This window comes from Buteo buteo, chromosome 19 (assembly GCF_964188355.1).
Source record: "Buteo buteo chromosome 19, bButBut1.hap1.1, whole genome shotgun sequence".
Lineage (NCBI taxonomy): Eukaryota > Metazoa > Chordata > Aves > Accipitriformes > Accipitridae > Buteo > Buteo buteo.
Genome location: NC_134189.1, coordinates 23,702,070 through 23,773,414, shown reverse-complemented (window position 1 = coordinate 23,773,414; position 71,345 = coordinate 23,702,070). Strand labels below are relative to the sequence as shown.

Genomic DNA, 71,345 nt, shown 5'->3' with positions numbered 1-71,345 from the left:
AAAAGCCAGAGGATGGCACACAGTGCTCACTGTTCCTTTACGAGAGAAAGTGGCAGAACCTTATTCTGCAGTGACACACCATCCTGCTGGTGGACGAACCTGGTTCTAGCAGAGCTGCAGCTGCTCTGAGGCGATTGTCTTCCCAGTTCTGTCACCTGGGTTGCACGGGATCTAGTTTTCCAGTCCATTGCTGACAAAAGTATAGTGATGACTGAAATACAATTTCTTTTACATTCCTTCCTGCTTCGCTGTTTATGACCGGGAAAACAGATTTCTTTTGATCTTGGACAAGAGGTGCGTTTTACGTGTTTAATAAATTTTCAGAAGTATTTTATGTGTAATTGCTAAAGCAATTTTTGAGATACATCAAACAAACAAAACTGCCCTTGCATGCACAGCAAACTGTTCTTTGTGGCCCGGTTTCCCCTTTACCCCAACAACACTGGTCTGAATAGCCAGAGACACAACAACAGGAGCCTCCATCTCTGAAAAAAAGGAAAATACAGGATATTTCAAGGAGGTGGAGCAAACAGAGGCCAAAAGAGGCATTGCTGGGGTAGGCTGCTTTGCCGCTTTTGCTCTTGTGTCCCAAACTCTGAAGGGCCTTTAGCCTTTCCGTGCCAGACCTGATACGTCTTGTAAGTCAGCTGATCCACCTCTCAGCGGTCCCTTCCCTGTTCTCATTCAAATGCTTGCTGGCTTTCTTCATAGAAAATGCATAAATCCACCTGGTAACATTGCTTTTGTAGTCCTGACGGACTTCGACAAATGCTTGGTTTTCCTCTCACAGGCCTGGCGTTTTTGGTACACTCATTCACGTGAACAGATGCGAGAACCTAAGGAACCAGAGAGCATAGGGGCCAGACTTCTTAGGGGAAGCAGAATTTTCGTCTGTCTTTCTGAGACTTTCTGTGGAGTTATCTGTAGCTGCAGAGAGCTGAGTCTGTGCCTGGGGGACACACTGGGGTGGGTGGGACAGCATGGTCAGAGCCCAGTAACCCTTCAAGGGTAAGTGAAAGCACTGTCGTGGTTTAACCCCAGCCAGCAACTAAGCACCACGCAGCCGCTCACTCACTCCCCCCCCATCCAGTGGGATGGGGGAGAAAATCAGGAAAAGAAGTAAAACTCCTGGGTTGAGATAAGAACGGTTTAATAGAACAGAAAAGAAGAAACTAATAATGATAATGATAACACTAATAAAATGACAACAGTAGTAATAAAAGGATTGAAACGTACAAATGATGCGCAGGGCAATTGCTCACCACCCGCTGACCGACACCCAGCCAGTCCCCGAGCCGCAATTCCCTGCCCCCCCCTTCCCAGTTCCTAAACTAGATGGGACGTCCCATGGTATGGAATACACCGTTGGCCAGTTTGGGTCAGGTGCCCTGGCTGGGCATGAGAAGCTGAAAAAATCCTTGACTATAGTCTAAACACTACTGAGCAACAACTGAAAACATCAGTGTGTTATCAACATTCTTCACATACTGAACTCAAAACATAGCACTGCACCAGCTACTAGGAAGACAGTTAACTCTATCCCAGCTGAAACCAGGACAGTACCCATTGATGAAAGCAGGCCATACCAGGTCCAAACATCCTCATGGATGCAGAGTGTGCAAAGATGTGCAAACTCCTTTGTTTCCTTCCCTTTGGCACTCATTGTGCAAAGAACCGCTCTATTGGATGTAAAGGATGGCATTGCTTAGAAGAGACTTGTCTGAACAGCCATATGGACAGGCAGTTCAAAATAACTCCACCATGCCACAGCAAACCTTGGCTGCACAGCCTCAAGGAATCGACCGAAGTAACCTTGATCTGAAAAAGCAAAGCTACTTGCAGAACTCGCAACAGGTCTCAGGAGGCCAGACCGAGTAAGGTTTTTCTGCTTGGAAATGCAGCTGGTCTGACCCCTGACAAAGCTTCCTCGGAAAGGTTTCTCTGGTCATCGTGCAAGCACAACTGGCTTGCACAAGCCTATCTCCCTGCCCTGGGCATGGGTAAGGGTAGGGGTAATGGCATGGCATTATTAAAAAGGACAACATAGCCAAAGTAAAGGCATCACAAGGCATTTTGCCGTCTCAAAGGTGAATGGTTGAACCAGGCCACCATGTGAGGGAAAGGGTAAGCAGAAGAGGTTGAAATGGGATGAACGGCTGGGAAGAAAGACTGGGAAATTGGATTTCCTGAGGCTGCTGGGAAGAGGGGGTGGTATGGAGGTGTAACAGCTGCATGGGAGAAGGGTCACCATTCTCCAGATCCCCCAAGTAATTGCTCCCTCATTTCTGGACTTCTTTTTTCTTGCTTTCCAGAGCTCTTTGCAATTCTCCTGCTACTGGTCATATGCTGCTTTGGGCCATTGCCTGCTATGTCTCTACTTCAAGCTGACCTTCACCAAAATACTGCTGAACTGTACCTAGCTATGGTTCAGGTGGGTGTGCTTTCCCATCTTTAAGCACAGAACCACAGAGGAGGCTTTTCTGCGTCAGTCCCTATTCCGTCAATGTTTTCCCTCACGAAAGGGCAGTCTCTGCCTGCTTACCCCAGATCACCCCAAAGCACATAGAACATGCATCTGCCTTTACAGAAGGCAGAGCTTTTGACAGACCTATGACATTTGATCTGCCTTTTCCCAGCCTTACCAGAAGATCTTCTTTTCTAGGATAGGGACTGAGAACTTGCTTCCCACAGCTCTGCACCTGCCTGTTGTGCTTAAGAAGATGCCTCTTTGCAGGGCAACTGCTCTCTCTTCTTGCCTGATTTCTTTCACAGCTGACCTTTGAATTCTCTCTATGCCTTCAGGCAGGCAGAAATACCAAGCAAAACAGGAAAAAGAGAGTTTACATGTAGTATGCATTAGAGAGATTGCAGATATCTTCCCAATTCATTGGACATATGATAAACCTTTTTGAACCTAGGGTCAAACAGGAATCACAAGCTGCTTTATTAAAAAAAAAAAAAAAAAAGAGAGAGAGAGATCTTTTAACAATTATCACAAAAAGGGAAGTGGCAATGGGAATGCAGGGGGCAGGGAGGTGGAACAAAACATTTTTCCTTGTGTCTAGAGAAAGAAGAATTAAAATCACTGAACACAAGTCCTCACATTCTTAGAAAGGCGAAAGAAGTTGGCAAAATATGATGGTACTTCTGGACCCTTGAAATCTATGGAGTTACCTGGCATGGCTGACAGTGACCTTATGTCTCAGGCCTGAGCGCGGAGGTTGGTGTGAAAGCATTTAGGGTTTGCCTTAGGGCAGCCACATCCTGCCCTAAGCCTCAGGCACTTGCTTTCATTTGGCTAATATGCAATGTAGCCGCTAATGCTAATGTAACTGTGGGTTTCAACTGCACCTTCCACCTCAATGTGTATGGAGCCATTAATGCATATGAAGAAAGGGTGAATTGCTTTCTCAAGAAATGTAAGCTGAGCAGATCCTGAAATTCCTCAGGCTCTGAAGCTCTTGATGCTTCACCTTCATTGCCATCAGGGCTCAAGCCAGCCAGCTCCCAGCAGGGGCATTCCTGGGGAGGGAAGCAGTGAAATGCCAAGTCACAAGCAGGAGGGGGAGAAAAAGGAAGTGACTGGTATTTAAAAATACTCAACCCAGGAAGCATGAACCATGAACTGAAGAGAGAAGCCAGAAGAAATGAACCATGAACTGAAGAGAGAAGCCAGAAGAAACCCAGATATGTCTTGGAATACAAGAGAGAATGAATAATTACAAATGCTCCCCTCCAAGCCTATGAGTAGGGGAAAATCATGTCACTGCTGCTGTGATCACGTAGGTTAGTGCTGGTGCATCACAGCAATGGTATTGGTTTTCTAGAGCTGAGAGGAAGAGGTGTTCTTCTAGAATATAGCCACAAATTAGTACTTTGCTCTGTAACACAGAGCTATTAGATTCATGTCTGTAAAGAATACTCTTCTATTCTCTTGCTTGGTGCCAACACAGTCCCCATATCTGCAGTACCCTTCCAGCACTTAAAAATCATGGTAACTTTCTCCCTAACCCACAGAATAAACAACACACATCAGCTGAATAGTGTAGACTGCCATTAGCTTTTGTTGCAAAACCGTCATGTGAAGGGCTGCTAAAGTAAAGCTTGTGGGAAGACGTTTTGTGCTGGCATTGGTGCACAGTGAGGTTTGCTCCCTTGTCCCTTATGAACATGGGCAAAGGATTCCAGCCGCCTCATTCACAATGCTCCTTCAGCTGGCTGAAAAGTTCATATTTCTCGTAGTAAATAGGTATCTCCGAGGCCGGGCTTTCATGAGCCTGCAATTGCAAACAGCGCTCCCCAACTTGCGACAGCAGATTACATCGGATGGCTGAAGCTCTTGCCATCCCCAGCCACCCGCTGGGTTATTTTTAACTTGGATTGCTTCCCCGATCCAGCGCTCAGCACAGCTCCACAAACAGCAGGGTTGGCACAAATGAGGGAAAATTGCAGTCTGGGGCGGGTGGTAACAAATATTCAAAGAGCTCAGCGGTTCCTTAAGTTGGTATTGCCACCATGCAATCCAGTCGTGAAACAACAGCCCTGGGGGAACAGGAGCGAGTTAAGCGAAAGCAAAACAAAGGCATTGAACAGAACTGTACCTTTTTTTTTTGCACATAAGAAGTATTTCCGAAGGAGGACCAGCTTATGAATCTTTTACTTCCCATGTGTACATTACACAGCTGGAATCGGTGCTCATCTCTTGCTAAGTACCTTTGAGTACTCGGCCCCCTGAAGCTGTGGTTCCACCTGCATTTCTCTCAAAAGCAAAACGAGTGATCCTCATCCCCTCCTCTGCGTGTCCTCGTGGCCACTTACTCCCATGCTCTGCTCACTGTGCTGGTGCACTCTGTGTGCAACTGCATCATGACGCAGATTGGAAAGTCTCACTGACTGAAGAGTAATAGTTCCCCACTCCACCCTCGGTTATTTTTAGCCGGATCAGTTCCTGATTCAATCCACCGTACAGACACACAAACAGCTGTGTCGGTGTGACAGGCAGAAAATGTTTGAGGGAAGGGGAGGAGAGGCTTAGACGAGTTTAATGATCACTGGTACCAAATGGGAAACCGCAATCATGAATGATTGCTTTAAATGCCCAGCAGCAATTATTTAAACTTCTCTACAGCCAAGGCCCAGGGGACTTCACAAGTCTGTGCCACAGAAACGAAATGGCATTGTGCCTGGTTTAGCTGCAGCTTTCTCAGTGAATCAAGGGAATCTGAATGCAGGGAGCCTAAACAAGTCTGCTGGTATGGATAGTAGCGACAGCTCTTCATAGCCTGCTTACCTGCTGGTAGTTTTGCCAGCCTGTGTGCTTAGATGTCAAGTCCTGCAGAGATCAAAGTTTGCTGTCTTAGTAGTTTGGACACCAGCCATGAGCGGCTATCTAGAAGTGTGCAAAATGTGTTTAGAAAATGCTCTAGAGATGATCTGCTGGTATTTTAAAGTGACATGCGGCTTGCTTTGAAGCGCTGTAAATATTGTGGCACAAAAACCAAGCGGCACCTTCTCTGCTCGGCAAAACAGTGATGTTTTCATGTTTGCACCCCAGGGCTCAGGGTAACTCTAAAACTTCAAGCCCTCCTCCTGCTCCCTTCCTCTGTCTAGTACACACTTCCAGACTGGGTAAACAAAGAAAAGTCCTTACTGAGTTGTGAAGCTTGGCTTTGTCTCGTGTGCTCTTGCCCTGACCTTGAAGTTGTTTTTCTTGTCACAAGTGGTTTGATGACACATGGATAGATTTTGGTTTTCATTTTCTTCTTCCCTGAGCCTTTTGCTGCTGGGATGCTCGCTTCTATCTCCTTTCGTCCTTCCCCAGTTGTGTGCTCCAATAGACAGCACAAGGAGTTGTGTGCTCCAACAGACAGCACAAGGGAAGGGATGGGGAGTCACGGCTGATTTCCTCCTGTGTTTATGGGGAATTATCCTGACTTCTGTGGGAAAAGCATTTTCTCTTTGTGTTTACAGTAGTGGGTTAAAACCAGAGAGCCGGTACCTCCTCCAGCACCTAGAAATGGGAACTTAATTAGGGGAAGTCCTGTGGCTGGACGTCTGTCCCCTGCAGCCTCCTGTCCCGGCTGCAAAGCAGGCAGCAGACCGAGACGGCAGAACCCAGGTCTCCCCGGCAAGGAAGACCATCTGAAGCAGGAGCAGCAAGTTTCTCCTCTCGCGCAGGCTTGGCTAAGGAGACAGTGGGGGAGAGCAGCCAGAGCTGCAGCAGGACGGGGATCCCAGGGGCATGGAAAAGAGAAAGAGCGATGGGAGGGATTGCTGAGCTGGTAATTTTCCAGGGAAAAACACGGTTTAGGATAAATTTCTTACAAATACAGGAAGCTTAATTTAATACTGTTTTTTTCAATAACATGACCTACCTACAAGTTTAATTAAAAATCAAGCATAATAAGAGCCAAAATTAAGGTAAGGCCTCAGCCTAAAGCAGAACCTGAAACGACTTTCCTTCTTCCTTTAGCGATACTTTCCCTGGTTTCTAAACCTGAATGTTAGCTTCCGTTTGAGGCGGTTCACCACGCGCTCCGGATTAAAGCACTCGTCTCTTGGTTTGGAGTACGGTATTGCAGCGCACGCATCTCAGGTGAAGGAGTGACTCAAGTGAAAACATGTCAGATGGAGCATATGCGATGGACCATGTGTTTCAATTCATGGCTTTCCTAGAAAACTCATGAAGATGACAAAGGCCTCTGCAGTCTCAGAGGCACATACTGAAAGAAAAAAGAAAGAGGGAAGACATTCCGCTGCAAAATGTTGAGGGAAGAATAAAGAGCTGCCTGAAACTAAGCATGTGTCCAGAGTTGGACTCTGTGGACAAAGATGCTAATTTTGTAAAATCTAGCGGTACTACATCAAAATCAACAAAAAAAAATATCTGAAATTCCAGTTAGCCAGCTCCTGCTGACACAGGAAAACTTTATACTGTTAAATACTAACTTTACAGAGCAAAATACTGACCACTACAAAAAGACACTTAGCAATTCTGAAACCTAATTTAAAGATGGAATGGAAAGTGTAATTAACAATCTAGAGTTTTATCCGGAAATAAAAAAAATCTGCTTAGTCAATTAAAATCACATACTGGGATACGTGAAAAGCTCCTCCTATAGGGTGCCTCAGCAACTGCTGCTGCAGACAAGGAATGATGGGGATATTGTTAGATGAAGACTTTGCTCCACCTAAAGGCACAAGTACAGAAAGGATTGCATGTGACAGTGACTTCTGCCTAGATTCCACTCAAAATAGCATGTAGAGTTGTCAGCCAAAGAAGAAATCCCACAGCAATGATGGTTCAGCAAAACACCTGACCTCCTACAGCATTTACTTTAAGACTGCAGCAAAATGGATATGCAAAAATCCATGATTTCATCTGCTGTCAAGAAAAAAGTTTATCAGGAAGATAATGATAAAATTACGAGGAATAATGGCACGTTATCTCTTTAGAAATACAGCCTGTCTCTTGGGAGAGTAGTCTTGCAGCAAGCTCAGGAATAGCTGAGAGTGCAGGAATGCTACTCTTTGCCTGGGGACTGGCTGCTGCGAGGCTTGGTTGGGCAGAACCAGAAGGGAAATGTCATGCTAAAAGATCGGTCACAGATAGATGGGGGGAACCAGAGCAAAGACAGAGCAGAAAACTGGCACGGCAATAGCTTGTGGGCTGGTTTGATTGCAGGCACCAAGGCGAAAGGGCATCCAAGGTGATCGCCTGTTGTTCAGGTGATTTATTATGGATTTAGTAGGCATAAAATGGGATTAAAAGGAAAAATACGTTTTATATGTCGGTGTTTCTGAAGGTGGAACTCTATGGTGCAATGGCTCTGGCAGCAAGCCAGTTTAAAAACTGTCTGTCCTTACCTGACCCCAACCAATCCTTCCTACCTCGGAGCAACAGCACATTAGCATCCATCCTTTCCCCCATCTTCCCAGGGAACTATTTATGACAGGGCAGTTACACCTGCGATTAAGTGTCCGTAACAAAGAGGGCATTCAGCTGTGGTATGTGGCAGGGGGATGTGAGGAAAGGGGTGAAACTGGAAAAGGGAACATCTTAAACCGCAGAACAATTTGTAACATGGAGCAACAGCTCCTGTCACACATCCTGAAAAGAAAGGGGGGTAAAATGGTCCCCAAGAAACCAGGCTGACTGACTGACAAAGGCAAACCGGCCCAGAATTACTGTCAGGCCAGAGGAAAGAAATTGAGTATGTTCATTCACCTCCACGGAGGGCCAGAAACTTTCAGGCGCTGTTAAAGCCATGGAGGAGGACGCATCAGTTCAAGTTTACCTGCAGGAGCAAACTGCCTGGCTGAATCCTGCTCGTTTTCCCAGGTAATGCAGAGTCTAATAAACCCCTGTTTTGTTTTAACTCTTGATTTAGCCTATCAATTTGAAATAAACTTTGAAAATTTGAAAAATTTGAAAATAAAGACTATTTAAACAGAATCATGATTAGGAGTCACACCTAAACCGTACCTTACTAGCCTAAGGCTGTATCTGTTCTTCCAACAAAAAAAAAATAAAATTGGCTGGTGCTAGAAATACGTGGCAGCTAACCTTGTTCCTTGCTGTGCCGGTGTGTGTGCAGCATTCTGCTCACTGTCTTTTCCAACAGGCTGTCAACTTCTAGCAGACACCCCCCCCATCAGCTGCAGCACCTATTTTCTTGGTCTAGGAGAAACTGCAGAGACCCGTGACTTTTCTTGGAAATCGCCGAGGTCAGATAAGTGATTTCCCACATTCACGTGAAGTCGTTTAGAAATGGCTTGTGGGTTAAGAGTTCTCCCTTCCCTGGGTAGGGTTTTTTGACTCACAAAGGTATTTTGTGGCTTCTAATGACTACGTGGGGTCATTCTCTAGTTTTCGTGAGTATTCTGGAACTATTAAGGAAACCTAGTTAAGGCCTCCTATAACAAAACTAAAGTCTAATGGGTTAGCTAGGGTTGCAGATGGACTTTTGCCTGGACTTTTTCAGACCCAGTGTCAGCCATCGGTACCATCAGACGCTTTCTGAAGAACCAGCTCAACCACCTTGCTGCCATATCCCTCGTGTGGCCTTTTCCAGTATTGCACAGGTCAAAAGCTGGAACACCTGGCGCCTGGCAGAGGAAATTTAACGTTCTGCCAAGTTTAGATTACCACTCCAATTTCAACAGGTAATGGAAAAAGCAGAACTGGAGTGGGGAGCATTTGATTTTTTAAAACCAAGGGGGGGGAAGACCAACAAACCCCCCAAAACCCCCAAACCCAAACAAAAAACCCGCACCAAGCAGTCATAAAATCATAGAATCATTTAGGTTGGAAAAGACCTTTAAGATCATCAAGTCCAACTGCAAACCATCTTAGTTTGCTTGGGGCATTTGAGTCTGTTTTCCTTCCCTTACTACTATCATGACTGCAGCAGCAAAGTCCAATCTCTGAAACCGTGGGTAAAGCCACGTCTTATATATTTAGGGTTTGTCCCAGGAAATCAAAAATTGGTGCAAATACTGGCTTTTTTGATCTCAGGATTGCATCCAGGGATGACAAGCAGCAAGGGTTAAAAAGGCCAAAACAACCCCCCCAAAATTAAATAGAAAGGGAAGAAAACTGGCTAGGAAGCTCTATAGGATAAGAAGTAATTTAATTTAAGAGGGACCCAATGTGAGCTCTTTATAATACTATATTCTGAGCTGAAGAACTGAGTCTAAATTCCTCTGCCAATACCTTCCCTACTAGGATTATTGAGTAGTTATCATTCACTAATAAATCATGTACAAGATTTAGATAAAGCAATGCTACCTAAACCAAGTAATAAACAAATAAAACAGGGGAAAAAATGCCCTTGCACATAAACATTCATTTCAGCTGTAAATCTCACATTTTCCTTTGCAAACAAACAGCACATAGCCTTTTTCTGTAAGCAAGAAACCTTTACAAACAAATATTTTAGAAACATTGTAAGTATAAAGTTGATAGCAGAAGGAGTGAAAGCTCAGAAATGTATGTTACATATTATTATCCTTGCGGGTAACACCTTATCTAAAAAGATTTTTATCAAACTTAGAAGTCAGAGTTTAAATACTGATGATCCATTTCATGCTGCCAAATCTCATCCCACCATAATACACATATTGCATGACTTGACTGCATCTGGTACAGTCAACTGAGAAAAATTCAAGAGAAACCACTGTGGATCATCCATATCATTAAGATACAAAGTTAAAAATAGAATAAAGTGTTCCTGCCCCTGCTGTGTAGTATAAACCAAAAATGTTACACATAGAACCCCTGTAAAATCAGCTACCTCGAAACTCAATTCAGAATACTCCTTCCTCTTAGAGAGATAAGACATTTGGAGTGGATTATGACATTGTTTTCTAATTACACATTTATACATTCATATTTGTAGTAATATGTATTATAATCAGACATATTTACATTAAGACATTTATTTATAAAGAAATTCATTTAAGAAATTTTAAAAGCCTTTAAATTTTTCAAATTATTACATATACAGGTTTTCTACATAACCAAGAAGAAATACAAGAAAAGGTGTAACCACAAGGACATGTTTTGCCTAGAAGAGCTACAGAGCCCCAGATGATACATGTCATCACAGCAACCTAACTCCTGCATAGTCATTTGATGTTTCACAACCCTAGTTCAGATTAAATACCAATGACCTGATTCATTCTTACAGTGAATTTCACTGTAAATAATAGTAAAAAGCACATTTAATACCATGACTCAATACGCAAAACATCTTCTGCTCCTCCTGGCCAAAGCTTGCTATGCCCCACACCTACCTCCAGCAAAGGCTGAATGTCAGCGCAGCCGATCAATGGCCCCACGGCTTCACAACCAGCCTTCTGACACTCACTTTTCCCAAAGATGAACGCTTGAACTAGTGAAGGGACCAGGATGATTTGCCATCAGTAACTGCAACAAGGAAAGCACCTCCAATTATATTCTGTTTTAAAATAGCATCCCATACCCCCCAAAATAGAAGACATCACAAACACAACACACGTTTTCAATTTACGAGCCTTTGACTTTGGCGGTGAGGGGGGACTTAAAACAATTGGTGAAAGGTCACAAAGAAAAGCAAAGATCTATTACTAGGCTTGCATGTACTATACAGCAGTCGACCAATACACTGGAAATGTTCGGGGAGGGGGGTCTGCAACTGAAAAAAAACCCCATTACAACCACTTTTATAGCACTAAGATCAAAATCAAGGAAAAGAAGATGACAGACCACGCTGTTATCAAATCTTTAATTCCTGGGAGTCCAAGTGGTCAGCATTACATAAAACATTTATTAAAAATGAATGCCATTCCATGAATAACTTGCATGTATTATGTAAAATATTTATTAAAGATGAATGCCATTCCATGAATAGCTTGCATGCTGCTTAGTTTGAGTAACAACAATGCATTTATCCATTGTAAATGAAGTTCTGCCTTCTACCCAACGAAATGTCTTTTATACCTCAGTCTATAAACCTTCTCATAAGTAAAGTTTATAAACACATTTTGTATGACATATAGTTTAAAATACAGCTTTCATACAAGCACATATAAACAAGAACAATGAATGCAGCTCATCAGTAGCTCTTGACAAGGGCTCAATGTGAGGGAAAGCAAATACAGTAAGAAAGAATAAAATATCTGTGATGAAAAACCTCTAAACCTGGCCTACAGCTGGGAGACAACCATGTTTACATAGGAACCTGAATCAGAGCTCGGGTCTGTGTCCCACTGAGTTAAAACACTTCCCACATCGCTCCTTGCATGATCCTATGCTGATTGAATAAGCAAGGAGTGAGAAAAAGCAAGAAGACAGAGAAAGCAGCACCAAACTCCTGACACCTTTGGAGGGGCAGGAGCAACAGCACAGCATCCCTACATACTTATTTCAAAATACAGCAGCTGCAGCTCTCCTCTTGCACAGTGCTGGCCTGGTGCAGGATGGGTCCAGAGGGAAAATTTAGACAACTGAAAAAAATAATCCTTAACTTTTACAGACAGAGATCTTTACATTAGGGGACCATTTCTGAAGCTAGGTCGCATCTTCAAGTGTTTCTTAGCTATACTGAAGGGTTAGAAATGTAACTTTAAAAACCACAGACCTAGCTGGATCATCAGATGGAATAAAAAAATGATTTTTTCCAGTACTTTCCACTTTTGATACACAGACCCTTCTCTGTCAAGCTCCTCTGCCACCTTACACACAAAGATTTGAAGTCTACAACAGTACACACACACACTTCTCTTTATAAAATCTATAATTGTATATCCCTATATCCTATAATATCCAATATAATATGGTATTGGATAGTCCACCCAATAAAATAATCTGCCTTTTTGTATATACACAGTGATTTGTACAGTTAATTAAACTGCAGCTATGCATACACAAATTCCCTTCCCCTCTAACTGAACAAACAAGCTTTTTACAGAAACCACATCATCTGTGTTCCCTGACTCTGTTGTTTCAGATTCTGACTTGCTCATCTTTTTCCCCTCTGGGCTTCTGCCTCATTTGGTCTTAATACTTCATCGTTTCTATTCCACACATCCCTTCCGGAAGACAAACTACAAAATCACAGGAGTGAAACTGCTGATTTTTTGAAACCCCAGCTCTCAGAGAAAGGTGTCTGATCAGCACATCCTCATCTTGACCAAAGATTAACTGTCTTAAAAATGAAACCAATTAAAAAATACTACTTTAAAGCAAGAAATCTTGCATATAACAAACTGAGAAGAAGTCATCGAACAAAACAGGAAAAGCCCCTTATTCAAACATTCAAGAAGCATTTCTAAGGCATGATTCACCTACTCCTAAGGTAGACAACTAAAATAGGTCAGATGAATCACCGCCTAACAGTGTCTGTTTCTCTCCAGTGACTGTGACGGGAGCCCGGACCATAACTCAGATGGAGACACCCCTATCGCAGCTATTGAGATGTGGGCAGACAAACACCAGCCCCAGTTTTCCCCCCGACTGCCTGCCTCAGATGTCCCCCACTTTCTGCAGGAATTACCCCACAGAAGCCGGCCCTTGATGGAAGGGGTAACAAAAGCTCTGCCTGGCGCCTTTGGTTTCTTGCCTGCTCTTTTGCAGCTTTCTCAAGAAAAGCGTTCAACGAGAGCTGCTGCAGCAAGTGGGCAGAGGTCTTCTGTCCCACCACCCCTCCCCTCAAGAACTGAGAGGTTTTGGATGAAGTAGGAAAAGAGAATTAAAAAGTGTTTTCCTACCCCCTCTTCCCTGTGAACTCAGGGTCGGTCTGCTCACCCTAAATTTTCTCTCCATTTAGATACATTCAGACTAAGACAGAAGTTTCAAAATTGGAAGGCAGTTCAAAAGGTCTGTTTGTTCTTTATTAAAATTTTTATTTTCAGATTTGGGGATCAATTTCTTGATATATTTTTGACAGGATCGTGGGGTTTTTTTCTGTAGTTTCTTGAGGAAATAAGACTTTTTTTTAATCACACAGCAAGTGCCCCATTAGTCACTTAGGAACCAACTGGTTCGTTTCAATCAAATTTAACATGCACATAGAAGAATCAGAGATGATCATGCTCCTAAAGCCAGAAATCAGTGGCTGGGTACAGCAGAGAGCTCTTACTGGCATTCCCATGGGAGGATCAGCACGGAGACACTGGCCCTTATCTGTGTTGTTTGGCAGTTTATGTAATATCTTGTCCAGGCAGCAGGTCAAAATATTTGGTTTAGGGACATTGAGTCTGTTGGGAATGGGGGAGGGACGTAAGGATGATTTGGGAGGAGAGGGCTGCTGGAAAGAGGGAGTGCTAATAAGCTTCTTTTCTTCAGGCTGAAATAACCAGCAGCAGAATGTGCCACTTTTGTAATGAAGTATTAATGGGAATATTGGTAATAATGAGCTAGCCATAAATTTTTCGAGGTCTTGATTTAGACTGTAAGGATTTGGTTCTGTAACACGGCACTTGACCAGGGTTTCCATCACTGTCCACTGAAGTAGCTGAAACAAGGACCATCAAGAGCCAAATATTGGGCTAGATAACCCAAACTGAGCCTGGAAGCGCTCCTAAAATAATGGAGAGGACTTAGCCCTGGGTTTTGGTAGCCCTTCCTCTCTAGGAGTTCCTGATACGCTCGCACCCAGTAGAGCATTGGGACCTCTGCCTCCTAGGAGAATTTCCAAAGCAGATTACCAGAAATTAATCAGAAATGAATTAACTTCTTCTATGAAGACAGGCTGAGAGAGTTGGGGTTGTTCAGCCTGGAGAAGAGAAGGCTCTGGGGAGACCTTGTAGTGGCCTTCCAGTACTTAAAGGGGTTCTACTGGAAAGATAGGGAGGGACTCTTTACCAGGGAGTGTAGTGATAGGACGAGGGGTAACAGTTTTAAACTGAAAGAAGGTAGATTTAGGTTAGATGTCAGGAAGAAATCCTTCATTGTGAGGGTGGTGAGGCACAGGAACAGGTTGCCCAGAGAAGCTGTGGCTGCCCCATCCCTGGCAGTGTTCAAGGCCAGGTTGGATGGGGCTTGGAGCAACCTGGTCTAGGGGACGGTGTCCCTGCCCATGGCAGGGGGTTGGAACTGGACGATCTTTGAATGTCCCTTCCCACCCAACCCACTCTGTGATCCTATGACCTGAGGAGAGAGCGGGTGATTTTCCTGATCCTGGGAATTCAGGACAAACCCCAGAAAGCCAGGATGCCAGTTTCCCGGCGGGGCTGGGAGGTAAGAGGAGCGAAGCGCACATGCCGGTTCCTGCGCTCGGCAGGGCCCGGGGGCCTGGCACCAGCGCTCCCAGCACCTGGCCCGGCGGGGGCCCCCCCCGTGCCCACGCAGCACCCTCGCTCGGCCCCGGAAAGCGTCCCAGCCAACCCCCCCGAGCTGGTCCGGGCAGGGAGCGCGGGCATGGGAGCACCTCTGCGGTGATAAGAGGGTTGGGAAGGAGTCTGTGGGGAGAAGTGGGGTTTGTTGAGTCTGGGAGAGGCGGCTGGAAGTAGGGCAGGACACGATAACGCGGTTGCAGCGCGTGAGAGGTTGTTGCGGTTACGCCGCTGGAAGGACAAAGATAAGATCTGATCGGGTTAATTTTCAGGAAAGAAAAGAAGAAAGGAAAAAAAAGGAAAAGGCTAGACACTGCAAAAACTTTTCCTGAGTAAGGCAGCGCTGGAATAGATTATCTAGGGAGGTTGTGAAACCCACCTCACCGGGAGCTGTAAGAAGTTTTGCAGAAGTCGCCGTGCTCTCTCAGTAAAGGATGGACTGCCACGGTGTTTCTCAGCCTTTGGAAAGTAAAGGTCCATCTAACCTTTTCAAAAAGAAAATTCAAAAAATCCTTACACATCATATGGGTCGTTAAATGTATGGGTGATAAATAAAAAGTTTAGCATTTGGATAAAAAAACTACTACAGTTTTACGAATCCTAATTTTACTACTACAAATGCAAGCATTTAAATTCAAAATATCATTTGGATAGCAAACTTTGATCTTTCCTCTCAAAGAAATTGCCTTGCAGTTCTTGAGCAGGTAAATGCTGGCTAGATCTTTTAGCACTATTTCTGGCATACAAGCTGCCTCATTGCACTTTCTTCCTGCTACCAACCGTTCTCCTCCGTTATCTCCTGCTCCCAGGTAGGGACCTGCAGGGTTGTGTCCTGCAGAGAAGTTCTGGCCACTTCTGTGTTCTTTGGGGCACTTTTATTCCTATTGAAATGCTTGCGGGCCAGGCCAATCTCACAGCAAGATTATACAGTCATCTCTCCACCATCTGAAGCTATGGGGCCATAGGATACCTCAGGCACTGGAAAAAAACCCGGATCATATGGTTCTTTTGGGACCCACCATAGAGCAGAATGCTCCCAACATATAGAGTATACTGAGGCAAGCCAGTATGGGTCTTCCCAGTCCATCAGGGGATATTATGTCCATCAGGACATCTTAACACCATTACCTAAAGGACACAGAGTTAGGGAAGTTCTCTTGAGATGCAGCATGCGTGTCGAATGTTAATCATCTAATGAGGTGCTGAGTCTTTCACCACCAAATGGTCCCACTACCACTAACTCCGATAAGCTTGGCCAGCCAACCAGCTAATACTAATGGCACAGCTGGTTTGGGCTCTGTGCTGACTGGGCAGCTTGCTGGCAGTCCCTGGACAATACTGGGAGGTGTTCCTCAGTCCACCCCACGCAGAGAAACGTAAACTACCCTGACACTGCCAAACCATTGCTTCTGCTGGCAAATATGCTGCAGTGGCACTAGAATGACATAAATGGGCTTGGTAGAGCTTAGTGACTCTGGCTTATAGTGATTTGGGTGATTTGGTGAGACACTTGTCTCACCAGCGCTTTGATATCCACATAGCTTGTGAGCTCAGGCACAGTGCTACCTGAAAACACAGGTAGCCCACATCTGTTGGGTACACTGGATAAAAGGTCTTCTGGGAGATGGAAATTCTGGGGAGTGTGGTGCAGGTTCTACTGCAAGGCTGCACCCTCAGGACCAGCACAGGGTCAGCAGTGACGATGCTGAGCCACAGCATACAAGCCTTGCTGGGTCTGATATAACTGTGGGGAGCCACTCAGGTGTCTCTGCAGTTGTTCCCCAAAACTTCTGGCTCCATCAAGGCACGTTGGCTTGGGCTCTTCACCATGTCCTTCCAGACCCAAGCTGACTCTGAAACAGTCTAGACACATTCCTACTCATAATTCCTCTCCAGACAAGATGGGCCTTCTCAGAGTCAACTCTGGTAGCTCTGAACTTCAGGGATAGCATATCTGCAAACTGGGTAAACTACCTAGAGGCATTTGAGGTAGCTCATTTCATTAGCGCTGAAAGAGAACTTTTGAGTGTTCAAAGTTGTTTACAGATATTATCTACTGAGGGCATTACGCCTTTGCAAAATAGACTGGGGAGTAAGTTTTATCATTGTTTTATGATGAACACACCAGCCTAGAAAGAGGCAAGCACACTGGTCAAGGACTCAGTTCTTATCTCTGCTTCTGGCCTGATGAGCTACTTTGTGCGAGTCTCTTCACCCACCACTATCTTTCTCATCTTCGTTTTCTCCACTTGTATAACTATGGCACGCACCTGGTAGTAAGAGGCACTATATAAAAGAGAGCTATAATGATGAAGGCTGTAAGAGAACTGGTGTCAGATGGAAGATGAGAACCCAGGAATTCCAGGCTGCAAGCTCTTGACCCCAGCACCCTTCACCTGAAGAACCGGTTCATGGCTTTCACTCTCATAAATGCTGTTCTTCATGTGGTGTTTGGGGGAGTAATCATATCTGATGACTTTTTTCCCCTCTCTATTCCAGCTGATGATGATGTTGCCCCAGCTGAAAATAAGGAGACCCATCATCTAAAAATTCATATGAAAATGAACACACTTTGACTTTATATTCAGCACCAGAGAGCCCAGATGGGAAAGAAACCCCTTAGATGCTGTGACTGTGGAAAGGATTTTGATGGGAATTCTGACCTGACTCAACATCAGCTGGTTCTCACTGGAAAGGCGGCTTATCTCTGTGCTCCTTGTGGGAAAAGCTGGGGCCAGAATTCATCCCTTACTTAGCATCAATGAACCTTGAAGTGGTGAGAGAGGAAAAGAAGAAGTAAAAAAAGGAGCGGGGTGAGTGGAGTAAGCAGGACAGCAAATGGCATCTTTGGGGTGTTGAGAGCTGTCTACATGCTGGGTTGGTAGTTAACTTGGGCATCTGGAGCACCTGCCCAAAGCAGAAAGAAGGTAGCTTTATCCTTGTTCTGTTCTGAGAAAGCATAGTACAATGTATTCTAGAGTTATTATGAATCATTATTTGCACTTCATGAGTCACTGTTAGCTGTAGCCTGTAACTACTTCAGATCCTAGACTACGCAAGACCTTACCAGGTTTGTTTCCCTCACCTTCTGTCCCTTGACAGAAGTCAAACATCTAGATCTCATATCCACCGACTTACAGTTGTTACAAACTGACCTTTAAACAACTTCTTGGTCTTTGTTTCTTTATTCTCTCAGATGCTTTGGGGACTGCTGCTCACCTGTCCCAGGAGATGTGAAAAGCTCAGAAGAGACAGAAGAGCTTCTCACTGTGACAAATGCACTGCGAGCACAGGACAAGGATGTGGTCCCTACCTCAGCCAGTTTACAATCTAAGCCTCCAATGTAATGTAGCAAGGTTTTTTCCTAAGGTAGAAAACACACTCTTTTTATAGGGTCATTCTGTTTTTATGTTTTACTTGCAGTATTATTCTTGTGCCATTCTTAACTAAATGCAAATAAAACTAAAAATATCATACAGCGTGAATCACAAAAAAGGCCCCTTTTGTTTGTTAAGGACAAAAGCTTACTTCATGAAGAATGTGCCTTTGCTCATACGAAACAATCCTGCTTCAGTCTGCCCTTCCAACAATAGCATCATAGCTCCAGACAAACTATTTCCCCACCCCTGCGTGGATGGTTGTATTTCTCTGCAAGCTCACATCCCTCCTTACAACGTGTCATATGGGAAAGGTTTCATTTGCCATGACTGAAGGGAGTGAGGGGCATGGGGAATCCTCTCCTGGTATAAAATGGCCCAACACTGCGGAGGCGATTTCAGGAACATCTGCTCACTTTTCTATTATTAAATTTGTGGGCCATTATAGGATTCATGTTAAGTTTAGGGCCTTCAGGAAAGCCACCATGAGTGGCCTAGCTGGGTTTTGGTCTTGTGCTACCATGAGCCAGAAAAGAACATGCATTTTCAAGGCCTAACGAGGTCACTGATATTAAGGACCAGAAACTAGGTGAGAGTTGGGTTACAGCAAGGGTTTGGTCCCGCAGAAGTTGTCCGTGACCAGGGCTGTGCTCTCCAGGTAGACCCTGCCGAGTTACGTTATCCCGGGCCAACACAGCGCAGGTGTTTGGGAGAACCACAGCATTAATCTCATTGCAATTTTTGGGGTAGGATGAAGGTTCATTGATGTATGGTTAGGATTGGGTGTTGAGGATGGCAGGATGGGGTGGGAGATAAAGGGACAACCTTGGCCCTGCTTCTGCAGGGTAGGGGAGGACGAGGGATCAGGCAAAGCCCAGAGGAGAGGGGCTTCTCCTGTTGCTGTCAGGAATTGGAGAAAAAACTGTCGCTCTACAGGAGAGGGCATCCCAGGCAGTAGGGTTTGCTTCTCGTACCTGACAACGCCTCTCTGTCCAGGCAAAGACTAGGGACGGTTTCTTTGGGCTAAAGCTGATCTCCACCACCCACAGACCTGGAGTTAGGAGCCAGTCTGCAGCCCCACACACCTCCCTGCTGATGTGAGCTGGCTTGACTTGTGTGCCTTGAGCTGAACGGGGGGGGTCTTGTTTCCTTCTGTGGCTGAAATCACAGAGGTTTGGTGTTTTTTTTAAAGCTGAAACTATAATAAACTGGTAGATCTTTCCTGAACACTCTCACAGATAGCCTTAATAGCAATCTAGTGCATCTCCTTGCCCAAGCCTAACAAAAAATATCTGATGGAGGAAAAGGTAAGTTGATTTTTAAACCTGCTGGCGTGATGCTGTATGGACTTCACCGATGTACTGGAGCATGTATAACAGTACAGTATCGGTGTTAGTGTTACCTCACCTGGATGCAGCGTCAGAAGAGCTTCCCAACAGAGGGCACTACGTCATTAGGTATAGAGGCTTGGCGATGATCACCTCAAGGACTTGCCTTGCAAAGGCACTGAGTGTGGAGGAAGGCACCTTTCAGCCTTGTTTGTCCTCCTCCGCAAAAAAACTAAGATGATGAAAAATTACTATGATTGATTGGCTCATTAAAAGTTACACTGTTATCCCTAATTATATCCACCAAAAAAGCCAAAACAAAAGCCCCAAATCCTACATCCAGGTTGCAAGGAGAATTCAGATTTTCTGAACTTTTCAAGTGCTTGATTTCATAGCCATTCAAGAGTCTCTTAATACGAGCCAGGGACTTTTGCATGCAATTTGTTAATTAACAGGGAATCATCTTTATTGGTGCATGGGACAGATTAATTTGTTTGTGGGCTGGATTTTGTGTCTAGCCAGCAAGAGGAAGGAAAGCAAAGGGCTGGTCTGAGTCACTGCTACTGACCTATACCACAAGCAACAACACTTAGATGGACATTATCGTCTGAGGATCTCAGCCAGGAAGAAGTAGCTTCCTAGCACAGTGGTTTCCGAGTGAGCAGGGCTGGGCAGGACGGGCTTGGGGTAGAGGCGGCTCTGCTGTTTCGAGCGCAGGGGAAGAAGGTTTCTGAACATCATCCTCCCACCCGTGCTGCTCACGCTAAGGGGCTGCAGCTGCCTGCGTGGGTAAAGACCTGCACGCGTGCGTGTGCAGTGCTTTCTGTATCCAGCTCCTACGCAGCAAGATCCTCCCTTTCAGGTTGAACCAGAGGACTGTTTGGCAAGCCCCTTCTGCTTCTCCTTTCATTTTCGCCCTCTATGCTCAATTTTGCTGAGGTTCTAACTATAATTCACTGTTTGAGCAGCTCTGGACTAGAATAAGATTGCTGGCAGTGGCATGACTTTGTCCATATTCCACCTTTCCCTTACAGCAATTTATTTCTCAAGCTCACAGTTGATCAGGAAGCCTGAAGAAATGACCACAGGACAACTGGCCTGAATCTGAAGAGAGCAGGAAGGCAGAAAGGAGGAATGAAGTTTCCTAGTTGTTCTGATAGCTATTTGATTTATATGCTGTCAGCATCCTTTCTACAGAGGGCTTTGTGTGGCATACACGTACACCTAACAAGTTATTGCCATGAACATATATGTGAGAAAAGTACAGAGGAAGACTCTGCTTAAGTTCTTGCCTTGGCAAATGGAGTGGAGGTATTCTAAGAGTCCCACTAGCCTTCTCCTGGGCTTCTCAAAGGAGGTTGGGGGAAGAAAAAGGGAGAAAACAGCCATTGTCACTGATCCGCTCTGTTTAGGCCTTTTTTCACTCCCAAGGAAGGAGAGGCAACATCAGCGTGTGAGGTCCAGGTAAGGGCAAGGCCATTAGAGACCCGAATCCAGCACTTGCCTGCATGTGTAAGTGAAAGAGAGACGCGAGTAGGGAGTGCGCTGGGAAACAACTTACTGCACCAAGACACAGCATTAGGACTCTGATTCACGTTTGCATGAGGATTTAGCTGGGTCTAATTCAAGCATTTCTCTTCTGCGCAGCTGCCCTCCCTGCCCCTCCGCTGCCACCGCACAGGAAGGACAGCTGGACACGACCCTGGCAAATTCCCCTTTGCCCGTTTGCTGATGCTGATCTCCACCGACTTTCTCCATCCCAAGAGGCCAAGTTCACAGGCCATCCCCCTCCGCCAGTCTGCAGGGAGAATTTGATTCTTAAACGTCCGTAGGATCAAGAGTCCTGCAGCAGTGAAGAGAGAGAATGATACCTTTAAAGTCTCAAGGCTATGAAGCCTGAGCCACGTAGCCTGAGCTCTGGATGGAGTCCCAGAAGAAAACGAGCACGTAAGAGCAAAGCTGTTAGCAAATTAGTCTCCTGTTCAGGGAAGGCGACAGCCGAGATGGGGCTTTTAAGATCTGGATCCCAGTCAGACAGCTGCAGAGGCATCACGGCAGCCTCCCTGCCTGGACCAGACTCTGCAGTATCTTCAGGAAGCCGCTGCTCCCCTGCGCTGCAGCCCACAATGTTCTCAGCTGTTCTCACAGATCTGTGAGATCACCAAAGGATTTGGGGGAAAAAAGAGCATTTTGCATTCCTCTTGCAGCTTTCAGATTCATAAACACAGAAATCAAGAGCACTGCAGGAGACGGAAAGCTGCACTGTTGGCCTCCTAAAGCCTCCCTGGGAGCGGCAACGGAGGATTTCAGTCTGCGAGAGGCACCTGCCAGGAATAAGCAATAACCGGAGTATCCTTTGCACGTAGCATCTCAGTGGAGAGACAGCATAAGCCCAAAGATTTCCTTAAGATTGTAACTGAGCTAGAAATTGCCTCTGTCAATTGGTGTAAAAGAACAGCTGTTTGGAAATGTTTGTATAACTAGCTTTCATTAAGATTTTTCAAAATTTGTTTGTGGTATTTCTGGATAGTAAGACCCATGTTGCGTATTCTGGATTGCCAGGAATTAACACTTTGGAAGATGCAGTAGAGGCAAAGCCCATTACAAGCTTTCCTCTCTTTGACTGCTCATTCCCTAGTACAAATGCTTTTTCTCCGTGATGTGTTTTTGTCCTTTTGGAGGCATCTTAATAATATGTAGCACCATTTTTAAACCTGGTTTTGGTTCTACGATCCTTGTTTACAAATAATGCCTTTTATTTCCAGTTACCTTTTGTGGATCCTCTTCAGGTAGCCCATGGACCTCTGATGTGTGCAGACAATGGCCCAGAAATTACTGCAAAAGACTTACTCAGTGAAAGACACCTGTACCAACATTCAGTGTAAAGTACCAAGGAATGCCCTCATTGCTCTTTCTTGGTCATAAACCATCTTTTCCCTGCACTAGTTCAAGCTTTACATATTGGAAAAAAAAGTGTACCTCAAGCTCATGTGATTTAGCTGCAGGGACACTTCCATATAGATCTGTGTATATTAATCAGGTGGGAATAGGGCTTGAAAAGCCGTATATTCAACAGGAAGGAGTGTGATGTCATATGCGTTAGGTGTATCAAATGTAATTTTTGCAATTTTGGCTGAGAAAAATCTTCTTAAAAAATGTAAAAGCTTAGTATTTCACTGAAAATTCAGTCACCGAGTTGCCAAATACTATTGGTGAGCAGGAAACAGGTCGCTTTGTCCACAGTATGTACTGTTAAAGGTTGAGTACCTGCTTCAGAGAATATACCCCATTTAGTTATAGCTCCTTTTTTTCCCCAATATTTATGCAAAGGAGCTTCTTGCTTGTGCAAGAAGTCAGTATTTTATTAACCTTGAACAAAAGGATTTTTAATTGAATTGGACTAAGCTTTAATCTATTCCCTTCTGTCTTTTAAAACAGTATATAAGGAAACAGATGTGAAGTTTTGGGTTGGACTCTCCAGGACTCTCCAGACAAACCCTTACCCTCGTGCCTCTAACAGCAGCCTTTGTCTTTGACTGTCAGTCTGAAATTGTGTCCATTTGTTTAAATTTTCCTGGCAGCATCTGTAAGGAAGCAGGGTTTAGCAAGCAACCCGCTTAGGACAATGGCCCCATTTGCACATCAGGCAAGACCACTGCTATTATTTTGGAAGAAATTTGCACAACACGCTAAATGAGCCATTAATTCTTAACCCATCCTGTCAACATAGACCTTCATAGTAACTGATGCATAGTTCATCATGACATAAAACTATCACTCCATGGCACATATGCAGGTATCCATTTGGACAGAGAGTCCTTAGTGCTTTTTGAAGGGAAAAAAAAAAAATGGATGAAGTTGAGTAAGGATTATAAAGTCATACAATTTAAGTGGATTATTTTGCTCCTGGTTTTATTCTGTAAGAGCAAACATGGTGTTGTGTCTAGGTCACTTGTTGGCTGCAGGCTAGCTGGGATTCCCGGGAGAAAAAGCACGTGAGAATGAAATGGAGGAAGCCCATTGCAGCCTGTAACTGCTCATCTCAGGATGTACACGCTCTTTGACAATATGGGTTTTTGTCTCAGAGCTACTGTTATTAACTCAGATTATGTCAGCAATGCGGGTTTATAAGTAGTTTCACATAGGGAAGTATCTCTAGCCCTATCACCTGAAGGACTTTCCCAGTTCCGCATTTTCCTAATCCTTTCTGTCATGGCCACCTATTCCTGGACATAGGATGGCACAAATTTCAGGAAAGATTCCAGAAATCAGTACTTGTCTATATGAAGCCCATAGTCTCTTGAATGCCTGGGGTAAGTGATGGCTCTGCCAGACAACAGTAGGAGTTCACCATTATAACTGCATCCACAACTGCCACTGAAGCAGATTCTCAGACTAAGGCAGGCCCAAGCTCACTTCCACAAATGAAGAACTACTATAAGTAAACAAAGAAACAAAGACTAAAAATACTGCTCCTTCCTAGCCGTTGTCATGTGAGAAAATCAGAGCACAAGGTACACCTTAATCTGAACCGGGGAGACTCAAACCCATATCTCTGAGAGATGGTTTGCACACCAAAACAGCTTAATATTCCACTGCATCCTTTCTGCCCTACCAGACTGAATCCAAAGGAATGGTTATAAGAATATATAACCCCTGTCAATAATAAGGCTGTATTCAGGACAAAACCAAAAAATGTCCGTGAACTGTGCAAATCTGACATTTTTTTCCTCTTTTTCTCCAGCACCTGCTATAGCTCAACAAGGCGCTAGCATCTACAAATCCAACATGAGCATGGGACCTGTGGTACCGAAGCTGAGCGGAGGTCTGGGAGAGTCCGCACTTCTCTCGGTGTGCTGGAGAGGGGCCTGTGGAAACGCAGTGCTGGATGCTAGGACTCTGCTAACTGCCGAGAACAAGCCGTAAATAAGGGGCAGGAAGGGAGATGACTGAATTTCAGAAAGACCGTTATCGCTGGATGTTCACAGCAAGCCGTGGAGGAAATAAAGGAAACAGCCAGGACCTGACTCACTGGGGATGGGTGTTTTACTTGCTGCTTGTATAAACTTACTTTGGTTGAGTTTCCAAGCTCAGTGTTGTTTCCATTCTTACGAGGCTTTTTCTTGCCATACATGCAGGTTTGCATCTGCTTGGAGGAAGGTATGGCTGCTAAACATGCCCAGGGAAGTTATTTGGTTTTCCAAGGAGCGAGGGCTCAAGGAGATGATTTTAGTTAATTTTAAGAAGACCCTTAGACCCCTGCCACAGTAATTCTGACGTGTCAGCAGCTTAACTAAGAGTTACTAGAACTGCGAGGTTCTGTCCCGCTGTCTGCCTGGCTTTTTACGTTTACAGCTGTGTGTTTTGCATATAATAGAAGTTAAACCCAGAATAATGTCTGCTATGGAGCGGCGAAGACAAGACAACACAGGACTTGAGCTGGATGGGATGTTGATGAGGATGATGTGCTTCTCTCTGTATCGCTTCCCACTGATGCTGGATCTCGACTCGCTGGGAGAGGACGCCTGTGTTGTGGGATCTACTGGCCAAAAAACATTGACTCCCTGTAGCTCACCTTCCTAAAGGAAAAGGGGGGGTATTCCCAGCATGGGACAGGACCTCTCTTGCTCACACTGTGCAGCACTCCAGATGTGCAGATGTTCTAAACATAAGAAACCCCTTTCTTTTACCATGATGGTGGTTCAGCTAGCCCAGGCTGCCCAGAGATTGTGGAGTCTCCATCTGTGGAGATATTAAAAACCTAACTGGACACAGTCCTGGGCAGCCTGCTGCAGCTGACCCTGCTCTAAGCCAGATCTCCAGAGGTATCGGCCAGCCTCAGTGATTCTATAGCACACCTATTCTTCGTTGACCTTTCCTCCACGCCACAGGCAGAAGCACCTGAATGGCAGTGCAGTAATTTTGCATGGGTCCACACAGAAATTAGGAGCCCAGTGCCCACCGAGTTAGGGAAGGAGAGCTTGGCCCACAGAAGGATATAGATATTGCGATACCAAGAGCTCCACATTATAACTTTTAGGCACTTCTTCACCATATGTAATGCATGAAGAATAGTTAGGCACTGAAACTTTCTGTGCAACGGGCAGGGAAAGCGAGGTACCTCAGGATATGATTCATAAAAGCAAATAGAAAGCTGCCTCTGCAGCTGCTGGAGGTGCCAAGCAAAGGGGTAAAGGTTAAGCCCTTCTTAGACAATGTGCTGTCCTTTTCTGGATGACAGAGGTGCTGTTTTCCAGTCAGGATGCCCAACTCCAGCCCGCTGCCAGTTGCTAGGAATTTATAAAATGCACTAGGAAGAGGCATCGCCTATTTATGTAATGTCCCAGAGGTCTGAGCACCAACCCGAGAGAGACATGATCCAGAGTTCATTTCCCCAGTCTCTTCGCTTGTAGGAATTTGAAGCATCCCTTTCCTCTCTGTTGACTGTAAATGCAGTGATGTGGAATAGGAATCTCAACTGCAGAAGCTGATCCACTATGATGAAATAATTCACCACACAAATGCATAAAAGCATTAATTGAATCAGAAAGCAGTAGCAAGCACGAGTATGATTTTGTTGCTGGCTGGGTAGAGCTTTCAGTGTGCCGCTTCTGGAGTGAGTCTTCCTGCCTGGGAGACCCCGCATGGGTCATGCAGGGAAGGGAGGGCTGAGGATTGCCTGGATGTGGGCTACAGGGCTTCTCCAGTGGTGGGGTCACGCTCCCTCTTCTCTTTTGCTGAACTCTTCAGAGCACATCCTGGAGGATATACACCTGCAAGCCTCATGAAATGATTAGGAAAAAAAGACTCAGCAAAGAGTTGGCACTGGGTATCAATTTGAGGAGACAGAAAATATAATATAGGTAATGCCTTAGTCACCTGTGTAGCATAATTCTTTGCTCACCTTGCATTCTTTGTGAGCAAAGATCTATACTGCGGTAAAGTGCATTCTCACATAAATCCTGTACTCCTTTAAGCAAGTCCAGGCATCTATGCCGCAAATAATAAAACTGGGGCAGTGGAGAATCAAGCAACCTACTCTTGTTTATTTTGCCATTGAATGAAAACCCCAGAATTTCTGAATTTGCCCCTTCTTTTATGGTCACACTAATCAGCTGTGTCAGGGTTTCCCTTTGCCCTGCTACTCCCAAGCACATGTTGTCTGGTACCTAGACGCCTTCCCCTTCTTTCCCTTTATTTAAGTCTTTTCTCTGCCAAGCTCTGTTCCACTCTCCTACGTGGGGCAAGTTTCCCTACAGGCTCTCTGCCCCTATCGCTACAGTCGGGCTGGCAGACAGGGACAGAATTTCCTTTACTGGGAAGGGATATGCTGTCCCCTTTCAGTCCACAACAGACCACAGCAACCAGAGAAAGCTTTGATGCAGGCAGGGCTCCTCAGGATATTTACCTGTGTACCTAGGAGAGACAGGATGCTTGAGAATGGTAGCTGTGGATTCAGATTTTTAACACAACCTACAGAGCTTTTTCTGCCCGCATCCCGCTCGAATTCTTGTGAATCCAGGTGTTTAATTCATTTACATTTATTTGACGATCTCCGACGTAATCTTGGGACCCTTGAGGTCTGCTGCTGCGGAGGCAAAGCCCCGCCACGTGTAGCGAGGACGATTCTCCCAACACCCGGCGCTTTTCCTTAAAACCCCGGCTGCCTGTTGGGAGGAGATACAAAGCAGGAGGGTTCGCGCAGGCAAAGTTAAGGAGTTACCTGAAGGAGCGGGAAAACAGGAGACTCAGGTAACGAAGACAAAAATTAAAAAAAAAACCAAACATATAAAAAGCTCTTCTGTTTCTTGAGCCAGTCCCGGATCGGCGGGCCAGGTGTCCCCGCTCTGCTTTTGCGCCCTGGAGGCAAAGCAACCGAGCGCTAAGCGCCTTTCCCCGCCGCCAAACCCGGGGGAGACGCAGCGATTACCCCCGTTGCAATCAAAAAAGGAAGAGCAAAACACCTCACGCTCGGACGGATCGGGGCGGGGGCCTGCGGCCGGCCGTGCCCGGGAGCCGGGTCGGTGCCCGGGAGCCGGGTCGGTGCCCAGGAGCCGGGTCGGTGCCCGGGAGCCGGGTCGGTGTCCGGCCGCGCCGCGTCCCCCGGCGGCCCCTTCAGCGGCGGCTGCGCCCTACCCCGGCGCCGTCGGAGCGCGGCCCCGCTGCCGGCCGGGCTGAGCCCCGCACGCCAATCAGGGCGGCCCGCCTGCCTTCCTGTAGGTGTGCCCGGCTCACCTGGGAGAGCCTCGGCACTCATGACATACCTGCGGCCCCGCGGGCGGCGGGGAGACGGCGGCCGGCTGACGAGCGGCGGCGGGGGGGCCGCCGAGGTAGCGGCGCGGCCGGGGAGGAACGGAGCGGAGCCGGAGCCGGAGCCGGAGCCGGCCTCGGCGATGAGAGGCCGGCGCAGGTAAGGGCGGCCCGGCCCGGCCCGGCCCGGCGGGAGCGGCGTTGCCGTGTTGCCGGGCAGAAGGCGGGGTGAGGCGCGGGCCTGGCGCCGGGTCCCCGGCGGAGCCCGGGCCGGGCCGGGCGGGCCGGCTGCTGTCCCCCTCACCGGGGAGGGGAGCCCGGGCGGCGGGCAGGCTCGGGGAAGCGAGGCGGGAAGAAGGAGAGGGAGGGCTCCACCATTTTAGGACCCGAGGGGGGGAACGGGGAGGAGGAGGAGGGATCTCCGGGGAAGGGAGCGCTCGCCCCTCCCGAGGCGGGACGGCGGGCCTGCTGCGCTCCTACCGCGGGGCCGGGCCCGCGGCGCACAGGTGTGGGGGCGCGGGGAGGGCCGCCGCCGCCGCCGCCGCCGGGACCCGCCGCCCCGGGGACCCGCTCCCGCCGGGGGTTGGGGGGTGGGTGGGGGTGTGTGCGTGAGGGGGGAACGGCGGCGGTCTGAGCCCCGGCGGACCGCCGCCTCCCGGAGCGGGGGCGGCGAAGGGGACGCCTCTCCGCAGGCCCCGGGGGGGCCGCAGCCTTGGCGGCGGCCTGTGCGGGACGGCCGGGCTCGGCGCCCCGCCGGCAGCGCCCGTTCCCCCCTTCCTCCTCCTCCTCCTCCTCCTGCAGGTAGGGCCCGGAGCAGAGGCCCGGTCGCAGGCTCAGCTGGCGGCAGCAGCAGCCGGGGAGCCTCTTCCCGCAGCAGCGGTGCCTCCCACGCAGGAGCCAGATCCCACGGTGTTCGCTGGGGTTTTTTTTTTTCTCGGCTCCCGCCGGGCCAGGGTTCGCGAGTCTCAGGGCTGTGCTGGGATGAACTCTGGACACCTTGTTGTTTTCCTGCTGGCACTCTGCTGGCTGGCGCCTCGTGACTTTTACGGCCTGTCACGGAGGAAAGGCAGAGGAACGAAAGGCGAGATACCTGCGTGCTGCTCGCTTCCCGTCTCCTTCCCGCAGCCGCTTCGGAGCCCCAGCCGCTGCAGCAGCTCTGATGGCAACCTCTGCGCCCCAAACAACCTGCCGGAGGGGCTTTCGAGCTCCCACGGCTCTGCCCTGACACATCCTCCCCCACCCCCCCCCCCGCCAGCACCCATGTTATCCTTGCGCTCGATGCTTTGTTTATTCCCAGAGGTTGGATAAGACCTGGATCAACCCTGGTAGGGAGTACAGGGGCAGGGAAGGAGATCTGAGTTCAACTCCTCTGCGCTGACTTGTTGCAGACTTTGCTAAGGAGCTGTTGGATGTGGATGCCTCTCCTTGAGCTGCGTGCCCATTCCTCTCTGACCAAGCCACATCTGTAACATGGTGTTGGAGTTTTGTGACCTGATTCTCTGAGCCTTTGGAGTTTCTCGTAACCTAAAATGGCTTGGTGGAGATGGCTTGGATAAGGGCAGAGTCCTTTGAAAGGGTTGCACGGGAGGGAGGTGGCTTGCTTTGGAGGAATAATATATGGGTGACCCAGATTTCAGAACTGCGACCGAATTGGGTGAGGAGGAGGCATCCATAAATCAGGCTCAAAGTTGTACCAAATCTGAGTTCTTAATTCTCAATTACTGCCAATATTTGGAAAAGCTCAGCTGGCTTCTGTGTAGAATCTCATTTTGCCAACTCATGATTGAGGGCAGCATTTGTACTGTACTGTCTGTATAGTAGCCTAGTGATCTTGATAAATCTGTGAGGGGAGTTATACGGTGTAATTGCTAGTGACAACAGGCGACTAGGCTTGAGCTTGGTGCTCCTGCTGAAGCCCCCTGTTCCCGCTGTCTGAAACAGCGGGACTCAAATGCTTCTTCTGGGAACTTCTTGTGCATCCTGATAGGTTTTGCCAGTAAGAGTCTGTTCCCTGGGACTTCTATTTCATCCTCTTAACTTTAGATAGATGTTCTTGCTCCTGTTCTATTGTGTCTTCTCCTTTCTTACAGTTCACTTGTTTCAAGTGCTTTATAGAGTTAAAGAGCCAAATTTTGCTATAGTTTTGGTTTTTTTTAATGTACTGCACTTTGGAGTCTGGTTTAAAGTGGGCTGGTTTATTTAATTAGTTTGTACTCATGCAAATTATGTTCACTCTCCATGGTTATTCCAGGCAAAATTTAAGAAACAACCTGCAAGGGATTTCAAATTCATAATTGGAATCAATTTTTTTCCCCATGAATATTTGATTCTAAGAATTATTATGCTTTCTGTCATCTGGTTTCTTTCCAGTTTGATGTTGGCTACATAGTTACTGCTTAACTAAATTATACATAGCTAGCTTATTTCAGTAGTCATGCCTGACAACTTTTGTAATTCCTTTCAGCTTTGCAGCTCCCCACTGAACTCTGGTTGTGTATCTTTTAATGAAGTACTTCGAAGTGTCTTCAGTGCAAGCGTAGTTGTGCTCTGTTGTTTCAGCACTTGGGCTATACGGAGAGAAATTGTTTCCCTCTTCTGTGAGGTGATCGTACAGTTGATGTTGCTGTTATCAGCCATTTGGGGACAGATGCCTTATTCTGACCCCTGGCTGGTATTTACATTCCCAGCTGGTTATCACTGCATTGAATCCAAAATTCTATTAGAAAAGTACCCGGTCTTGATTTCAAGATACCCAGTGATAGACTGCACTGGTTCCCCAGGTAAATTATTCCAATGGCTGATTACGCTCGCTGATTTCTTATCTCAATCTGTCCAGCCTGGTTCCTAACCACAAAGTCTTGCTACAAATTTTCATGCCAGATTACAGAGCCTGTTGCTGCCAGGATGACACATTCCAGCAGAAAGATGGCCTATTGTACCGCAAGCTTACAGCTGTTACCCGTGCTAACCTCTTGCTTCTGGGAAGAGGCAATTGTGGAGCTGTAGTCATAGGGCAACTGGTATGATTTAGAGCAGCAGCTAAGTGCGCCTGGCTGCGGTGTCTGTGCGCATACAGGGCTTTCTGAGAAATGTAATTGAATAAGTTGCGTTGCTCGGAGTATGGCTTCATGTGGTGGTTAATCCAGCATAACTACAGGCTGCTGCTGAAGGAATGATCCAGTTCTCATCCAGTCCTGACTGCAAGCTCCTGCTGCTCTGATTGGATTGGATCTAGTGATCAAGTGGCCTCAAATCAGTTCAGTCACTGCTCCAACTGAAAATTAACCCCCTTCCCTAAACAAAAAATTATGACTTTGGGATCTGGAAGTTCCATCAGCCTGCTCTGTGGCCAGGTGGTGCTAGGTCTGATGTGGAAGAGTAGCATGCCACTGGGCATGAGAAACGTGAAAAGGGGCTACCTCTTTCAATAGTGACCCCATGCCTGTGCCGGATTAGACGCAAGAGGGAATTGTACTTTCAGTTCCTACATTTCTGCGCTTGAATAAACAGGCTGTGGTCGCACAGATCCTCTCGGTGGGCACTGCCATTGAAAGAAGCTGTCGTGCCTACATGTCGTCATCCACGTGGTTTCCCTGCTCTGGTGCGTTGTGAGACCACAGGCATGCCTATACTGCCAGAAGAGAAAGGGCAGTGTGGGGGTGGGAATAAGCAGGGCAGAGGATGGGACTCCTTTTGGCAAGCTGAAGGGCTTGTGAAACTAAGGCTTGAGATACAGGAATTGTCACAAGCACACCGTACCTTAAATCTTAATGGAAGCTAATGTATTTTTTCACCTTCCCTTTGCAGTGGATGTGTGAGAATAGATGCCCTGATTTGCTCAGTAGCCCAGGTTAATTCTGTTGTGTGACTTGGGAGAACTGGGTTTAGCCAAGACTGGGTTTAGGTCAGCTGCGTTTGTGTCTTTCGTCAGGAAGCGTGTGTTGGAGTTAGGCTTTGTGTGGGGAAGAGCATTTAAAGTACAAAGAAGGTCTGTGCTTTGGCTGTGACGTACTGATACCTACGAAAGGTTCAGCAGTGCAGAAAAGTTGCCAGCTAATGTATTTGTGCATTCTAGATGTGAAGTTCTCAGTGGTTTTCGGTGCCTGAGCAAGGTGGGGTACCTTTTTGGGAAGGCTTCATTAATCTTGTCTCTTCCATTAACAAGCGACTCCAGCTTTCTTGCTCTTCTAGTGGAATTAGTTTGCTGGGACAATATCCATTCCCCATCTATTGTTTTAAACGCCATTCCTTCAAGTGCGATGCTGAACACTGCAGGGAACATGGAACTGAGCCTGTGGTGGAGACTCGTTTTGAACTCATGGTTTGGGAGTTGGATTACAGCTAGATGAAGTCAAAGAAGAAATTCCCATGACTTTAGTGCAAGTTCAGTACAGGGTCACGGGGAGGGCTATTGGTTTTGATAGTGGGAAAAATTTAGAAGGGGGGAAGTTGATTACCATGACGTGTACAAATGTACGTATGTAAATAGACACACATATGTAAATGTATACAAAATAGAGGGTGTTCTGATGCTAGAAGAGGTTGGGGAGGAGTGGCTATAGAAATTGTAATTGGATAGTATACAAGAAGTGAACTGAAGTGGGAGGAAGCGCATGAACCTGCTGCTCAGAGAATACTGTGTTAAAGCAGAGCTGGCCATAAATTAGCTTCCTGAGAATGTATCCTATTTGCAGTAAGTCACGTAGAAGTGTGCGACGTTCAGATGTCAGACTACCTCTTTGTAGTCTCAAACTGAACATCTAGCTGCACGCAGGTGCTCAGCATGTGAGGTCCGCTGCCCATGGCCTTGCTGGTGCTCAGAGTGCGTTCAGCACTGGAGTTCCTGCTGCTGATCATACACAAAACTTCCCAAATCCTTACCTGCGTCAGGCTGACGTGGTGCCCAGTAGGATCCACAAGCTTGGTGGTCCCCTGAATGTGCCAGCCGTGGGCAGAGCAGAGTCATACGCTGGTGAGCAGACCCAGCCTTGCACAGGGTGTGACTGGAGAAGAGGTGAGGAACAGCTGCTGCTTCATTGACGAATCCAACAGTAGAGTTTATGGATCCAAAATACAGCCCTCTAGAGGGAGGGGATTAGGATCCTGGTCGTGTCAGGGCATGATTCGTTCAGATCGCAGAAGCCCGGAGATAATCAGGGACGTGTGGCGCAAGGCTGGGTTACAAGCAGACCTGTAACCTGTTGGACGTGCTCGTTGTTCACAGCTGCCGCAAGGTGGCTGCAATGGCTATGCTTGCATATTCGCTTTTAATAAAAATAGATGCCCAGATCAGGGTTAAACTAACAGGTACACCACTAGTGGGAGGAGGGGCAGCAGGAAGAAGATACTTTGCCCACAGTGTTGCTGGGCAGCTACAAAAAATAAGCACGTGTAAGCTTTATGGTGTGTGTGTGCTTTATACTCACAAAAATTTACAGGTGTAATGATCAAAAGTGCCTACATATATTCTTTGAATAGCATAAATCTTAACTGGGCCCTTATGTCTTTACTACAGATTCTTGTCCTGTGAGGAGGTGCTAGCGGAAACTTTGAAAGAGAACACCAGTAAGAGTATAGCTTTGCTGGTATACTTCATTTCATAGGAGAAGGAAGAATGCCATAGCTATACCAGCACCTAGCAAAGCCCTGATGCTGTAGCTGTGTCTTTAGTGGGCCTAGTCTCCAGGTAAAATCCTTTTGTCATGCATTAAGCCTGAGCTTCTGTTCAGACGCAGAAATTTTACTGTAGGTATTCCATAATGCAGGCGTCCGAGGGTAACTCTAGACCTATGAAATGTAATCTAGCTGCAACATTCGAGTCAATCTCCTTTCTGAAGTACTCCGAGATCACTATCTGTTTTTACAGGCGAGGACTGTCAGGTTGATAGCAGTGAAGTTGAGAAGGTGCGGTGTGTATCTATTTCCCCTCTGTTGCTGGCTTTGTAGGAGAAGAGATGTTCCGAGTATACTGCCAGCCCTGCAGGACAGGGACAGTGTCTCACTGCACAGTATTTAGAATGGTGAGGATTCGGTCCTGATTGTTGGTATTGCAGATGGCTCAAATAACTCTTCCCATTGTTTGTTGCTTCTCTGCATCTCTCTTTTTCTGTAACTCACTTTGTGCCTGGAGATATTTCAGGCTTACATCTGAGTACAATATAGCTGATGCATCTTATGGGTGTTTTTAGAATGATGTACTTCTGTCTCCCTTCTTTAACCCTCCCCAGGAAAGGTGTTTTCTCCTGGAAAGGCATGTTTTGTGTATAGGCCAGAAGAGGTTCAGGATGGGCAGTGGGGGTAGCACTGAGAAAGCTTAATACAGCACCCAACCCCGTCAAGACTCTATGGTGTGACAAACCATGGAGCAGAGAGAGGATGCTGTGGGGAGACAGGCAAAAAGAAGTGGGAGTATCCCTATTTTTATAGCAAATTATGGGTCATGGTGTGTTTTCCTAAATGTGCAAGTGACTGAGAGAGATAGGTTTACCCCTCAAGTCGCCCAGTAATTTCTTAACAACATCTGGTGCTGTGTTGAAGGATGGGAGCTACATTACTACACTGTCGCTCTCCTCCTCATCCCTGGGCTCCACTGGGAAGAGCGAATGTTCTCTTAGTGCACAGGGAGGGGACTGAAGAGGGAAGCTATACCTGTAGGCACAGGCTCAACACTGCTCATTTCGGTCTGACTCCTGTGCCACCTGGGAAGGGAGTCTTCCTCTGACATTGCTCGTGCAGCCCACCTTATCTTCCTGTCCCTGCGCAATGAGTAAACCGAGCTGTTTCATTTCAGAGAGGTGCAGAGAAAGGAAGATGAGCAATTTGGACGTATGCTGGAGCAATGAAATGTGCCTTATCCTGGAAGAGCAAGGCCAGGCATGCAAGTTATGTCACTGTAGTGTGTGCTCTGACCAGTCACAAGGGAGGGTCAGGGCCATAAAAAGCAGCCTAAAATTGTGGCTGCATGTATAGAAAATTCACGACAGCTGAGCTGCCCAATGGCTGTTATCAAACATACCAAAGACATTTTTCCTTTGTTCTGTACAGTGTCATTTTTACCTATTCAGCTGCTGAGTGTGTAATAATAGTGATACCAAAGGCATGAAAATAGGCTTCTGAGTGTAAAAGGGGAAAAATGGATTGACTCTGACTCTTATAGTTGTAGCAAAATGACTCTAAACAAGAACAAGAAAAGATGAGATGTGCTGCATTGCATGTGGAATGAAAACTGGCATGAACAGAAATCTCAAGTTCAGCAAGGCAGTATGGAAGAAAATCTGCCCTGAAATGTATTATGTTTTACTAGGAGGTTGCCTTTGAAAAGTTAATTTAAAAGATGGCATTGTACAAAGTTTGGTTGTGACAATGGAAAAGGGTAAACAAAATGCATTTAAATAATAAAAAAAGTACTAACAGACACAGGACCTAAATACAGAAGTGTTGAGGTAAGCACGTGCAAAAACACCAACTTGGTTTTAAAGAATGGTTTGGTAGAGAGATACAGTTTTGTGCTTGGAGGTAGCAAGAAATACCTGATGCTGTATGTCTTAAGCTCATAAAGTTGATGGAAGTGCAGAAAGCATCTCAGCTGAATGTGGACACAGTGAGAAATAGACAACTGTGAATATCTGATGTATGTGACATTATGGGACAGGGGGCTTTCATTGACTGGGCAGTGAGATCCCTACAGTACAAGAAGTATGATACCAGAGTAACACTGGTCGAGAATGAACTAAAACAACTAATTATGGACACTACTTTGTGTGAAAGATGTGTCTATTGTTTGTACTAAACAACTCTGCAGCACAGAAGGAAAATATTTTAGTAACGTGTTTTGTATCTGGAAGAGCTTGGAGGCAAAAGACACAGAAGGAGTGAACAGACTGAGCAGTCAATATATTTTTGTTGGTGAAGGGATTGCTTAAATAAGACTTTGCTTACAGTTGCAATCAGATACAGAGTTTATAGCAGGGCTTTGCATATTCAGTGTACTGAGCAGCCACTCCCTGACTAATCCTCAGAGTAAGTCTCTGAGGTGGGAGGGGTTACTATTACCTCAGTCACACAAATGACCCTCAGACTGGCAGAAACTGCTGGAAACTGCCAGAATTAGGAACTGGTGAGTGTGCTGGATGAGGTCTGGGGATGAAGGCACAGTTCTTGGTTGCCTTGAAAAAAACCTAGTTATAATCTAAGCCTTCTGTAGATCCTACTTTTAATGAGTGACTGCAGTGGGGAAATGAAGGAAGGAGAGCTCCTAGTATCCTAACATGCATGTTCCCAATTCAGCCTGTATTATGTCACTGATGATAACAGTTATCCTTTGTGGACCCACTAGCTTGAAATTCCTAGGTGACCGCAACTGTGTTTAACTGTTCATAAGCTGTAGCTGTTAGTAGAGGCAAGACTTGAAGCAGCAGTCCTATGGGTGCATCCTTATCGCCCTCTGTTAGGGTAAACGCTAGTAGAGCAGGCATAGCCGAAAGTTTGGAGTGCAGGGTGTTTCCCACATGTGCAACAAAAGCTGTAATGCTGATATCGCCTGCCGTGGGTATAGCTGTAATCGCACCTTCTTTAATGCGATTGCTTCTTGGGAGCCGATCTACCGTGATCACTGTCATACCTCCTGTGCAAAGCGCTGCCAAGGGTGACAGAGTAGATTTGTCACATCAAGACAAGTGCCTCTCTTCTTCGCTTCAACAGCCTTGTGGCAGCGAGTCGTACCAGATACAACTGTCAGCACTGCAGGATCTGCCACCAAGCAAAGGCAGAGCCGTTGCTCATAAACCAGTAGGTGGACTCGGGTTGTTAAACCCTCCTGCTTTGCTGCCCTTCTTAGGCAAGGACCACTGCCTCAGCCTCTCGCTCAGCCGGCTGCAAGGGTGAGACCTCGCTTGTCTTGTCCTCAGCTCTCCGCCTCACTTGCAGCTCTACTGTCCCGTTGAGCTGGGGACTTGCAAAAGTTGCTCGTTTTGTGCCCCTGCCTGTCTGCTCATGTGCTGCCCGGCTGGCTGTCACACATGGAAGAGGCGGGGTGCTGGGTTCAATAAAAGCCAGCAAACGTTTGTGCTGAAAGCCGGGTTCCTCAAGTGCACCAGTCTGGCAGAGGTATGACCGAAGACCCGTTTTCCATACAGGAGGGCATTTGGGAAGAAGACTCTAAGAAGGAGAGCTCTGACTCTTCCGTCCCTCTTGGGCATGGTCCACTGACCCCCTCTCCCTTTCCTGGTACCCTCCCGATCCTTCCCCCTTCAGGCACCTCTATTGCTGTTAGCTTTCCTGAACTACAGCGATCATACCAGATTGTACTCTTTGCTGTTGCCTGTAGTGATTTTTTTTTTTTTTTTTAAGCGCAGCAAAGCATTTTGCCGTGTGCCAAGTCCGATAAACTTGTTTAGGTGAGTTTGATGGGCAGTGTCAGAAGTTACAACTGAGAGCCATCTGTGAGGCTGAACTGGAGGAACTCTGCTGTATCTCATTGAACTTGGGAGAGATGGGATGTTTATGTGTTTGTTTATGCCCCACTGATCAAAGCATGTTGCAGGTAATGGGAAAGACAGCGAGCTGAGTCTTAGATTTCATTTAACTGGTGCCTATGGCTTCCCAGGGGAAGTTTCTCATTCATGCTAAAGTATGCACAACTTCAATTAGAATATAGCATGCATGCTCGCATAGGTCGGTGGATGTGAGTGTACCAAGGACTTTGCATTCCTGAAGCTGGAGCTGGCATTATTTTGCGATCGTGTCATGAAAGAGGTAAAGGAAATTGTATCGGGTCTGTATTACGCTATTAGTCACGGTGACTGTTAGGAGTTAAATTGGCTCATGTTCTACTTTCTCACTAGCACACTGAAGTCATGAGTTTGGGGTGAATTCAAGGCACACAGACCTTATTTTAGTCCTCTGCATCGCCATCTGATAGGGTGGGACCTGGGAGGGGAAAGAGAGAGGTAGTTTTACATGTCACAGGGTTGAGGAAAAGGAAGCCGTAGGCCAGTCAAGAGTCAGAGTCTATGTCTTCAAAGACTGCCAAAGGGCAATCTCAGGATTTTAATTGCTCGGCTAATGTCTGAAGAGCCATGGAGCCATCAAGGAATACTACTTTAGGAAATCTTGAAGGGTGGTGGTGGGAAGCAGACTCTGCCCCCTCATTCATATGCAGAAAAATGAAAATGGAGGGAGGAAGGATTAAAATACCTGTAATTGTTTCTTATGCGTTGAAACTCATTTAATTATTAAAATGGAAAAATATTGTTATTAGTACATCATAGAAATGCTAGTGGTATTTCTAAGCTGGTATGAAATCTATGTTTTAAGTTAATACAGACTTGGAGCTGGACTACACGTGAATGTATGCGGGCATAATTTTTGCCTGTTGACAAATAAGGGGACATATTGCTGAATTAGAGAATATCAGTATTGTTGATCTGGCTGTGCTATTTCTTTTTTTTTTTAAGGTTGGACCTGTAGGGCTCTACCTTTTTTTTTTTTTTTTTTTAATTTTTATAATATGCTGTGTTAATTACAGTATTAGGAACTAATGCTGAATCTTAACTACAACATCTATGAGCTGTAATTACTACTATAAACTTTGAAATAAGGTAGTGGTAATTGGTGAAGCTAGTTATAAAAAGCATTTTATAAGATTGATGTATATCAGTTACACCATTTAAAACCCTGATTTATACAACTTTTCACCGCTCATTCTGAAAGGCAGTGTCATAAAAATGCCTTCCTCTCCCCTTCCATTTGGAGTATTTTCATGCTAGACTTTGCAGAGGGTTTGAGGAGGTTTCCAGGGCTTTCCCTAGCATCTCCTTCATGTTGTTACTTGTTTTCAGAGTTGCTCACAGGGGGCTGGCTTCTTTGAGTTCATCTGGCTGCCATGGAACGTCCTCTTAGACCCAGTCCTTTGCTGAGAAGAGAAAGCTGCGTTTGGGTTCACGGGAACAGCAGAGTCAGCGGCAATAATGAGGCAAGGAAGAATGAAACCATAAAGTAATGGCTCCTTTGGAAATGGTTCTAAATCCAATTAGAATATCCCGCTTCCTGTAGCGCCTGCTTCTAACCTGGAAGGGTAGCAAACGTGTTACTACGCAGAGGGCCAGTACTGAAAATGTAAAATTTCCCTGCTCCCGTGCTTCTGCTCTGCGTGGGCTGGCGAGGGTGCACCTGCTTCTGTGTTTGAAGTGCTTGGCAGTCACACGCGGCCAGACACCTACGCTGGAGCGTCGGGGATGTGCTTGTAGGTCCTGGGTGTGGTTTCCCTATAACTTAGGTCTAAGTCCAGGTTTCTCCTTTACCGCTCTTCGGCCCATCGCCCAGCCTCTTGTTCCTATCCACTCCTTGCAGCTGCTTCTACAGCTTGTACATCGGCACGTACAGCTACCGCAGGGAGCTGTCATATTTACCACCCCCCCCGCCCCCCGGCCATGTCACACCTTTACGGCTGCTCACATCTTTCTGCTTCTGGGTTGTTTTTTTGGCTAGATAACTCCCTGAGCTGGCTCACGTATGGTCACGTGCGCACTGGCACATGGGAGAAGATGGCAGCAACCTGGATGCGTATTGCCTTAATCTGTTCTGGATTTCAGGGTGCCGCGTCAAGTCTTAATCGAAATTTATTAGGACCCAATTGTGGGTGGTGTTGGGTGGTCTGTACAGTCAGCAGCAGCAGAAGGAGTTGAAGGAGCTCTACATCTTTTTAGGACTGGACCATAAACAGATGAACTTTGCAGAATATCTGCAAATACCTAAATTGGACTTGATGAATTTGATTATTCATCTTTATTAACCCAGTTGTGGCACAGCATATTTCTCTGCCAGTCTTCTAGTTTCTGGTAGTTTGTGGAGCTCACTGGATCAGGTCTAAATACTCTGCAAACAAGTTCAGTGTCATCAGTCCCAGCTGCTGAAAAACAGTAGTCGGGGAGAGGGGGAAGAGGGAGTTGCCCTTGCTCTCGTTAGTCACAAGTTAAGGCTTAACATTTTGGTTTAAAAAATGAAGATAAACCCAAACAGCAAGACCTAATTTTTGAGCCACACTTTATTTTTCAGGCCTTTTGCACACCCATTAAAGGCCAGACGTGCTTTTTTTAATTGTAAGCCAAAATTCTCACATAACCACATGATTCTAGGAAGTGGGACTATATGAAAAACAGAAAATATTGTGATGCGCACAATAAACCTATGCCAGTTGGCCATGCAGGCGTTAGACCGTGAGTAACAACAAGTTTTCCATGTGTTTGCATTAGTACCTTCCTATTCAGCACCCACACAATTCCTGTGGCTTTGGGTGTGTGAAGCTATTTTTCCACGGGGAGAGGGAAAGGGTCCTTGCTGGTGCTTTCCCACATTTACATTTCTTATAACATTTTATTTATATCTAATACATTTTTCTCCCAACAGCAAACATGCCTCATTGTGCTTGTTAGATTCTTCGATCTAAGCACACCAGTTAAATTTCCAGGAAAGAACGGTTTGTTCCCTGAAAAGCTGGGTTAGGGGAGGGTTGTACCAAAATCTGTTTTCCCCACACATATCCCTACATCCCTTTTGGATGGACTTCTCTTGGTTTTTTTTTTTTCCTTTATCTGTAGTTTTCAGTACAAAGCTGCATCACTGTTACAGTATTGCCACGTATTTTTGATTATGATACAAGTCTCGTAACATTTTGTTTCACTTTTCTTTTAATAAATCTCATTATTGGAGTCATAAAGTAATTAGAAATGCTGTGGGGAGCTAAGGCTGAAAACATGCATTCTAAAAGTACAAAATGAGGACAACCGTGTTCAAGATTTTAATTTTTTCTTGTTGTTGTTGCTATCTCATGGTATGTTGATACCCACAATTTTTTATTGTTATCTCTAGTTGATGGTACTGACAATATTGAAGCCAGATACATGGCACAGGTTTCTGCTGTAGGTATAGTGGTTATGGCTGATGAAGTTGTGCTGGTAGAAGTCGTTAGTGTGGTATGACATACAAGTGCAGTTTTGTTGGTATTTTAGGAATTGTTTTGGTTGCATTGGATATGCTTTACCTATTGATACAAAAGTGGCATTTTGCCAGTATATTTAGGGATGGGTGTATTTTGCTGTATAGCTTATCAGTTGTCCCATACTGCTAAAATGTTCCAACTTTGTATCTTCTGTCCTGTAGGGCTCTGACAGCTATCTGTGATGGCAGCAAGAAATCTTAGTTTTCAAGGTGGAACTTGGTCTGGCTGTGAAAGAGGTTATATTAGGTGTTTGCGAAGAACATCGGACAGGCTAACTTCAGAGGCCCTTTCTGCAGGGGTGGACAGTTTGTCCTGGCTCAGTTTGCTCAATGTTGTTCATCCTTATCTGTCTGTAGCTTAACTGTGCTCAGGACTGGTACAGGTAACGTGACAACAACTGTGCTCAGCAATGGTTCCGCTGTGCAGTCTGGGCAAGGCCAAGCTTTCAAGTGTGTTTCCAAGCCCTTTGATGTTTTAATGGCATTTGCATCTGTCAAAATGGTTTGGTGCAAACATTAGCATTCTTTAATCTGAGACTCAAAAACAGCAGCGTGGGATTCTGGCTCATGCTTCTGTAACATAGTAAGAGACTATGAAATTTCTGCTGCTAACTGGAGTAGCTCTCCCATCTAGGTCCTGAATCACTCTGTTCAAAGAGAAACTGGGAACTCCTCTAGTTTATAGCAAACCTGCTATCTAGGACTGTGTATAGCATGCTGCTAGCAGCCTACACTCCATAAAAAAAATCATAGCATACATCTCGGAAGTCCTTGCCTCCTTTTGTGCCTCAGATGTTTCTGCAGTCATCTCTCCATCCCCAGAGTTTGTAGAGAGACCTGCACAGAGCAACTTGCAGTAACTTTGTACATTGCTTTCACTGCGGGAATTCTTCTTCAGTCTGCCCAGTACTGTCAATAGTCTTTCTACTAAGCTACAGCAGTGAGAACCATACACCATTCTTGTTTGTTCCTGTACTAGAAGACTGCAGATTATCAAGGCTCATCCATTGCTTTTATGAATATAGAACTTAAGCTGTCCTTAAAGTGAACCAGTTTTTTTGATATACAGGTGACCCCATTTTATCTTAAGACTGAATCATTTTTATTGCATCTCTGGGAAATGCAGTGTGCAATCCAAGCCACGGTCTTCACTCGCTGTTTGGCAAATGTTCAGTAGTAATTTCCAAGATGAAATTTTGTTCTACCCAAATTGATGTTTCTTTGGTGCTTTTTTTCTTTGTTAGCAATAAGTATTATAATCTACTGAAATAGAAACAAATGTAGGAAAGGTATCCTTATTTTTTTCTCAATTAGTGAATCATTAGATAATTAATAGGTTTAGTATATCTTGAGTGTGCCTACCATGAGTGAAAGCTAGTAAGATGCTACTGGGAGTGTTAAAACTCAGGCAAACTGTCTGCACCAGTGTGACCAGGAGGTCTCGATCACTTTTCCCAAGCTTCAGGAGAAGTTCAGATGCCTTTTCCAGGAGATCAGGTACTATTGACAAGTTTGGTTTTTTTCTCCCCTGCCTAAAACATTTGAAGTGGCTCCTAGTTCCCAGAATACTAACAGATGTAGACCCTTTAGCACAGCAGTAGATTCTACACTATTTTGGCACGTACCTATTTAGATTGCTTTTCTTAATCTTTGTGTTCTTTCCTTCAGCAAGCTCTGTCTGCTCTCTGTACCCTCAAAGCTGTCTTCACGTAACATTATTTCCCTCCTTCATTCTTATCTCTAGCACCCTGTAATCTCTTCCTGAGCTCGAGAGTTTTGACCCCACTCCTTCACCTCTCTCGATGGGCTGTACAGCGATAGAGCAGCCCAGGGGCGGTGCGTGAAGGTTGGTAACCGTTCCTTTGCAGAGGAATACGTGCAGTGGGCATCTCTCACGTGGAGGAGGCATCCAGCTGAGAAAGGCCATGCAGGCCTAAGCATGGCACGAGTAGCTGTATCAAAATAAAAACTGAGACTTGCGGTAGGGCAGGCTTTGCGTTGGAGTGGTTGCACTTTCCTGCGTGTCTCCCCGAACTGAAAGAGCGTGACCTCCTGGGAGAGGTGGTAACTCTGGTGGCAATTCTCCTGCACGGTGAGCTCTGGATTTTGTACGGAGAAAGGCAGGCTCTGAGCTAGCCCCCGCTGACCCAACTGCTTTTAAAGTGTATCTGAACTGTGTGACGGAGATGATAAAGCTGAGCTGAAATAGCAAGAAGGGGCTCGGGGCAGCCTTGTTGCCCTTTGGGTGGGTGTTGCAGCTTACATGGACCTCTTCCCTGCCTGAGCCGCAGCACTTAAAGCTGGCGTTGGCATTTCTGCACCAAGCTGCGGCCACGCCGGCAAAGATATGGCCAAGCAATGGATTGCTTGGGATTCTTTAACAAGAGAACCAGTGTCATTGTCCACGCTGCTCAAAGGTTGCTGCGGCTGTCTTTCTCCTCTCATGGCCAGAAGCTCTCGCTGCTGCGTCGGTGAAAAGGAGGAGAGCCGGGGAGAGGACCCCCGGTGCACCGACCGGCAGCCCAGTGGGCTGTGGAGCGTCTCTGGCTGCCGGTACGGCTCCGGCGCGGTGGCCGGGCCCAGCCCATCGTTGCAGGGCCGGGCTTTCTCTGCTGGGAGCGTGTTTGCAGCAGCCTGGGCGTGTGGGCCGCCCCGGTGCCCGCGGCAGAGGGAGCGGGATGGGGAGCGTGGCCAGACCCGCCGCGGGCGCTGGGGCCAAGGCTGGCCGGGAGGTACCCGGCACCGTGCGAGGAGGGGGAAGATGGCACACGGAAAGCTAGGTCTCTCCCCGGTTTTGGAGGAGGAGGATCTCAGGGCTCTGCTTAATTCTGTGTTGCGTTGTTTCCTGGCTAGCTGAAGGGCTTGTCTGTGCTTGATAGCACTTGTTATTTCTCCTTTCTTGTTTGTTGGAGGAGGGGGGGAGGGAAGGTGAGGTACTTTCTGTTTAAAACCAGAAGTGTTTGTCATCTCCGTCCAGGTGAATTAACCCGCACTGGAAGGAAGCATGACATTCACATCGCCTTTTGTAATGTGGGAAAGCTGTGGATGGATGCGTGCATCGTCGCAGGCGTTGCTTTGTCCACTAATGCTTTCACTGCTGTCCTGTTTTGCTTATCTGACCGCCTTCCACACCCTTCCCCTCTCTCAAATTTTATGCTCCCTACTGCAGTATGACCAAGCACTGCCCCTTTGTTTTCATGCTGGTGTGTGGCCAGCAGCACCCTCTCACGGTTCCAGCTTGCAGTGAGTTTGTGCACCCAGAGTCACCTACGAGTTAGGTGCCTGTGAGCTCAAGTCCTGGATTTCTAGGCCCTCTTGGGAGAAGAGCGTGGCTAGCTTTATCTCAACAGCAGCCATCAAATCACCTCATTTCACAAATAGAGTCAGAGCATATGAGGGAGTGATGGCAAGCTCAGCATCTGATCCAGAGACATGTGGAAGATCAGTAAGCCCCAACAGTGGTAACAGTGAAGCTTCTGGGAGAGTTTGTGGAGCCTGCTAGAAGCTGATGCTTGCCAGATAGGCTCCTGTATGCTTGTCTGTCACGTTATTGGCCCTACTGCAAATGCTAATTGAAAGTTTGCTTTGGCTAGCCCAGCTCCTGGGGGTCTCCTGGGCCCTCCTCTGGTGGAAAACCAAGCTGACCTGCAGTGGGAGCATAACATGGCAGTGTTCCACAGGCAATCTCTTCCAGTAACTACTGGGCTCTTGTACATAGCTTCTCTGTATGTGAAAGCTACAGGCGTAGTCAGTCTTGTTTTATTATTTCCTCTCCCATCTCCCTGAAATTCTTATTGCAGAGACATCGGCATCTTTCACTGCATTGCAACAGCCTTCAAGCAGGAGCTTAACTGTTTCCCTGACGAGATGCATAAGTTCTCCCCCGCTGTCTCTGCAGAAAGTTTGCCTGTCCCTTCTCCTGCCTCACTTCCCAAAGCTTCTCTTGCTCTCCCTGAGGTGTGCAAAACACCTGGCAGTAATATGATGAGACAAAACTCACTTGGCAGCTTCCAGTGTTGATCTGCTGTGTACCTCCCTCTACCCTGTCTCCCAGTATCATCATGGAACTGCTCCAAATGCAGCTTTAAACTTGTCCTTTCACCTGTCCAAATCCCTTGTAACAGAGCCAGGGAAGTGGAAAGTGGGTCTTTGAGCTTAGTGAGAGGAAATTCAGTGTTGTGTACATCTGTAACAGCACAGTGAGCAGAGTTCTTCCAGCTTGTGTCCAAGACCACCTGTCTCCCTGAACACTCTCTCTGCTCCTGGGGAGCCCGTTTTTGAAAACTGTCTGTATTAGGTGTGAGAAGTAATACTTTTCTAGTCATGTAGCAGGGGAGACTCAAGTTAGGTAGCTGGAAGACCTAAGAGCAGTGTAGCACAAGAGTGATCTGATGTGATCGTGGAACCTTTGTTAAAGAAGGGGTAGATGTACTTATCGGGAATGATGCAAGTTGATCCTGCTTTGGACAAGGTGGCTGCTTACAAGTTTGTAACCCTGCTGCTTTCTGTGCGCTGCCAAGCTCTCTTTTCTGTGCTGGAGCTTCTTCCTTACAGTCCTGTACCTTCCCATGTGCAACAGTTTCAACAGACGGTTTAGCAGCACCAAAGTAGTTTACTATTAGCTGACAGCAGTAAGACGTGGGAGAAGCCCCGTGGGAACTTTCTGAGTGGACATCTCTTTGAAACATAATGTTTGTTGAAATTATAACTACTTAAAACGACTCGCTGCTTGCGGGGGGGAAATCCAAATTGCTGAATAATCCCAGTTTTGGCCTGGTTTTGTAAGAAAGATAATCTCTCTTCAATATAAACAAGAATTAAAGATTACCTGAGAAAAAATACACAGGAACTAAGTTAACTGATGAGTTAACTCAATTAGTTAACTCAATTTTTTCCCCATTTTTTAAAAAGCTGTAAGATGATGACAGTCCCCATGATTAAGGTGTATATAATGCTTCAGTTCTAACTCCAGAGCATGGACTCATTGCTTTCAGGGCAGGTGTTCTGTTTCACTTGACGTAAGGGAAAATATAAGCTAAACCAGCTTTCAGGTCAGGCGTGCCCTGGCCATGGAGTTAACTGGAACAATTAGTCCAGATGTAATCAAGCCCTTATTGCTTTTACTTTCTGTGTGGGATCAGAAAGTTACTTGTGACTATAGAGCCACTCCAGCACAAGGAAATCACCACTGATTTCAAAGATTTCCTTTCTCTGTTTGTGAGTGTCCCAAGTTGAAATTATCACAGACACCCCGCAACAGCAGTTGAAACTCTGGAAAAAACGCTCTTCTTAAAATTGTAGGGAAATTAGGAATGCCAGAGAAAATCAAATCTATACACTTTATCTGTCTGTTTTGAGCAAGAAGAGGAATGCTTTTTGCACGAGCTTTGTGAACAGCCCAGAGCCAGGCCTTGGGGCATTTTTTGCCACTAAACAGCAAGCAGGCTTTTACCTGAAGAAATGGGGAATGGTTTCTCTGACCAAAAGATGCAGGAGTACACATTCGTGTCTGGAAACTTTGACATCTGTAAGATAGGATGAAGGAGGAGAACACTGAAGCTTTATTCAGGGGGAAGTCCGACTGTGGCTGCACATTGCAGCAGATCCTTCAGGGCTAAATTACAAGCTCTGGTACGACTGCAAGGGTAGCCAGTGTATGTGAAGCAGCCCAAAGCAGCAATTTATAAGCCATTTCTGAAAAGCAGGGGGTAGGGAATAGATAAGACAGGCTGGAACACTAGAGAAAGTGTCCTAAAGGCAGAAGAAAAGGGAGGGGAGCCACTAAGGTTTGTCTCTTTCTCATGTCTTTTAAGGTAGGGATTGTGGGTCATGGGATAGGTAGAAGCCAGAAAGAAAAAAGCGGTGAATCAGATTCTACCCTCCTTTTCACAGACATATCCCAAACATACATTCCCTAGCGCTTTGTCATGTCTGAACTGCAAATGCAATAATGGATGGGAAATTCCACTATATCCGTTGGGAAACTGTCCAACAATCCTGAGATGACTTCCCCCTACCCCCCCCTCTAAAAGTCTACCTAAAAGGGTAGACCGAATGATGATACCGTTTCTCTTTGTAGTCTATAGATACCTCCACACACACTGGAGGTACTCTTCTAAACCCATGTGGTTTAGAGCCTTCAGATATCTCATGTCTTGTGTCATGTCCTAGTTATCTGTTAATCAAATTCTTACATTCCTATGTCTTGTTAATCAATTCGTGTGATCAGTTGCAATAAGGCCCTGTGTTGCACATACATACACAGAGATCTGTAAAGAGAGCCATCAGCTCCAAAGTACAGGCCTTTCCCTGTTGAAATCAAAGAGATCTTTAAGACTCAGCTAGCCACTAGAAGAGGTCATGAGTATTTGTCCAACATGGCCCACAAAAATTAATGGAGATTTTGATGATTTTCTTGTTCTCTGAATGCCTTCTGGTATCCTCTTTTGGGGTTGAGATAGCTAGCCATGGCCAGCACTTTTCATAAGTTGCACTGCAGCCGTTACAGAGAGGTCAGCATCTCTGCTCTTTGACCAAAGTCACTTTGTGGATTTGCATGTAAAACTAAAAAGACACTAGTAGTTTTATTTTGGTGTTAGTCTCATACTGCAAGCTTACATTGGGTGTTTGCCTACTCTCAGTCTTGTTACTTATCTCCCAACTCTTATCACCCACTAAGTATGTATTTTTGGATTTTTTTTCTCAGCTGCATTAGTACCTGTTTTTAAAAGTCTCTTAAGCCAATTAGATCCACCATATCATTCTGCACTAGTAACAGAAAATTGCATTTTTCTTTATCAGGATGTGTCACTGATGGAGTCTGAAGAAACCAGTGAGGGAAATACCACTCCCCCAGAAGCCAGCAGCACCACTGGGGAAGCTTGGGATTCCACAGCAGTCGAAAGAGAGCATCATGCCTCTCACACATCAGCCGAAATGAGCACCAGCCTGTCTGACTCTGCAAAGGGAGCAGAGCTCAGCACTCCCAAGGATTGCCTTTCTACTCCAGGGAAAGCAGCAGAGATGCTGGGCAGACCCTCTAACCCTGTGGAAAAAGTGCCAGCAGGACTGGAACAAGAGCAAGGTGATGCAGAGCCTCAAAAGGGACTCTCAGAATTGGAAGGAGAAATGCTTTTAGAGGAGGGTGGACTGGATTGTTCACTGAAACTTAAGCAGGTAGAGCTGGTTGACCTGGAAAGCAACCAGGACTCTTCCTCTCTCAGCACAGTCCAGGATGGGCCAGCCCCTGGCAGTGCCATCCTGCAGGCTGTGGACCTCAGCACCGAGTTTCCTCACTGCCAGGCAGAACTGGCTTTTCATGGCTCAGACCCTCAGGCCCAGCATCCGAAATCTCCTTTGGCTGATGCCGTTTCCTCTCAGAGAGAGACACCTAAGTGCTTCTTGGTGTGTAAAACTGTTTCAGAGGGGCATTATAAGGCTGAACCATTTCTGGATAAGATCTCCACAGATTCTTTGCAGGAGGTTGATGCTGGTGCAGCACAGAAGCAAAGCAGCAAAAAAGTGGCACCAGCAACTGATGAGCAGCCTACCTCAGAGGAAGCAGTAGAGGATATGGCTAAACCTTACACTTCTGAAGATGCTAAGGAAAGCATAAGAGCACTCCAGGGTTTGGAAGAGAATATAGAGTCTTCCTCTTCCCATCAGTTGTCTTCCACCTTAATAGATGACAGCCAAATAACTTCACTACAAGCAGAAGGAAACATCGCAGCTCGTGAAACAAGGAATAGCAGCATGGTCAAAGACCAGGGAACAGTAATAGTTCCTAAAGAAAACTCACCCACTTCCAAACACCTTCATCTTGAAGATGATCACAGAAAAACAGAGGATAGACCTGCCTCTCCAGTAGAGAGTGCCTTCCAAGTAAAGGATACTGCTAAACAGCATAAGAAACCAGCACAAGAGGAGGCAGTGTCTGAACTTCAGCTGGAAGAGGAGAAGAAAGAGTGCAAAGAGCAGAATCTGCTGGAAGAAGGAAAATCTTTGGAGCCCAAAGATCAGAAAAACAAGGAACAAAATGAGCAGGAACAACAACTGCAGAGGGAAGAACTCAAACTGGAGGAAGAGCTCAACCTGGAGGCTCTGACAGAGCTTTCAGCTTTCAGGTCAGAGATATCTTCTGTTCCCAGGCATAGTGTGGACTTGTGTGGTCTGGAGACTGTTTTTTTGGCTGAGCAAATGGGATCAGCATTTCCTCCTGAGGAACCTGTCTCTGTGGATCAGCATCCTGGTGAGGATGTAGTGCTGAAAGCTCATGTCACAGAAGCAGGTTCTGGATGTCAGCAACCCACTGTCAGCCCTCTGTCCTCAAATAACCTGAACCCAGCGGGTGAAACTCCAGTGGTCCCTCCACACACATGCCATATCTCTGACCAGGCAGAAGACCTAGAAGACTCTGGCCGCTTTTCCATCGGTGGTCAGGACATTGGAGAAGCTGACTGGGATGACAAGATAAGACTGGGCAGGGAGGATGAGCACAGTGATGGGCATGGAAAGGCTGTCCAGAGGTTTGATAAAAGAGATGCACCGCTCCATGGAGGAGTGGCAGCACCTTCTAGCGCAGAGAACCCAGAGGCTTCTGTTCCAGCACACCCTTCCTCTGGTACCAAGAACTTGGAGCCACCTGATCCCATAGATCCTCATCTCATTACAGAAAATCTGGGAAAAGCTGAGCTTCAGCACTTCATTCCAGCTTTACCCTCAGAGCTCACCTCTGTGGCTTCGACATCTGGCCCACTGCAAGAAGGTGCTAATGGAACAGCCTCTGTGGCCCCTGAGGACTGTCCTGGTGCCAGCCTGAACAAACTGCTAGACTCTGTAAAGAAGCCAGCTAGCCAGGCTGCTTCTCTACACGTGCAGCACCAAACATCAGGGGAAACTGCTATTGTAAGTACTGATCCGGGGGAGGCCAACACTTCCCATGAACTCCTTACTTCTGAGGAAGGTTTTCATGAAGACCTTAGTGGCCCATCTTCTTTCTCTGTAATATACACGAGCTGCCTTCCTCTAGGGGGGAGCCTTCCTGAGGATAGGCAGACTGTGGCTGTCATTGCAGGGCCTCTGGAACCCCCCCAAACACCAGGCAGGACTTCCACTCCCCTGAACCACCCAGAGACAATTCAGCAACCCCCCCCTGAAAAAAGTGCCATTATCCAAGGAAAAGAAATGAGACCAAATGTGGATCATGAAGCACAACAAATGCCTTTACTTGATCAGTCTGACCACAGTTTAAACCAAAAAGAGCCTGGATCCAGAATCTCCAGTGTCCTGAGCACCCTAACTTGGCCCTCTGAAGAAGATACGGTCCTTTCTGAGAACCAGCAAGAACAACCTCTGCCCCATGTGTCCCACTCAAGCCTACCTCTGGTGTCTGAGCCTGATGCCAAACAGCTTCCTCATCCTCCTTCCCATGTCCAAAGCCCCAGTCACGCTCAGGCTGCTGCACTTAATTCAAGTCACCTTGCTCAACCTCCAGCCCTTGAAAGTTACCAGCCGCTGGCTCCTGCACTCTACTCCAGACCACATCTCAACTGTGGTGTGGACAATAATAAGTTACTAGCCATTCACTCTACTATAAGCCATCCTCTCTGGACTGCTGCCTCTGTGTCTGATTCTAACACTGTGGCCTCTGCTTCTGATGGAGAAGATGTAGCAGAGAAAGATGACCTTGTTCCAGTAACTAGAGAGTGGGATCTTGGTGACTCAGGTACCCATGATACAGAGACTTCTGATGACTCAGGGGTCAGTTTGTTGGCCAAAAGCTTTTCTGCTGTTGGAAGTGAAGCGTTGGCTGGCTGCTCTGACACCAGCCCTGAAAGAGCGGACCAGCACATGGATATACAGTGTGGAAAATCCTCACCTGACCACCCTTCTTGGCCCTCACTGGAAGGCCTGATAACATCCACAGACTCCAAGAGTAGAGACTCTGCAGAGCCACTTCCAATGCTAGCATTCACCAATCCAATCCACTTCTTCCAGCTCAGCCCTCCATCACCGCCAACCACCAGAACGACCTGCCAAGAGGAGGAGGTCTCAGGGGAGCTACGATGGGAGCAACAGGCAGGCATCTTTGGTATGGACACAAAGAACATCCAAGCTCCATTGGCAATCACGGAGAAAACAGAAGGTGAGAGGAGGGTCAAGCAAAGGCTGGAAGGAGAAGGAGGACAACACCACTTTGTAGCTCAGCCAAAGGAGGAAATGCCCAGACATTTACCCTTGGAAAAATCATCAAGTTGGCCAGACAAAAAAACAATCAGGGTAGTTGCTCAGGAGCCAGCAGCCATTCAAGAAAACCCAATTAAACGCCGAGTAAAAAGCAAGGACTGGCACCGTCAGGGCCTGAAGAGGGCATCACTACTACCAGATATCTTGCAGGGTGAGTCCTCTCCTCCATTTCCCCCCTCTGTCCCCAACCCCGCCTTATTGCAGATACCAAAAATGTAGGATTAAATTAAACAGGCAGTGTGACAGAAGCATGAGAGCTGAGAGCTCGGTGTTGCTCTTGTGCCTTTGTGGTAATGCTCCTTGCTCCAGCCCTGTAGCCCCCTTGCTGTCCTGCCCCAAGCTCCCCCCTCCCAGCTCTCCCCCAGCATCTCTCTGCTGCCCTGGAACCAGTGCATCCTGCTTGTTCTCCTGAGTAGGGCTGCGCTCTGGGGCTCAGTCCCCTCATTTCACACTAACACCTGCAACAGAGAGCTTATCTCACTTCACAGATCCCTCGCCCCTCGACTTCGCATCCCCTTTCTCTTCTTGTCCCTTCTCCATGTTTAGTCATCTGTCACCCTTCTTCAGTAATGCAGGCTGTTTTGGCCTACCTGCAGGAATGAGTTTCTTGGTGGGGCTCAGTGCAGAGCTGCTGCTTGTCATCTCTGCTGCCATCACATGGCCGTTGCATTCTGCTGCACTTGTAGCAGCCCATTTCCAAGCAGTGAGGAAAACGTATGCGCACATCCTCAGTAGCAGGTATCTGTTACTACATGTTTTAGTTCCTTGTGTGTTTGCTACCTCCCTTTATTTTGCAACCAACACCTTTAGGTTCCAATCTGACCTTCTGAAAGGGATGATCTTCCTGAGAATGTAGGATTTGAGATTACAGATAAGAATGCAAATCTGTCAAATCCAAGGTCCCAACTTGCACAGAAGCCAAATTGCTGATGTCACAAAAGAAAAACATGCATCTCCTGTAATGCAGCTCATTCAGATAGTACTTACTGTCAAGATACATGTCTGTTCTTTATTATATCTTACATGACCTTTAAACATACTTGCTGCTTCTCAGTTCTTAGTTTATTTTCCAAGCTCCACAACATGCTGGATTTTTGGCACAGAGGAAAAGGAGGGGAGCATGGAGGGATGTAAAAGGTTTGGCAGCACTCGAGTCAAGATTTGTTCATGTGTTTGACCTGTAAATTCTTGGTTCCAAATTCTAAAACATTCAAGGCAACAGTACTGTCTTTCCCCTGACCCATTCTTGCAGCTCAGTCTTTGGGCTTTCTTCCTTCTTCTGCTTTCAGTGAATTTTATATAGAATTTCTTCACACCTTATTTGATTAAATCCCTCACAAAACAAAAGAAAAATCCACACTTTCCCCATTTTACATAAACGGGAGATGACTCAAACAGCAGTTTGTGAATGCTCACATAGTACATAAATGTGAGAATTGGATTACAGTGTTACATCCCTTCTGAGACTCTTCACAGAAGTGACTGTTGGATGTCCAGCATTTCTGCCCCAGAAGTCACCGAGAGTTTTTGGGGGCTCAATGTCCACAAAAGAAGGTCTAAGACTTTCAGATGTGACTAGTGACTTTGGGTCCATTGATCATCCGATGGCTGGCCCAAATTGCTGAAAGGGGAAAGGCAGCACCAAACAGGGCCCGCAGGCAGTGTCTTCGCGTGGGCAACTTGAGAGGGAATCTCTTAAGAGTTCCTGTCATCGCTGAAAGCGTCAGCCTTTTTCTTTGTATGAAAAGCAAACATGGCTAAGTAACAGATGTAAAGTGTAAGTAGTGTCAAGGATTATTAAAACCAGAATGTTTCTGACCCAGGAGTAAAGGTCAGGAGGGCACCTGTACTCCAACCCAAGACCACCACTTAGGTGGGGTGTAAGTAAGTGGTATCTGTATCATTTGGATTGTAGCTTGACTCTAAAAATGGACTTACTCTTTACTTTCTGTTTGTCTTATATGCAGAAATTCCTTCTGTTCATTCAGAGGAAGAAGCTCACAAGGCACACAGGGAACCACCAGTCAGTTCAGAAACAGTTATATTGCGGTAAGTCTCTCAAAGGCCCCTTAAAATTTTTCCCCATCCCTGTGTAGCACAGACACCTGATGCTCCCCATTGTTCCAGAGGGACCAAAGATGATGATAAGGAGTAGAAAACTGTAATAAAATGATTTAGGCCTGTGTTTCAGTCTGTGCCCTCTGGGAGAGGATCCCATTGCAACAGAAGTATTTCTGTCCCTTTAGGACAGTGTTTCCATTAAGCCAAACTTTGTTCTTTGTGAAGTAAAGCATGTGGAGCTTGAGCTTGTTGGAAAGAGAGGTCCTTGCTGTTACAGATCTGTTGCTAAGATTTGGATAAGCCATCTCTGGTGCTGTGCTCTTCATTCACTCTTTGTTTGCAAATCGTTATTCCCTGACAGAGAGAAGAAACCTGCAGACGCAATGGAGAACTTCAAACGCCGGCACTCCAGATTGATCAACTCCTGTAAGTACCTTCTGCCTGAAGTGCTGTGGCAGACCCCTCTCCTCCGTCCTCTCTCACCCTTGCAGTGAGCACAAAGGAGAGGGGCTCCTGCCACACGGTAGCAAGGAGGGAGCGGAGCATTAGAGAGCAGTGTTCAGTGGAGGCAGTGAAACCAGAGTCCTGCAGTACACTCAGGCAGCTGGTCAGCTTTGCTTATAGGAGATGCATGTGGTCTAATGTATTCAGTTGTCCTAATGTGAAACAGTAACAGAGTTTTCTTCAGATTGAAGCAGAGGGCGAGTAGCTGCTATAGAAAGTATAAATGTATATGCCTCTCTTCACAGCAAGATTGCTGTATCAGGAGTACAGTGATGTGGTTCTGAACAAGGCCATTCAAAACCAGAAGAGAGTGGATTCTTTCACAGAGGATATAGAGTCGAGTTTCCCAAGCTCCCCCAGGCTACGGAGGAAAGTGCTGTCTCCCCAGGACTCATATTTGCAACGTCTGTCAGTCTCATCTAACGCGTCCCTCTGGCAGGACATCCCCATGATACGGGGCAGCAGAATGCTACTCAATATGTCCCGTGATGAGCAGAAGCTGCAAGAGGTAACGGACAGATGTAATAAGGTAGATCGGTGGTCTGTAGTCAAGAAAGAGTCCCCAGAAGGGTGGTTAAAATGGAGAGCAAAAATTCTGGTGTGGGAATGCAGGTGGTTGAATGCAGAGGTCACCTCTACTCATGTAGGCAGTATGGGGATGTGGTACCAGTGCTTGTGAAGTAGCACAGCGCTGAATTGTAGAGAAAAGGAGCACTGAAGGATGGACTCTGGACCATATCAGTAACTTCATGAAAACAGACATGGGGAAACTGGAACAAGATAAAACAAGGAATTTTGAGCATGCTCAATGCAAAAGAGAATATTAAAGTAGAAGACTTCCAGCATTCTCCTACACATAAGCTTATGAGAGATGCTAATAAAACCACAGTGAATTGTCGTTCCTGTGGTAGAGTGTGAGTTTACCAAATTGACCTGTCTGAGCTGCAGGGCTGAGAGGAAACAGGAGGACATATGGGTTCAGCAAAATGGTACATAGAGAAACTGGGTAAGGAAAATGAGAGGAACTGAGAAGTGGATGGGAGGACCCAGAGAGAGAAGCGAAAACAACAGCATGGGAAATGTGACGAAGGAGAAAAACGTGAGTGACGTGGATGCTGGAAAATTTATGGGAGCATGTAAAACAGGGAACCTAGTGAAATTGGAGTTGAGGGGGAATAAAAAGGAGAATGAGAGCAGGTAGCTATTTTTCTTTTAAGTCATACCACAAGCCTGTCTTCTAAAGAAAGAAAGACTATATGTAATGACATGCTTGCCCTTCATTCCTAAAGCCTCTCTTCTGTAATTACACACTACTTACATCATGTACTGGGTGGTTTTCTTGCTTTGCCCCTGCCTCCTCTCCATGAGATTCCTCACAGACTTAGGTAGTCTAGTGATGCTGTGCTCCTTTGTTTTATTTCTCAAGGCCAAGTTTGAGTTGATAATGTCTGAGGCTTCATACCTGCGCAGTTTAAATGTGGCAGTGGATCACTTCCAGCGATCAGCAGAGCTCCAGGCAATGCTCACCAATCAAGAGCGTCAGTGGCTTTTCTCCCGCCTTCATGATGTACGCGATGTCAGCGCCAGGTGAGATATGGCCCTTTGCTTCCAGGGCTAACACCCTCCATGAAGCACAGACACAGCCCGTCATTTCCGTCAATAACATCTCTCACTCCTGTTCTGCATGTTCACTGATCTTCAAGGTAGATACACAAACACAGCACTTTGTGATTGCATACCAACACTGCCCTGAAAGGAACACTCACCTTTTTAGGTGACAGGGCAGTGTAAATCTTGGTGTTAAGTCCCAGATATTATAGCACAATTGTGCACAGAGCTCATTGTAGGAGATCAGAATGTTCAAAATCCCACTGTAGCCATGTGCTATTGGCTTCAACTACCACTACACTTGACTAGCTCAAACCAAATGCAGCTCCTGCCAAATACAAGACAAAAGAAGCAGCTGCATGAGACCTGACCAAAAAAAAAAAAAGAGGGAAAAAAAAAAGTAAGTTACAGCCATCACTTGACAGAACCTAATGTGAATCAATTGAGCATAAGTCATAAAATGTAGACATGACCCCACATGCAAAGAATCCTGTATGCTGTAGGATTCTGTTCTGCTTTTCTCCTGCAAGGTTTGGCTACATATATTGCTAAGCTAGTATGGTTTGCTGCTACCTTTTCCATTTCTACTAGTGGAATTATTCTGGTGATGTCTTAATTTTCAGTTGTTTCCTGACCATGCCTCTCAAGAACAGAGGTCTTTCCTTGCTGATATCTAGCCCTAAATTGTCATCGTACAGGCATTATGCTTTCTTTAGAACTAAAGAGCTGTCTTGTGCTTATATGTGGGCTGTCAGGATTTTAGAGGACTGAGGCCATTCCAGCTTTATTAAATGACACTGATATTTCCTTCTCCTTTTATGGCACCACAACCATGTGCTGCAGTTTCCTCTTTGACTTGGAGGAGAAATTTGAGGAGGACATGTTCACCTTCCATGTGTGTGATGTGGCTCTGAAACATGCCCCTGAGTTCCGCAGGGTGTATCTACCATATGTAACAAACCAGACATATCAGGAGCAAACCTTCCAGCGGTTACTGTAAGTTTTCTCATTTTTTGCACCTTTCTCCCCCTTACTTCCTTGCTGCATCTTGAATATTCACTCTTTCAAATGATGGGGAATGCTGCAGGTACAGGCTGTTGGCCAGTGCTCACTACACCCCCAGAAGAACAGGCAGGAACCTTCTTCAATTTAGTGGCATTTGGGACAGCAGGACAGAGCTGCATAGCATAGCATTGGAAAGGGAATGAATAATTAATATCCGATTCTGTTGCAGGCTGTTCTCTCTGTCTACCCTCTACTGAAGAGAGCAAAAAAGACTGTCCTGGATAATGGTTTTCAGTCTGTGGTTTTCAGACTACTAAGAACTGGAAAGTGATAATTTCAAGTGGAACTTCCAACCTCAACCATTTTGTGATTTCTGTAATTAAGAAAAATATGGCTGCTGTCAGTAAGCTTCAACTTGCTACCCAGGAGTCTTAAAAATGGATTGAAAATCCTGGGGCCAGAGAACACTGTTGGTCTCTCTTGCTCTGGGTGGTGGAGTGGAACATCTCTTGCCCTCCTCTTCTGTACCCAGTGGCACAACCAAGCATTAATCAGGCATGGGCCTGGTCCTGAGCAAGGTTTCCTTGCCACTTCTGCACTGCTTCCCTTTGTAACAACTCAGTTCCAGTGAAGCTACAGTGATTCCAGGAGAAGACACTGTTCCCAACAGGCTATTCAGGCACTGTCTGTGGGTGCTGCTGACGGGGAGAGATCTAGTCTCGCAATTGATTCCCTTCAGGGAAGGCTCAGTTTCACACAGAAAGGACCTCAAGGATATTGTCTAGGGCACGGTCTACTGGGCTTACAACCTTTTTCCCCATCTCTTCAAGGATATGGATGGGATTGGCTATTCTGGTGGCCAGTGCCACTCTCATACCATTAGCCTTTTTATCTGCCACAGCCCAACGTGGAAAACTGGATGGCAGTGGCTGTGTCTAAGAGGGTAAAAGAGACATTAGGGGAGAAGGCAGCTTCTCTCAGGAGTAGCAAGAGGGGAGGCAGCTGTTTCCAGACCCTGAACACAGCCCCTGGAGCTGGACTGTTCAGTGTAAGGAAAGAATACAAACCACCACTGTGTCTGTGAAAGATGCCCTACTGATAGAGGGGAATTGAAACGTAGATGTTACTTCTGGCTTTTATACCAGAGGGCTGTGGCAGAAAGAGGAAAGATATAATAATAGTTGTACTGCTGTCTTATAGCTGTTAGAAGCCCATACTTGCTCTTCATCAGCGGAGTGGCGTGGTTTCTTGACATCTCTTGCCCCAGGGACAAAACCTGACTGTTGGGACTACTCCAGCACTCAGCACTCACTGAAATCTGATACTAAGAAGACTATTTGCTCTGATGCCTCGATGTCTTCTTTCTTTACCGCTCCCACAGAAATGGAAATGCAGGGTTCCAGCAAGTCCTAGAGAGACTGGAAAGTGATCCAGTGTGCCAGCGGCTCTCACTTAAATCCTTCCTCATCCTCCCCTTCCAGCGCATCACTCGACTCAAACTCCTTCTACAGGTAATTGTGTTGATGCTCTGCTTTCCTACAGTTTCTCTCAAGCTGACCCTTCCTCAAGTGTGAAAGTCATATAAATATGAGCTAGCTCCAAGCACTGGGTGGACGGACTGCATACAGCCCTTCATGCTGTATCTGTGACAAGTTTGGCAAGATGTTCTAAAGCCACTCTGTTGCGTATATTGTGAATAATGCCTTTGCAAAAACAAACCCGTTTGTCATTGTACAAATGCTTGCTATGCATTAGACCAGAACCATGAGTTGGATATGATAGCCTGTGTGAGGCAATGCAGTTTGTATACTGATTAGGACTTTGTTGCAACACTACTTCAATTATACTGCAATAGATAATTTATGGAGTCTTCTCAGAACATGTTGGTTTACATTTTATTGAACTTTTTTGGCTTCCTGCTAGGAAAACAAAGCAAGGGTTCCTTGGCTGCCCTCTGGAAGGCAGCCTGTCTCTACTCTTTGCCTGCAACATTGACAAATAGGAGCCTTCCAGACAGGGAATAAGCAAGTCCCTAATGAATTAGTTTTGAGCTCTTTTAATGAAATTCTTCTTTTTGAGTATTTGAGCTTTTTTTTGATAGGAGAATAGGAGTATCAGGCAAAGAACAATTCTGTGCGTAAGGCCATTTGTGGTTCCATTAGTGGTTGCTTCCTATGCCATGTAACTTGTACGTGATAGTTAATAGGATTTAGATTTTCAAGGATGCCCTGTTCAATGCAGCTTATCAGTGACATTCTGCATCTCAAATTTCTGGCCTTGTTATCTCCACATCTCATCACCTACTACTGCTTTAGTTTCCACTGAGGCTGGCATCTTGGTGTTTCCTTGTTTCTCCTACCCCTTCCAGATACATACGTCCAGCTTTCCCTGTTTGCATTATGAAAAACATCTTTTCTCACACAGAATATCCTGAAGAGAACTCGGCCTGGGTCTGAGGAGGAAGTGCAAGCAACGCAGGCCTATGATGCACTTGAAAAGGTAAGGCCATCAACCCGTTCTGCAGCCCTCCAGAAAGGGACCTGGGGGTTTTGGTGGATGGTACCCTCAATACAAGTCAACAATGTGCCCTGGCAGCCAAAAGGGCCAACTGTATCCTGGGGTGCATTAACCGCTTGAAAGAAGTGATTGTCCTGCTACACTCAGCGGTGGTGAGGCCGCACCTCGAGTACTGTGTGCGGTTTTGGGCTCCACAGTATAAGAAGGATGTAAAAATGTCAGAATGTGTCCAAAGGAGGACAACAAAGGTGGTGAAAGGACTAGAAGGCAAGACTTGGGAACGGCTGAGGATACTAGGTTTGCTCAGCTTAGAGGAGACTGAGGGGTGACCTCATTGCTGTCTACAACTTCCTCATAAGGGGGAGCAGAGAGGGAGGTGCTGATCTCTTCTCTCTGGACACGAGGGAATGGCTTAAAGCTGTGTCAGAGGATGTTTAGATTTGATATTAGGAAAAAGCTCTTCACTGAGAGGGTGGTCAAGCATTGGAACAAGCTCCCCAGGGAAATGGTCATGGCCCCAGGCCTGACAGTATTCAAGCCTGACTGTTAGGTATATAGTTTAACTTCTTGTTTGCCCGGTGTGGAGTCAGGAGTTGAACTCTATGATCCTCATGGGTCCCTTCCAACTCAGGATATTCTGTGATTCTCCACAGCCATGTTGCATCACACAGCTGCAGGGCACTGAAGTGGCCCAGTCCTTTTCATTGATCCTCATCCTTGTCGAAGGCCCTTGTCATTGATCCTCATGAGTAACAAATTAGTGTGTTCATGTGACTCTCCTGCATGTGCAGGGGTTGCTGTGAGCAGAAAACACTGAAGCAGGAGCCAGCTGGGATGCGACTGAACCTGCACCAATGATAACAAACTACTTTTTTCAGGACTCGCTCTTTCCAATTTCCTAACCACCATTTCACCTTTGTGTTCCTTACCTTTGTCTCTAACTAGTGATCAACTCTCACACTAGCCCCTGCAAGAAAATCTTGCTTTAAAAAAAAGAAAGCATGGCAAGACATGACTGTACTCTTGCATCCCTTCCTCTATCCTGTTTTATTACAGAGACCAGATTTAAAGTCTTCTGGGACAACTTATCTAAAATGTGTACAGCATCATAAGGTAGACTTGTTCCTAGCTAGCTCCTGTTCTGTCTAGTGATGATTTGACCTTCTTGGAGTGTCGCTCCCTTTCTTACAATATCTCCCCTGTTCTCCACCACAAACCTAAGGACCAGTTCAACATGATGCGTACCTCCTTAAAGCTCTTAGGACTGCACCTGTGTGCTGCACTGCAGTCTGAGGTGGGTGGGCAAAAGTTACACACTGAAGTCCTTAGACTCCAGCTGTATTCAAGTCAGCATTATCTCTGTGATGCTGTTATGTGGCTGCCCTGTATGACCTCAGGCAGCTACATAGGCAGCTTACAGGCTGAAGTACCTCTGTTTCATTGTGTCCTGTCCTCACAGGTACTGGTAACAAGCTCTGGGTTGTGGAAAATCGGGGCTGATGTTTATCTAATCAGCCTCCTGTGTTTACAGTGGAGCATCTACTAAGAGCTGCTTCCAAATGACCAGCAATTCAACCTTTGTCACCTGAGAGAGATGTCTCTAGTATTCCCCCCAGTATCCCAAAGTTAAAACGATACTTATCACAGAGACTTCATCTAAACATTATCTTCCTTAAGAAAGAAGGATGATCATTGTAGGTATGGAGAAGTTTACTATGCTCGCCTGGAAAAACACTTTTTTTGCAGGAGGATGCCTAAAGAATTGTCACTTACGCTGACTCTTGAGTGGCTCCTGGAAGTAGTACTGATCCCACCAGGTACTTCTGCTTCCACCTCACTGATCGTCTGTTTTCCTCTGCAGCTCATCAAGGATTGCAATGAAAATGTCCAGCGCATGAAGAGCACTGAAGAGCTGATCTACCTCAGCCAGAAGATTGAATTTGAGTGCAAGGTGAGCTCGTCCAATCCCTTGGCCTTGCTCTAGCCTAACATATTTTCTCTCTTTCCTCACAAAGTCACTTCCACTTACTTTTTGTTTTCCTCTCCAATATACACAGAACTGATGAACCAGAATATCATACACAAGTCAGCTCTTCATCAGTGCTTCCCTTGCCCAATCGTTTGTGTCAGCCTTCAGCTGAAGGTGCCTACAGTGACTTATGCCTGTCCAGTTGGAGAGGTGAAAGCACACTTCCTCTAGAGAAAGGCGAAAATGCAGATCCGAAACTCATGGATACTGATTTCCTTGTACGTGCTTGACATAAATGTTTATTTCTGTCTTGCAGATATTCCCACTCATCTCACAGTCAAGGCGACTTGTGAAGTGTGGTGAGTTGACAGCACTGGACTTCAGCACCCTGAGTCCAAAATGGAAAGTCACCACTCGTCCCATCTACCTACATCTTTTCAATGACTGTCTGCTCTTGTCTCGGCCGAAGGAGTGAGTGCTTCAACACAATTCTTGCTGCCCCTTCTAAAATACCTGTCTCTTTCTGGGTCTGTGCTTTGGTGAAAGAGTCCTTTCCCTCTGCCTGCCAGCAAGTGGCAGCATTTGTCAAGTCACTCTCCTAACCCTACATTATGTGAGTATCATGCAAGTATGTGGAATCTGATAGTCCCAACTCTTAATCACAACATATGCTAATATAATAAGATATCTTCTGGTCCCTAGTGCCACACTTTTATTCTGTCTTTCCATCTCAGTAATGTGAAACACTTTAATAATAACAACTTATTCTAGTTTTACTTGGTAAAAAATTTCTTTTTGAAGGACAGTATGAAGATTAGTGAATATGCAAATCACTGGTTTGTTAAGAAACTAAGAGAGTTGTTGGTTGGTTGTGTTGGGGTTTTGGGGACATGGTTTCTTTTTAAGCTGTAAGCTATCAGATAAAATTCTGACAGGACAGAGCTTAGTATTTCTACCCTTTTCAGTAAGTCCCCTCTCTCTTCTTTGGCCTTCTGAGACTTCTAGCAAGAACAAAGCTTAAGGTGCCTAGAGCAGATGAAGACTCATTAAAAGCTTTTTGCTTTCCCGACATCAGAAAACAACATGGACTCGCTTTTGTAACCCTCATCACCTTAAAACTCACAACTTGTTTTGTTCCTCCTCTTTACTTGCAGGGGTGGACGTTTTGTTGTGTTTGATCATGCTGCCTTCTCAGATGTGCGTGGGGAGAAGTGCGAGATGAAACTGCATGGAACAAACAAAAATGTTTTCCGTCTCTTTCTACTTCAGAATTACCAGGGAAAGAGAGTGGAGTTTTTGTTTCGTACAGAGACACAGTAAGAGCTCAAGGTTACCCTCAGTATAACCTGTTACCATAGCCAGACACTTCTTAGGAGCCTGATGCTTGTCCCTCAGCTACCCAAATTCTGAAATATCAAATGCAGCTGCTGAGCAGAGGACTTGAAAAACATCCTCTTGCCATAACAAGCCCCTAATGAACCACCTTGCTCCTCTCTCATCATAGCTGCTCATACAGTACTACCATGTTATGTCATGCCATCAGCCTCCAACAATGGGAGTTTTTGCCTTTTCCCATCCCCTTTCTCCACTTCCACTCTGTCTGCTTCCCCTAAGTACCACCTCCCTGACCCTGCTGTGAGCAAACCTGTACACACACCCCCCATTTCCCATCACCGGACTGCTATCCCTCACATTGAATCCTGACACCTATCTGGTGATGTTTTCCAGCAGTGAGAAGCTGAGGTGGATCTCTGCTTTGGCTCCTCCGCGAGGAGAACCGGACCTCCTGGAATGCCCTGGTGAGGCTGCTCTGCTACTACAGCAATGGGGTGGGCTGGCTCAGAGGAGTTGGAGTCACTGTGAGGTGGAACATCCCAAAAATGACTCCAAGGCAGAATACTTGCCTTTTTGTAAATAAAGATGATGCTCACTGGGCTTTCCCTCAGTGCCAGGTTCTGCCAGTTATTTTATCTATTTTTACTCCTCATATTAGGTAGAAGACCTGTAGTCCCTCCTCCAGTTCTCTGCTCTTTAGTGTTTGGGCAGTCCCTTATCCCCTACCTCCTCTGGGGCTGACACACACAGGTTTACAGTTGCTTTCTAGTATAACATTATGATTTTTCCTCCCCTTTAGATGCACCACAGGTTCAATGCATAAAGACTTACAAGGCTCGGGAAAATGATGAACTGGCTTTGGAGAAAGCAGATATCATCATGGTTATGCAGTACAGCAATGATGGTGAGCAGAATGAACAATGGCTACCTTAAATTACGGGTAGGAAGTTACTCTAGTACTGTAAAGCCTTAACACTACAGTCAGGCTTTAGAAGGAGCCTCTCGTTTGTGATTTTTGGATTGAGAGGATGAAGAGACTCTTCATCTTCATTAAGACACTTTATTTGGAAGCTGAAAGGGAGTCTTTTTTTTTGATCTTAGGGCTTTGTTGGGGGGGGCTTTTGGGGAAGAATGAAAAAACATTTGACTATTTTGTCTCATGTTGTGCTTTTCCCCACACGGCAGGATGGATGGAAGGAGTAAAACTTTCAGACCGGGAGAGAGGCTGGTTCCCCTCGGAACATGTGGAACTAATCTCCAGCAAACATGCGCGACAGAAGAACCTGAAGGAGGAACAACGTGTGAAGAATGCCAAGCAGCAGGTCTTCTGCAAGAAATAAGACTCTACTTTGTTTGGACCTGTACAGTCTCCCTGCCATGGGGAAACCATCTTTTTTCTATTGTGCCTCAGAAGAAACACCTCTGCAAAGAGCATAACACAGCACTTTGACAGAACTGGGTGCTTTTTGCCAAAGAAAGCGGGAATTCAATCAGGAAAAATCATTCACTTCCTGTGTGTCACCAGGACTACGGCAGCAGTAGGAGGAAAAAAAGTTGCATGTATTGCTTGCTTTGTGGTAATAGGGAGGGACTTTACTCGGACAGAGGTCTGGGATCTGGACTTCGGAAAATATATTCCTGGTTTTGCCACTGACAAGTTGCAGGACCTTGGGCAAGTCACTTCAGAATTCTGCCTCAGTTTTCCCATCTGTGAAATGGGGGTAAACTTACCTACCTCACTGGATGTTGTGAGGCTAAATTCACTAGTATTAGCATACTAAGAGCTTTGAGTTCCTGAGAAGGAAGGTGCTAAGTGCAAAGCACAATAGACTTGAGACTCTTCCATTTGAATATCCTCTTGATATCTTGATGGTATTGATCTCCATAGTGTAATTTCCACTTAGAACAATTTATCTATTTGATTGTGCAAGTCTACTGGTTTTTAGATAGGCAAGTATTTCATTGTACCTAAATTTAACTCGGTCTTGGCATACTGTTAAGAGTCCTTGACAGCATTAGAAAATCCACTGGAGTTAAGCAAAGTTTTTGGAAGCCACTGTGATGATTTCCCCCACCTTAAGAGGTATCAAGCTGCAGAATCTGTTTCACAAAGGTCACCTCTCTTCTGAACAAGTGTCCCAATAAGCCATCTGAAATGACTCTTTTTTACTCTGCCTCGCACTCAAAGTAGAACAGTGACTTTTGATAAAGATTTTTATTTCATGTTGGTACATGCCCTGTACAAAATAACCATGACTAGGCATATGCAATGAAGTGGCACTTTCCTGCTGCTCTTAATTTGATAGCTGATGTGGTATTGCATGCACCATTTTGCACACTTATAGAAAACACTGAGATATTTAGCCACTGTAGATAAAGTCAAAATATGTACCAGGGACTTTGTTCTTTTTTAGAACTCTCTGGTTTTAAGTCCAGTTTACATGCAGTCCTGCTTTTGTGCAGAACCTGTCTATTTGAGGATATGCCTTCAACTGTAAAATACTGTTTCTATGTTAACGTGTTTGCGTTCAGTTCAGTCAATGCAAGATCAAGGGAAAGAATCAATACACCAAAGAAAGCAACGTGTAGCCTTCTTGTGTTTAATATATTTGAAGAATTAGTTATCTTCATTTCTCCAGCTTTCTGTCTCTGTAACATTCTGCCTTTAATTCCCATTTACCTTGTATCTAGTATAGCTTATTACAGCCTATTTATATCAATAATTTTAGCTGGATTAAAAAAAAAAAAAAGTTGCTTTTAGTCCTAATAAACTCATGCACTTCTCCAGTTAAACAACTTTCTGCTTTCCTGTTACTTAGGTTTTCATCTCAGATATAAGTAATTCAATTTTTACTGAATATATATTCAGTATTTTCATTATTTTTTCCATAGAACTCTCCTTTCAAAGTGAATATTAATTACAAATAGCTATACTTAGCTGAGGCAGTGAAGAAAGCTTGCTTTACCAGCCATGCTGTAGGATTCTTCAGAGTGTTATCACCAGCCCTGAAGTGACTGCTGCTGCAGGTTCCATAGTGGTGCTAGTCATCAGTATATCAAGGTAAGCTAAAGGGATGACCAACAGAAGGTGGAAGTCCAGTCCACTATACCAGTAAGACAGGATGCAATTATTCAGTTGTCTTTTAATCTCTGGTCCAGACTACAGTCTGTCTACATGTTTTTTCCCTAGAAGAACTGAAGCTGGTCACTAGCTAAGAACGAAAGCAAAGCCCTACCTCAAACTAAAATAAGTGACATAAGAAGACTTACAATCCTCAACAAGACCCATGAATGTTCAGAGATCTAAAACACCTGCTTGTCCCAAGCTGTCATGAATTTATGCAATACATAAGTCATCAGGTTCACCAGTGTCTCAGCTGGGATACAGAACACTGCCATAGGATCAATTCAGTAAGTGCCTGTGTAAGGTCATCTTACGTAAAGAGTCTGAGGGTCCCACATCCATATCAGCTTCATCTTTGCTACTTGTATCATGAGGATGCAGGCCATAGGTACTGCTGTTCTAAACCAGAGGTCATCTTGTTAAACATTTTAAAAGTCAAGAATTTTTTACTCTTTCAACTTCCACCCTCAAAAACAAGCAGGCATATTGTTCATTAGGATCTCCAAAGGTGGTTTCTATGTTGAATTCCATATGTTCTTGTTGAGATAGGAAACTTCAAGGCCACTGTTGTGACTGACAGGACTTCTATGCTGTCTAACTAGTTGTATCAAAGGCTAACTTCTCCCTGTCGCAGGTCCAGCCTTTATTTCCTGTTGTCAGGTTTTTGTAAGTTTAGGAACATTTAAAGGTCAGCTTATGCTTCTAAGAATAAGTGTTTATACCCTGGTTTACTTTGATTTCTTACATTTCAGATAGGCCTCAACTTCTTACTATTTAGTTACATTTTTAGCCCCAGCACCATCCTGTCACAAAAATCCATAAACAAATATGCACTGAATTGCTTCATGCTTTTGAAGCTGATTAACAGCTCCTTGGTTTGTACAAACTTAATCAAACTTGTACAATATCACTTAAAACTGCACATTCAGGAGGCAGGACTCAAGTTGACAAGAGTATCTGCTGTGTCCTATTACAGTCTTAATTATGAGTCAAGATGTCTCCCTACATTATCTAATGTGGATTACCCAATTTCCCAGAAAATCACTATTAAACAGACATAGAAGCGTAGAGTTTGCCAGCCAAATCCCTATACATTGCTAGTCAGATCCCCAAAGAAAGTCCACAGAATGGGAACACTGTATGTGAGATGCCAGTGTATCTTAAACAGCTGGCTGTAAATTGAATTAGAAGAAACCATCATCCTCCACAGGAACCTGTGGAAACTGACACATAGTGTATCTGGACAAAAGAAATTTAGTATTTCTATACTGAAAAAAAATGAAAGACAACCTTTAGAGGGCAGTTACACTCATTTCTCTTTGTGTTAGGAACAGCAATGAAATACAAGCACAAACTACATTTAAAAAGTTTTATTGAGAATCTGAGAAATTTGTGGTTATGTCTGAAAATCAAGTGTTATGACTGCTGTCATTTTTTCATATAAAAAAGTATAAAATATATATAAATATATAAAAATACATATTTCGCTCAACAAAAAAGGTCACAGCCCTGGAGACCTATGTTGGTCTCTCCTAAAGGAAAATAAATGAAAGCATTCTCCACAGTTCTTATTTCCTTTCACAATACAAGAAAAAGCTGACAGTAGGACGAGTTCAGTAAATAAACACAACTTTGCTCAGAAATGAGCCTCTAAAGCAGTTATTGATTTTTATCTTTGAGCTTTTATCTAATATTGAGGAGATCCCATCCCCTCTAAGATCAGAGTTGTTTTGTCAGCTGAATGCTGCTAACAAATTAAATGCCATTTTAGCTGCAATAACATTCCAGCATGCCTTACAGTTGGTGGCTGAACCAGGTGCACTGTTAGACTAATTATAGTGTCACCAAAATGCTGGCACACGTGCTTCAGTTTACACTCATTTAACATAATGAAACTACTCTCAGGTGAAAGCATCTGCAGAAGCAGGACTTTTGATGCTAGAGAAAACCTTGAAACAAAGGCAGGGCATATGGGGAAAGACACAGTAGGAGAACGGTGCCATGCCAGCAATGAGATACTGAGCCAATGACCCAAGATGAGGATGTTCTGTCTTGGTGCAGCAGAACTCAATTAAGCAAATCACATTCTTCCAGCAATCACTGTCTTTGCTGTTTGCAGACACGTAAGTTGTGTTTACAGCCGGCTGCGCTTCACTTGGTGGTTAGGAAAGCTGTACACAGAGGATGCAGGAACAGAGGGCTTGGTTTCTGGAAGCACCGCGACCCAAGTTGCAGCACAAGACTCTCCATGAACTGCACGTGAAAAGAAAGAAGTCGGAAAAGCCGGGCTTAGTTCACTCCTACCCTCCATCTCGTGTAAACACCTGCAAGTGTACAAAGCTGGTTTAAATGTTACCTGGGCGGATGACAACGCTTGTAGTAGTGTGAGACCACCAACTGCCTGGTACCATGCTACCAGGAGCCTTGTTTTTTCTAAGAATTGTTAAGTATTGAAAGGAAGCAAAATTACAGCACCTGAAAGTCAAGAAGTGCCGTTTATTTCTTGCAGCTGCTAGTTTATGGAGAATCGGAAGCAGCGCTGAACAACTGCACCCGCAGCGCATAAAAAACCCGAATCTGTCTTCCTGCCAGCCGGCAAGGAAAGATAACGAGGTTCATCTCGTTCACGTTACACGGTCCAATCTTGCAACATCTGGGTTTCCAAGGCGTGCTACAAGCGACAGGCCTGCTCCTCACGGGAGCTGACGACGCACGGTCTCCCCGGTGTCCTCAGATCCCCCAGAAAACTCCTCCGTGCCCTCCTGTGGGGAGACAGCTTTCTCCCCGCTCGCAGACCGGCCTCCCCTCCCCTGCGGCCCCCCGCTCCCACGCCGCGGGGGAGGACAGGCGGTTCCCGGCCGAAGATGGCTCCCCCGGACGCCTGAGGGGAGGACAGAAGGAGAGCGGGGCGGGCGGGAAGGCTGCGGCCCCGTTACCTGCGGGTGCGGCTGGGGGAGCCCGCCTCTGCCGCTCCCCGAGGGAGGTCGGTCGGGCAGGCAGGCAGCCTCGGCCCCGCTTTCCCCCGAGGGGGCCCAGGTGGCCTTGATGAGGCGGCCGGGGCCGGCGGACCGCACTCGGCGCGGGGCATTAACCGGGCCGGGTCGGACGCGCCGCCGAGCCGGCATGGACGGGGCGGGCGCGGAGGAGGAGGAGGAGGAGCGGGCGCCCGAAGGGCCGGGTAAGGGCCGGGGCGCCGGCTCTCATTAATGACCCGGGGGGAGGCACCCGGCAACGAGCCTAATGAGCATCCCCGGTGGGGGATAACGGCCCCGTCGCCTCCTCCGGGCCCGCCGGGCGGGCTGGGGCAGCGAGGGCCGGCGGCCATTAGCCCCTGCCTCCCCTCCCCGCCTTGGGTTGGGGGCCCCGCGTTAGGCTGGCCCCGGGGGGGGGAAGCCGCCATTTTGCCCAGGGTGCCTTGGGGGATTTGGGGCGAGGGGCTGCTGCTCGGCCCGCTGCCTGTGTGGCCCTCGTCTCACCTGGCTCTTTTAGAAAAGGGTCGGGAGCGGGTGGCCCTCTTCCCTTCGTATCGCACTGAGGGGTTCCTGCTGCCTCTGGGTTTCTAGGCTGCTGGCACCTGCCACCTCCCCCCGCTGTCCGGTTTTCCTCCTCCTTGTCTGAGCTTGCGTGGGCGCACCTGTGAAGCTCGTGTTTTTCCTTGTGCGTGCGCTCAGGTTGCTTTGTACCAAACGCTCGAAACACCCATAAAAAATCTCACTGTTGCTGTGCAGGTGGTTACCTTGTTCCAAGAAATGTCTGAGGAGGTGGTTGTGAGAAGGAAAAGAGGACTTGGCTTCTTGCTTGTCCACCTTCAGCAGCTCAGGCGTTCCAGACTCTATATGATGTTCCCAGTCAGTTAAAATCCCTTCTGTTTAAGGTTATGTTTATCTAAAAGTGGGACAAAGCGATGTTCAGTCTGTTCTCTTGTCATACGAACGATGGGAGAAAGGACTGGGTTGGCAACTCCCTCTTTGTTACTAGGAAGGCCTGTCTTTCTCTCCAAACTTTATTTTCATTTTGGGTCTTCTCTTTGGCAATCTCAAGTTGTTGCCTAGGCCTTTGCTGTATGTTTTAAAAACAGAGACAGCAATTTTCTTTTTCTCGGAGGAATATTCCTGTAGACGATATAAAACTCCCAGGCGTCAAATCTCTCTCTCTGCTGTAGATGCAAGGTACATGCACAAGACTTTGAAATGTATTTTGTGATGTAAGCACATACTGGCGTTTGCATAAAAGTAAAAATAAGTAAAAAGCCTTCTCAAATCAAAGCACTAAGCTGAAAATGCTATTCCTGATTTGAGGCAGAGGGTGAGTGACAATGGATGACACATGAAAATATTGGCTCTTTCACATAATGAGCGAGATGAGCTCACAGGCATTGAGGAGGACAGTGGAAAAAGGAATTATATAGCACATAGCAAGCTTCTGCCTCAGTTCTTGACCCTCCCCATCAGGATATTTCATGTCATTTAACAGCAGCGGAAACTGTTGCTGCTTAACAAGATCGAATTATTATAGTTGCAGAGTTTCCTGCTTCTGTGTCTTCCCCCTGCAACTGATTAGGTTCCCTTAATCCTGTAAAAAGGTAAATTAGAAGGTCTTGGAAGCAGCCTGGCGTCCCCCTGTTCTTGCATGAAGATTCTCCCATCTGACTGGTGGTGTGGGGTTCCTTCTTGGTTAACAATTGTTTAAGAAAGAAACATTGAGGCAGAAAGCAAGTCCTTTATTTTGGCATTGGACTAATATATATCAAAAGTAGGACAGAGTGAAATAAAATTATTTTAGATCTTTTTCCCCCAAAATTAACCACATTTCTCTGTAGGCACGTACAACTGAAATCCTGTCAACACTCTGCTCAGACGTTCCTCTTTCCAGACAGAGGCAGATATGGTTTTGGTTTTACTGTTCTACTTTCTATTCTTAAGAAATAGTCACTTTTTTTTTCTTCTTCTTTTTTTCTTTAAGTAGCAGAAATCACACAGACTCACACGTTCTGAGACAACCAGGGGCTTTTCTTGGTTTGGAAATGTGTATCTCAGCTGGGAAAGTATAATGCTTGTTTATTTTTCTGTGGCCTATTTTAATTATTTCTATTGCTGTGTTCTTTCTGACCTTGTCTTGTACTATCCCATCTCTCTTAGTGTAATGCAGTTTGTGCTTTTTGTTAAACTTGGTCCAACCTCTTCACCTATTTTTGTCCTCAGCCATCTATTTCATTACCTGTCTCGTAAGTCTGTTATTCATGAGTGTTGTGGCTGAAGCTGCTGAAAACTGCAGCTGCAATTATTAGAAGGCAGTTATTAGAAGTTTGTACAATTAATTGGTTTTTTGCTTGGTCAGCTTGAGTATGATAGAAACGGAAAACTTCTATAAATCGAAAAGTGATGTCATTTGTCAGATAATCACTGTTGACACGGTAGACCAGAATTTTGCTTGTCTTTTCTTTTGCTCATTTTAATAAGGTGACACTTAGTGTCTTGATAAGTCATTGATTTTTTTGTTCTGTTCCTTATTCCAAAGACCTTTGTTATCCCCAGTGCTATTTTCCCACTACTGTGTTTGTAATACTCAACCTTCCCTTTATTTTCTGTGTCTGGAATTAATTCTCCCTGTAGTTTACAGTTGGTTGATTTTGCAGGCATCTTCACTCTCACACTGAGACTTTTCTCGTCTCAGATGTTTGAATATCTCCCTATTGACCACACTGCATTCTTTGCTGTTGCTTTCCTAGCAGCACTCTGTCCTGCTGATAGTCTTTATTTTGAACTCTCTAGTTCTTTTCACTGTTGGGTTTCATTGTGTAGTGTTTTCCTTCTTCCGTAACTGAAACTTCCTACCCACACATCTGGCTTAGACAATGTGCATGCGGTGGGCTGTTGTTTTTCATTTTTTCCTTGTAGAGTGCGAGGATGAGGAGGACACGTTGCTGAATACTGAGCACTTTGTGGCAGATGCTGATGCTGTCAGTGGGCATGGTGCAGGGAGTAGTGTGCTATCTGCATGCCGAAGCACAGCTATAAACGAAGAAGTTGAAGATACCTTGGGAAGAGAAGATAGGATCAGCCCTGTAAAGAAGGTGGAGGAAGATGGAAGATGCTGTACCCTGCAGGCAACTGGGTCGACTTCCGAAGACTCTGTGGCCCTTGACGGCCAGCTCAGCCTTGCCTCAGTGTGTGGGCAGCTGTCAGATTTCCTCAGTGACGTGAAGGCTG

The 71,345-nt window shown here is 45.9% G+C and overlaps 1 protein-coding gene across 1 annotated transcript; it reads left to right on the top strand.

The window, feature by feature from the left end:
* Nucleotides 1–27,808: 27,808 nt before the first annotated feature.
* On the top strand, nt 27,809–64,794 carry ARHGEF5 (Rho guanine nucleotide exchange factor 5). The gene is made up of 15 exons (XM_075051680.1): nt 27,809–27,932; nt 47,570–51,164; nt 52,981–53,062; nt 53,436–53,500; nt 53,824–54,086; nt 55,005–55,165; nt 56,030–56,182; nt 57,573–57,702; nt 58,616–58,690; nt 60,570–60,659; nt 60,994–61,148; nt 61,832–61,993; nt 62,406–62,476; nt 62,812–62,916; nt 63,198–64,794. Exons 2-15 carry the CDS (start codon nt 47,582–47,584, stop codon nt 63,350–63,352), a joined length of 5,250 nt encoding a protein of 1,749 aa, XP_074907781.1. The 5' UTR covers nt 27,809–27,932; nt 47,570–47,581; the 3' UTR covers nt 63,353–64,794.
* The last annotated feature ends 6,551 nt before the right edge of the window (nt 64,795–71,345 follow it).

Coding starts and splice junctions, on each gene's coding strand:
- ARHGEF5 (XM_075051680.1), top strand. CDS start 47,582: ATGGAGTCTGAAGAAACCAGTGAGGGAAATACCACTCCCCCAGAAGCC. Junction 56,183..57,572: donor CAAACCTTCCAGCGGTTACT/GTAAGTTTTCTC, acceptor CCGCTCCCACAG/AAATGGAAATGCAGGGTTCC. Junction 62,477..62,811: donor GGACCTCCTGGAATGCCCTG/GTGAGGCTGCTC, acceptor CCTCCCCTTTAG/ATGCACCACAGGTTCAATGC.